Here is a 72,089-nt window from a genome sequence, read left to right on the forward strand (position 1 = left end):
GATCAGACTTCCGTCCACGGGACTTACTGTGACCACGTGACTTGGACCTGGACTTCTGAGAGTCCCTGCCCTTGTGATCATTATCATGTCTGCCACCTCTAATGGTCAATGCATGTGAAGAGCGGGAAGCATCATTATTTCTCCTATTGATTTCCTTAGTCAATAAAGCACTCTCAACATCTTTGATTTTCAATCCATCAAGCTTGTTCGTGCATATGGCAATACGGAAGACATCCCATGATTCAGGCAGGGTACCAAGCAGAAACAACGGGTGCAAGTTGTCTTTGAACTCGATTCCCTGTGACAACAGACTCTTCATGATAGCATGAAACTAACTAAAATGAGATGAAAGGGAGGTCCCCTCCTTCATGCAAAGGTCCATTAACTGCTTCAGCCAATACATTTGTGACGCAAGACTCTGCTACACATAAAGCTTATGAATCTTCTCCCATAAATCCCATGCACTCTGATTCTCATCTTCAACAACATTATGATGGACCTCTTCTAAGAGTGACAAAATTATGGTAGACTTGCATAGCTCATCAACTTCCATCCAAACATCATCATCCATATCCTCAGGTTTGACACCTTTGAAATGCAAGGGTTTAATCTGCAACTTTTGCACCAAAACCTATCATATTTGGGACTTCCAATACCCATAGTTGCTACCATCCAACTTGACAATGTTAAAGAGAGTTGTGTCTTTCAGATGACCAGCCATACTATCCCAAATCAATGCAAAAAAAAGGCAAAATTGCAGGTTGCTGTAATTAGCAGAAAATGCACTAAAACCACTGCTAAAACTAGCTGAAAGAGTGGATTTTACCAAGAGAAGCACCTGTCCACTAAATATGACCAAGATAATATCAAATAGTAAGCATTACCCTCAATTGCTGTAATAAATGACAACAGTATGTAAAACTGTCCCAAAATGAAGCAATCACTGATACATATGTCACTACAATTGCCAGGTAAGAAGATACATCCAACAATGAGTTTCCAGGGGCAAGAAGGTACCAAGAATTGTCAAATAAGGCAAGAGATATCTCATAGGTCCAGAAGTTATGCATGTAATGGGTCTCGAGGTAAGGGAAGAGACTGAGCACGAGCACAACTGATAGAGCAAGAAGCTCAATACATAACCATGTAAGATGCATACAAATATTGACAAACCTATGACAGAGATAGGTGCCTGCCCCAATAGGCGTATCAAATCAACCCACTACAGACTAACTGCAGACATAAAGCTCTCAAGAGAGCGAATGCATGTAGCTGTCCCACGAGCTCAAGCTTAATTGTAAATAAGACTCTGTGTACATCCGAATATTCCAAGAGGCTCCCACTGGGAGTGAAGTCAGATGCAAAGAGAGCAAGCAACGCTCTAATACATCAAATACATAGCATCAAACATGCCAAATCCCAGTAGGGTACATCCAGAGCATAAATCCCAAGCTATCTCAGACCCATAAAGCATAAGCCTAAAAGCATGCAAAGAGCATGTAACTGACAACCAAATGTAATGTCTAGTAGATCCAAAATGCTCAAATACATCTGAAGATGAAGCTTCAAGTAACTGTCAAGCATGGGAAAACCAAGTGGCATTCATATCTGACCAAAGCATAAATGCAAGAAGCCTAAATGTCAAGCAATGACAATAGGCATAAACCGGTCCAAAGCATGCCAATTGAAGCCAAATGCCAGTGAAGAACAACCAAGTCGGAGCTTAATACAAGCTCAAAAGAATTTCAGAACCAAAGACAAGCTCAATGTCGTACCCTGAAGGTCAATACTTCATTGCATATCCCAAAGACATAGCCCGATTAGCATAGGCATAAGCATACATGAGTAAAATGACTTCAGCCCACTGTATTACAATAGACATTCACTGCTCCAAACTTCAGGCCTCAAATCAGCACCAAAATGATGGCAAAGCATATGCACAAGATAGCATGATCACCGGGCATCAATAGGGTGTCAAACCACTTCACTATGTATGCCCAAACCAAGCATAACATTAACTGTTAGTGTAGTACTAACATAAAAGGCATGTGACCTACTGTAAATTGTTTCAAAACAGTGCTAAAGAGGCTTCAAATAAGTGCCCAAGCTTAAGGAGCATCAATACATGGCCAAGAACCATTTACCAAGCATCTAAATGCTCAAAACTTAGTATATAAGCTACCAAGCATAAAGTGTGTAGTCGAATGTTGATCACACGCAGGGATGGAATCTGGCGCAAAACATGCAAGCTGCTCTGGAGTTGCTGCAATGCCATGTGGCCTAAATGGCAAGTGTGGGGGGTAGGGTAGGCACCAATGAAGCTTAGGAAGAGGCCTCAACAAGCCACCATGAAGGGGGAACAAGATATGAGCTCCATGAACCTTGGATATGGCTGCACCCTATGGACTGAATAAAACCCAGTAAAGAATGAAGCAATACCTTTGTGTGAATGCCCTAAGGGTGCCTCGATATGCCGGGAGGAAGCTCGGGAAGCTGGGGAGTGACGGAGCTCAAGGGAGTCGGCTATGGCTGTTGGGATGGAGACCCAATGCGAGTAGGGAGTCGATGGGAAGCTGAGAATGCCACGAGCCAAGCTCAAGAGTTGGGAAGCCGTGCTCTAATACCAGTTGAAAGGTGAGAAGGATCGAAGCTTGCACGCGAGAGCTATGGCGGGAGAGCAAGAGCAAGAAAGAGAGAGACAAGAAATGTGAGCTGCAACAACCACAATGTGTGGTCGGGCCTTCCTTTATTCAAACTGTCACTAAAAGAATAAAGAATAAGTGACTGTGACGGGCGCCTGCCACCTGCAGTGTGCAGTGGTGGGTACTATCAGTGTAGTAATACACACGCGGCTAGACAGAGGCACCTTTACCCCCAACAATATAGAGAGAGAGATAGAGAGAGAGAGTGTGTGTGTGTGTGGGCCACGATCACACTCATTGTCGCATCTTATGCAACATGCCATCCAACATGCTTTGCACACCGTGCCATAAGAGCATTGGGTTTCCTATGCCCTATGATTTCACCCTACTCGAACCTCCTCCATGTCCATGGCCCTCATCAACGACACCACTATAATGATGCCACCCTACTCACACCTCCTCCATGTGCATGGCCCTTAACAACACCACTACAATGATACCACCCTAGAAGAGCCATGTCAACTTCAACTTTGCTGATCACACCATGCCACCTGAACCCCAATACTACCCACCACCTTTAGGGGTGACTTGCCAACTAATGTGGAGAGAGAGAGAGAGAGAGAGAGAGAGAGAGAGAGAGAGAGAGAGAGAGAGAGTGCTACCGCCCGCTACCTTCAACCCCTACATGATGCAAGTAGTCACCATAGCTACCACTCGACTTCCTCTTAGGGGTCCCAATGCCTGCCATTTGATTAGACACACAGAGAGAGGGAGAGCACCAACTTTAGCGACGGCTCACCAGCTTCAATGACCACCCCAAGTGGCCACCATTCGAGGATGTGAGTGTTGGACATGGAGATGATGGCTGCGGGGGGTGTGCCGAGACGGGGGTGTTGATGTGGCAAACCACCATTCACCAAGTGTGAGTGCCCACCATTCTTTAGTCAACCACCTTTTGGCATATTGTTCGATGCAACCACCTCGAGCACTCGAGCAGAGGAAACCAAGGTAATTGCATGCAAGTGTCGAGAGGGTGTTAGTGGTGGGAGCACTGGGTGCTAAACATGAGGCTGGAGAGAGAGAGAGTGTGTGTGTGTGTGTGTGTGTGCTCACTAAAGGGGCTCTAGTGATAGTCCGAAAGACAGGTCGGATGTGAGGGAGGTGGGTTGGGAGCACCAGGTTTTGAGTGAGAGTGCACTAGAGAGACTCTAGTGGCAGGGTGACGTTATATATCGGCGTGTTATGGGCTATCGCCCATAGACAGGCCATGTGTCGATGACCCGTCACTTTTTAGGGGTCACATTTGTTTTTATTATATATCAGTTCACAAAATCCCTTTTATTTCAACTCATGCGTGCACATCTGAGATGGTGGAGTGCTTGACTATCAGTTGGAAGACGTGGGTTCAAATCCTGGTAGTAGCATCGTATCATTTTGGTGCAAAGGGAGGGCTTTTCATTATCATCGGTTGTGATTGAGTGCCACATCACTAGGCAGACCGAGATTTAACATGAGCCCTAATGGCAAGTCGAAGGGATAGATCAGTGGATGGGAGGGTGGCAAGAGGGTGTTGCTTGGTGTTGGTGGGAGGGTGGCGAGTTGGAGGTGGAGCTAGAGGTGGACGGATGGGTTAAGGGTGCGTGAAGAATTAGCAACTGGTAGGGTACAGAGGTGGCAGATTGTCAGGGGTGCGTGCATCGTGTGAGTGACTGGCGGCAGTGTATGCTTCAAGAGAGAAGTGATGACCACCATGATCTAGTGATGACCAATCAATAGCTCGGTGGTAGTTTGTGGTGCCAGACAATCCCTCTTTCTCTCTCTATCTCTCTCTGTGTTGATGGCCTAGGGTAGTTTGCGGTGCGTGCAAAGGTCCAAGCCCTACTCGAAGAGGTCCATCAATAGAGGTAGGCATCAGTAGAAGTCCGTCGACATGACGTCTGCAGTACACAGAGAGAGAGAGAGAGAGAGAGAGAGAGAGAGAGAGAGAGAGAGAGAGAGAGAGAGAGAGAGAGAGAGAGAGAGAGGCACTAGAGTAGTAAGGTGTAGACTTGCGATGGCGGATCTTGTACAGCTCTGTCAACTCTTCCATAATCTTGTTAAGGAAGTGAGTATCCCTATTACTAACGAGCTCTGGGGGATTGCCAAAATGGGTGATGATGTTCTCATATAGGAACAGGGCCATGCTTTTGCCATCATCCCACTTCAGAGCTTTGGCTTAACAAACTAAAAAGACAAAGGACAAAATTGTTTAAACTAATCCTAAAAAGAATGAATGAGGAAGATTTAAATCTAACCTTTTGTCTTGCAAACACGACAATCGAGGAATTAACGTACGCATCTCCACACACTTGTGTAAGAGCTTCCTCTCTCCTCAAATAAGAGACGAATTTTGTAATGAAGAGAATGGCCCATACTACTTAGCTCTCCCCCCTTTATATAGGCTTAAGGCTTACCAATATTCAAAGCTTTCTTTTAAGCTTTTTAAAGCTTTTGCAGTTTACAAACTTGAAAAGCCTAAAAGCTTTCAAACGTTCAAGCTTTTCTTCAATTTTGGGTGTACGCTTATTTTTTAACCCAAAAAAAAAGATAATTACAAAACATCACATACCTACGCTTTTAAATAAGGGGGTAAAAAAAAGGAGAAAAAGAAGAAAAAGAAGGATAAAAAGAAGTAGCAAAAAAGAAAAAGGGAGAGAAAAGCGCCCATTTCCCCCCCCCCCACCTATCGAAAAAAAAGAAAAAAAGAACTAGGGTTAGGGTTAGGCATTCTTACCCATTTCCCCACCATCTTGGAAACCCTCGCTACCCGCCAACAGGCCTCCTAATTCATCCGCCATCGCCACCACATTGTCCCACCACAATGTTGCCACAAAACCACCCCTCCATCTCCTCTTCCATCGACCCTTCTCACTCCCCTCATCCCATTCCACCTAGCCCCTTCACCTCCCCACCACACACCTACTCGCCCACTCCACCAACTCTCCCATGCCTCACGCCACCCATGCTCTATCCTTGCACGCCTACCACGACCTCCATCTATAGCCTCTCGTCGGCCACACCATTGCAACCTCGCCGACTGACATGCCACAACACTGCCCTTGTTGCGCTCGTCCGTCAGCTCCCTAGCCTTCTTTCACACTCCATCCTTGCATTGCCCTGTGTAGGTGGCCACATGTTGTTTGATGCCCACTTGAGGCCACCATGCCCCCTCCCCTTGCTGGTGACTTCGGCTCAGGACTATCTAACACAACTTGGCAGCTACCACCTTCCCACCTACCTGCCTTCGTCCACCACACTGTTTGCGCTTCCCCTCAACAGCCCATTGCCATTGAGCCCACCCTGTGCCTCGCCTCTCCCTCTCTCGTTGCCTCCAACCACCAATGAGCTCATGCCAACTCGCCCCTCTTCATAAACTGACCTACCTTGACCTTTAGCCACCCAATCCATTGCCCACCAACACACGCTGACTGTCGCTGTGCAGCTGCCATTCCCACTAGCTGGCCCTTCCACACCCTCCCTCAGGCCATCGCTGTCACTCATGCCACTGCCATCCTATAGTCCACCACTATCCCCCAACAACACCTCCACCAATGGCATTTCTGCCACCTTGCACACAAGATTTTTGCCTCCACCACTGCCTAGTTTGCCATCATCATCGTTGAAACACCACCACCACACATGGGTTCCACCAATGCCGCCACATTCATGTACCACCACAACTGCTATCACCCGTTGAGAAACACAAACCTAGAACTAGATGGGCTATGGTAGACGCAAGTCAAACACATGATACATTGTTAGAATGAGGAATTGTAACTCAAGTGAATTAGGTTCCAAGATAGATTAGCTTGGACTCATAAACACAATCTTGAGTGACTCAATTGATAATTCCATTACATTGAAATGAGTGTCACGTACATGCTTATATAGCTTTTTGGATAGTATCACTATTCCTCATTGTGCTTATGGGATTTTGAACATCTCTCATAGAGCTTTTAGAGCATACATCTTTTCTCATAAAGCCACTTATGGGCAAGCCTCTTTTGGGCACACATCCAACCTCTACGAGCATTCATGTTAAGCATCATTTGCTATTCTCAACACCCCCCTCAAATGATGAATTCCTACACTTGCTGGCATTTGCCCCCCCTACATGCAAACATTGACTAGGAGACTAGCTCTTTGGCACCCTTAGTCAGGTCAAGCTTGGAACTTTACATTTTTGGTAGGATTTGTTACATCAACTATGGGAAGCAGATCCACTAAGGGAAAACAAAATCCATGATGGAAATTTTTTGCAAAACATTTTGTTTGTAGCAACGGAAAGTATCTTCTTCTTCATGCTTCTTTCGCATTCTTCGGATTTCTTCATTGTCTTCTTGGACTTCTTTATTTTCATGCTCCTTGGCTTTTGTTGTGCTCTTTATCCCTTTTGTCGATGTGTGGTACATGCTTTTTACTCCAGTCTTCTTGACACATTCTTTCTACTTCATGCTTTTACCAATGGATACACTGATGGGTACATGGCCTTATCTTAGGATTTCTTTGACATACATGACATTGATCATTTGCACATGATGCAGAAAAATCATTTTTAAGTGCGGAAAGGTCTTACCAATTGGCTTTTCGTTTAATGGCAGTGTCTAATCTCTATTACAAACTGCTTCAGAGAAATTGAGAAAGCACACAATGCTAGTGTCAAAAGACACTTGATGGCAAATATAAAGAAATGGTAGATTACCTTAACGTTAATAAGGTTTGGAGAGGGTGTGAATAGGTGTGATTTAATCAAAAGGGTTTTTTTTAATTTAAAAAAATCTTAAGAGATTTAGAAGGATAAGAGAGGCTGAAAAATCCATTGATGCAACCTTATAGTCTCCCTGTCCAACACGATTCTTGCTTCGCCTGGTGGTGCTGCCAGTGATGGCGCTGTAGTAGTAGTGGCTACAGGTGGTGGCGTTGCACAAAGAGCCACAGGTGGCCGCTAGCCTTCCCAGCAGCAAGGCTATGGACAGATGCTCTTTAGAATTGTCCGGATGGCGATTTCTTGGTCCTAGTTAGAGGGAGAGGGATGTTGATATAGCATTTGTAGCTTCTTGCCACTTTATGAAACAAGGAGAGAGAGAGAGAGAGAGAGAGAGAGAGAGAGAGAGAGAGAGAGAGAGAGAGAGAGAGAGAGAGAGAGAGAGAGAGAGAGAGAGAGAGAGAGAGAGAGAGAGAGAGAGAGAGAGAGAGAGAGAGAGAGAGAGAGAGAGAGAGAGAGAGAGAGAGAGAGAGAGATTTTCTCTTTGGGAAGTGATCGATTTGATCAATCTTTTCCTCTAACTTTTGAGAGGGCCTTCACCTCCTGCTTGTCTTTTTCCTTTGCTTACTAGACCAAGCTATCCCACAACTTCTTTCATAGCAGACCCTTAGCTTGTCGGTAAGTTGCCCCCTTGCTTAGCACCTCCAATGCGAACCAAGTTTCTTGAGCAGCACCTCCTTCCTTGAGCTCCTTGACCTCGTATAAGACAATGGATGTATGTATGGTTGAAAGAAATTAAGATGGAAATAGGATTTTGATGGCATGTACAAGGAGAAAAATCAAAATAGGAAGGATTTAAAGTATGCAGGGAAGAAGCAAGATGCATCCACTAGCTATCTAGCTCAGTCATGGCTATGATACCATGTTGAGAAACACGGACCAAGAAATAGATGGGCTATGGTGGACGCAAGTCACAAACACATGATGCATTGTCAGAATGAGGAATCGTAACTCAAGTGAATTAGGTTCCAAGATAGATTAGCTTAGACTCATAAACACAATCTTGAGTGACTCAATTGATAATTCCATTACATTGAAATGAGTGTCAAGTACATGCTTATATAGCTTTTTGGATAGTACCACTATTTCTCACTGTGCTTATGGGATTTTGAACATCTCTCATAGAGCTTCTAGAGCATACATCTTTTCCCATAACCAAATTCCATACTTCCTATGTGTGATCAAATAGTCAATTGATCTACTATGGTTCATCATATCTACGACCATTGTAGCTCATGTGCATAGGCTAGGAGGGAGATCGTGATGACGATGGGAATAATAATGATGCCATGAAGAATGATTAAGGTGGGTGCTCAAACCTGATGACCCCAATGTTTTGACTTGGGAGGCTAGCGAGGCTTGGCGGGTGTTAGGAGGCTCGAAGCCCCCTGAGGCAAGAGGCCAAATAATGAAACGTGTGTGTGTGTGATGAATATGCCCTTCCATTGGACTTTCTCATTAATATTTCCCTACTTTAGCAACCCATTCGTCCTTTTCAGATTTATTGATGTGGCCTTTCACCATATTCACCTTAAATCCTCACTTACCTTCTCTATGGTAGAAGGTTATATTAGTCACACCCACGACGACTAGTGCCAATTAGAAGATGCCACATCATGTTGGATGTTGGTACAAGTCGGCACAATCCCAATAAAAACCCATGGCAACATGAGAGAGATCAAAAACCTATTGGTAGCATGTTAGTAGCTTCTATGATACAAATCGCATCAAATGATGCCCCTTGATCGAGGACTATTTAGATGGGAGGCGATAATATGACATGAATGAATGGAACTTGTGCACCAATGTGCCCTCAATGTGGTTTTGCGATGTTGAATGCTTGAAAGATAAATATACCGTTTGCTTGGCCCTTGGGTTTGTGACGAGACCTCCTTCCCCTTGTTTGGACTAATGAATGATGAAAGATAAAAGATGAAGTGCCCCTTTTATCTTTTGCTTGGCAAAGCCTTTCTCGTATGTTCACCGTGTGCACCTTCAATCCTTCTTAGAACCCTATCGATAGAGAGGTCTAGCCTTAGGGGAAAGAAGACACCGGAGCTCCCTTCCCCATCGCTCACTTGTCAGGAGCTTGGACCTGCACCATGATCGACCTCAACATCCTCCGCGAGGAGAAGGGGGGCGAGCCTGATCGCGTCCGTGAATCGCAACGCCGGCGGCGGGGCGAGGATGGCGTCCGCCTCGTCGATGAAGTCATCCAGGCAGACATCGCTTGGCGTCAGTGTACGTCCTTGCTTTCTCTGTTTGTTACTCCCGAATGCTTGCCAAGATGCTTCGTAATCACGAGTGAACTTAAGCGATCAAATGAAAGCTCGAAGTTCCTGATGGATTGTGTCTCTTCACTAGAGCTTTTGCCATCTTGCTGTACTGGAGGTTTTAGAACCTCATGTGTCAAGTATAATGTTGTAATCTCACTCTGGAGTTCAAATCTTGCATTATGATCGCCGTGGATGAGAGTTGATGAGAGGAGTAGACTCATAATAACATTTCGAACGATGAGAGTTGGTGGCCGGAGTAGACTAATAATAACATTTCGAACGATCGAGTTGATCACAGGATTAGGCTGATGCTTGTATGTGTATACCGTTCCGTGCTTGCTTGTTCCACTTCTCATCGATTACTAATGTTCCCATTTTGCTCTTCTTACAAACATCCCGATGCATTTTATAAATCAGGCCCTCATAACTTTGTCTGTATCTTCTGTTATCAAGACCCATACAACACGTTCTGGATCTGCGTACAATGAATACAATAGCTGGCTTTCTGTTCTGTTTCTCGAAGCAATAAGATCACCTCCCCAAACTCTGGTAATTCTTGGTGGATACATGAAATGCCTTGTTATCTTTGTGCAGGCCGCTTCAAACTGGATCAGGAACTGCGGAAGCAAATGAACCAAGTCAATGACAAAGTGAAGAAGAAAAAGCGCAACCCTGACCTGGTCATTCTTTGTGTCTCTTTTGCAGAACTGTCATTTTGAGGATATGGTTTTGGAAGTGCTTGCTTGAACTCTAACACATGTTATTGATCCAGGTCACCGAGGAGATTGACGACCTTATCCATCAGATGAAAGACTTGCAACTTTTGGAGGCTCAGCTGAATGCAGACGAGAAGAAACTCAAAGAGGATCTGGACCTGAAGCTGAAGTCTATTGGCAATCTTGTGCATGATTCTGTTCCTGTCAGCGATGATGAGGTTGTTCATGGGTTATGAGTTGCATCTTTCTATGTGAGGATTTTCTTGTCATATATCCTGAATGAGCTCTTTTCTTTAGGAAAATAATGAAATCATCAAAACATGGGGAACACCAAGGACAGATCCAGGCCTAAAGAACCACGTGGATCTTGTGCAAATGCTCGGTATAGCCGACCTTGAGAAAGGTTTGTTATCTATGATTCAGTTATGGTATATGCGTTGTGCAGTGGATGCTCTAAGTTTGGAGTTTTGTATTACCTATGAAATTGGTTCTTCACGAAGTTTTACATTGGGAAGTTTCGTGCTCACTATAGGAGCTAGTAAAGATGACTCTTTTTTGTTTAGGAAGTCATTATTGTCATAAGAAATCAGATGAAGTGAGGACCCTAGGAGCATCTGAGCATTATGTTCGCAAGTTATGGCAGTATTGGTCATTTGCATTAAGCGAGCAATAGATATGTGTGATGCTCTAGAAGCTTCTCAGTTTAAAGACTTACTTGTTGAGCAACGAGTACTATTGGTCAAGTAGAGGTTTTGTCAAAACTAGCTACCCTCCAGAAGGCTTCCAAGAGGTTTTCGGGTCTTGCTCTTTTTCAAGGAACAGTAGCCCAATTCCAGAGTGGGCGGAGGTGGAAGAACAGGTTGATCCCATTCTTCTCATTGAGTTTCCCATGCTTCATAGTATATGATGAGTGTACCAATACTTTGCAGATCATCTTCTATTCTATTCTCATAATTAAGAGGATTTGGTATTCCCATAACCCTCTAAACATGTATTTTCATACTCATAAAACTGGTAATGATGGATTTTGTAACTAGACTATGGATTTCATAATAGTCTTTCATGCTTTTTACAAGTCCTCAGATTTGTGTGACATGTTTGAAAAATAAATTTCTGCTACAGCTCTTACTCCACAACACAAAGTCAGTAGTTTGTTATATGAATTAATATTCCTCTATTCAAGATTATGGGTGGTGACAAGACTGTCCAGCAGGGATCATTTGTATGGCTGTAAAATCTATAAACATTCCATCCAAACAATGGATGATGGTGGTCTAGCAGATAGTGAGAGCAATCTGGTATTGCTAGTCAATGCAGATCTTATGAAGAAAATACTATAGATTACTTGTAATTTCAGCAGTGCAGATAATTCATAGCTTTTGTAGGTACGAACTTGGCATAGACCATGTCATTCTTGTCTGAGTACTGTCTTGTGTGTAAGTACTGAATCATGGTACTGTATTCACTGTATTGTGTTCTTGTGCATTTTCCTTATGACCTTCAAGCAGATTGTTATCATGTTCAATGTGCAAGGTGTCATAAACAAGTTCACAGAATGAACTACACATGCTACATTTTTACCGCAAGCTATAACCAAATATTTATCTACTCTTATGGAAAAGTGCCTCTTTACTCTGTCTTAAATCTATTGCCTTTTTCTTCTCCCCACCAAAAGCTGCCTGTGAAGTTTAGAGCAACTGCAATTTTGTATTTTGCAGGATCAGATGTAGCTGGAGGCAGAGGCTTCTATTTGAAGGGGTTTGGTGTCTTGTTAAATCAAGCTTTAATAAGTTTTGGCTTGAAATTTCTGTACGATCGTAATTATACCCCCGTACAAACTCCATTCTTTATGCGAAAGGAAGTCATGGCTGAATGTGCACAATTGGCTCAGTTTGATGAAGAGCTTTATAAGGTAAGTATAAGTTTTCGTTTTTATATTGGGCTGTCTAGATTTAGTTACATTAAAAAAGTTGTTCTATAGTTAATATTCTATGTGAAATTTTTTTTGGGGTATATTTGACCAATAAAAGTATAAAGAAAGAAGGATGGTAAGAGTTGAGAATTGGGTGATGGGTCTAGGATGTAGGTGCTCTTGAAACAGGTCTTTGAAGTTGATTTTGCCACTTGTAATATGTAATTAATGTGCTTAACAAGGAATGAATATCAAAGCTTTTCATGGATGTTTCCCTTGTAGATTACGAGAACTCTTGTGATCATATACATGTAGGACTAGGTAGGTGTCTCACCGTATGGGTGAGGCTGCTCTTTGGAAGTGTTTGGCTAAACCACAGTTTAGCAAGCAAGAGAATGAGCCATAGAGAACTTCAGAGATGTGGGTCGAGTAAGATCATAAAGTGTCGTGAAGACATTGCATTGCATTACATTGACCCTAAGCTTGCTTTTAAGAGTTTCGGAATATGGATGTTTGCAAGTAAAGTCATTTAGATGAGTCCATGGCTGTGCTAATTCTAGTGGTTCAATTTACTTTTGCAATCATATTACAAGGGATAAAATTTCAAAAATATAAGGGTTCACACAAACTTGCAAGCTGAAAAGAAAGTGCATATGGACTAAATCTTTATATGTTTGAAATATTAAGCAAGTCCCATAACAACACAGTGGGTGACCCTAACTTGCTTACGAAACACTTGTAAGTGCCTTTCTTATGTACTCAAAGTATCTTGAGAACAACCAACAAACTTTTGCAATGTAGTAGATGTATATATTGACAACAACGATAATTTGAAGTAGTTTTTGAGTGTTTCTTAAAACCTAGAAGATGATCAAACATTTGGATGGTAATCATGTAGACTTGAAATCCAACTTACTGTGCAATATTTTGATATACAATCATCCTCTCGTGCAAAAGATTAATGGGTGACATTGCTTGGAAACCAAGATCTTGCATGCTACAGTCACTCATGTTCATAATTCTTTATACATTTTACATGTATCCTGTTCATAGTAAAGTTCCAAATTTCCCCACCCAAACCAACTCAGTTACTGCATATAGTAGACTAAAAACACTTTGCCTTTTTGAGGATCGTACCCTAGAAGTTGAAGGATATGCACTTATATCTCCCAAGGGTGTACTATTTGCCTATGATCAAGTCTAGGTAAGAGTTTACATTCTATCATTAAGATGATTGGCCACTATGAACGTACCCTTGAATTGTTCGAGCTACAAAACACTATATATACTAATTTTCATAAGTATATCTAACTTGTCCATAGAGGGTCAAGCACTTTGAGTGTGTAAAGAGTGCATGAAATCATGATAACATGGTAAGTAAATATCTCAGTTGATGCTATCATAGATAGGATATAATGCAACTTGGTGGCTCAATGAGAGAGCAATTGTAAGCTTGCTACCATACCTCAAAGGGGATTTTGGATGCTAGGCAAAGGCCTTTTTAAATTGGGGGTGGGGGTGAAGCATTGTTTCCTACTAGTGCCTTATATCTCATTATGATTCTACCATCATATTTCCTAACTCAAAGTTTTAACAATTTTTGGTTGTGTCCATGTGAAACATAGATAGGGTTAAATCAAGGTTGGCTTCTTAAAGCAACCCAATTAGCAACTCCCCCCCACATTTAGTTAAGGGGTGTAGTGGTAGTATCACGAGGATGTGAAATTTTGATGCTTTGCTTAGTATTTGATTGAGTTGTCAATCAAATGTGCAAGTGTGAGTTGCACGTGATATGCAAGTTAGTTATTTCACAATAACAGGCCAAGGGCCGCGAGATGTCAGTGGGTGGCAAAGGCAAAGGTTGCAATATGTTATATTATTTAGGTGCTTGGTAGTACCTAGTGTCAAATTTTTGCCTAGAAGATTTTATTAGGCATTAAAGTTAGTGGGGACACTAGAAACTAAGCATTAGTTAATTAAGTTATACTAGTTTCAGGGCTAATAAATGCTAAGGATTTGCTTGGATGACAAATTGGTGTAGCCAATTAAGTTGTTGGTTGGTATAGCTAATTTTTTGAGTAAGAGTTAATAATTAAATAATTTTTTAAATTTTATTATGAATTAAATAAATTAATTTAATTGACTAAAAGTTGCTAAAAAAATACATTTACAAAATTGCCACTTGGCAAGACTTGCCCATGCAAGTGAGGAAAAAGCTATTTGAGGTTGTTGGGAGTTTCACTCTAGCATTGTGGAGGTTGTGAAAGAAGGAGAGAGAGCAAGTGCTACAAATTTTCAGCCAAAATCAATCAGCCATTCTCGATAGGGTAGCAATTTCATCCAATTTTGGTGATGAAACTTTGAAATTTCACTCTCTAGCTTCCTCTCCATTCTCTCAGCCAATTCATAGCCTCCCTCAAGTGATCTTAGTCAAATTCAGTCCTAGGGTGCAATTGAAGAATTTTTCTTACTAAACCCTAGTGTAAATTAGGGTTTACCAGCTACCTTGGGAAGAGTACTTAGAAATTGGGGCATAGGAGTTGAAATTCAGCAGCTAAAATTTGGGGATTTTAGAGAATTCCAAGAGGCTAGCCAGCCAACATCAAGTTTGAGGCAGAATTTGTCTTCCAGCGAGTGGATTGAAGGTCAATCCCCAAGCAAACCAAGGGGCAATTTGGTTTTAGGGCTTGTTGGTCAATTGTGATAGCAAGAGGCATTTGGAGAGTGAAGGAGATTCAAGGAAGCTCATTATGTTTCATCCAAATTGAAATACAAGATAAAGAAATACCGAAGGGGTACCAATTTTGGGGTGAGCAGGTTGTCCATTGTCCAAGATTGTGGTAAAGTGTGTATTTCTTGATTTTGTAATTCATGCTTGCTGTAATTAGTGTATCTTGATTTTGTAATTTATGCTTGCTGTAATTAGTGTATCAAATCAGATTTTTACCACCATATTTGAGATGGAAAGTTGGTTTTAGGTAGATTGTATGTGGTGTATATGGGCAGGTATCTGCAGTTAACACTAGTTGTGTAGGAGAAATGCCACTTTTGTGGCTATTTGGAAACCTTGCAAAAATTTCATTTTTGGTCTACCAAAGGCAATGCCTTAAGGCCATTGTGATCCTTATCTGAGGACGAGTTTTCCCTAAGAGTAAAATGAAGAAATTTGATTGCAATTTTTCTTAAGATAATAAATGAGATGTGAGTCTAGAATAAGAATGATTTGTGCATTTGTCCTCTTTTTGATTTCTTTTTTTAATTACAAAACACTCTTTTTATGAGGTGCTTTTTTATCCTCTTTCTCTCTCACCTTGTTTGTATCAAGATTGTACATATCATGGTACATAGAAATATGGAATGAGGGATGGGGATTGTATGGGAAGGATGAGGATGGGGATGGGGAACGAGTTAAACCAAGGAATAGTGGTTTGGAGGGGAGGGAACAAAATATGAAAACATGCATTCTTGATGTAAAAACAATTTTCAGCTCATTATATTGGAGCTTATTGAAATGGAATACATAAATGACATTTTAAGCATTGGAAACATTAATTTACATTGATTTAGTAACATATTTCTTAACAAACACAAAATGAGCAAATGTTCACCAAATTCCAATTTCTAGAATTCATGACTCATGATAGGGAGCTAGATTGTAGCTAGCCACAAACTAATATACAAAATGACATCAATGGACAAGTCTAGATCTCATATTTTTTATGATAAGATAGTGACTCTTCCAGCTTTTCAATCATTCGATCTATGGCTTCATACACTTTACTAATACATAGGTGCATACCATTAACAAATATCAAGAGGTGTGTTGTTGGCCATAACATTGCATCAATCATCTTCATATTCTCCCTAAAGCTAGCACACTGTCTTTTTGTTGCATAATGTATCATTGGGAATGGTTGCCAATGGTGATTTGAAAGATATGGAACTTATCATTGATAAAGAGTTGTTTCATTGCACCTTTGTGCCATGTAAGTTGATCCAACATCAAAAAGTTATATGCAAAGTGAGTTTTAGAAATACTTTAGCAATATCTTTTTGGGCCTTTTGGAGAACTTAAAGAGTGAAGAAATTGGTGATTTAGAATAAAAGTCACCATTTGATTTGCATCTTATATTATTGGATCAACCTATTCTAAGTGATTAACATTCTTTAGAAGCTTTTTTAAGCAATTTGCCATCACCCATGTAAGGAAAAAAGACAATATGCTTGTAGACTCCTTGGACAATGGTACATGTTGACTTATTGCAAGTGTACCATTTATTATAAAACCAACCATAATATGTGGTCCAAGGACCTCAATGGCATGGATTCTCTCTGTTGTAAGCGGATTTGTGGACTTTCTTGTCCATGAAGGCCGAAGCATCACACGACGACATGAAAACAAATTGCCTTGTGATTATGCCACAATCCTAGGGATTGACCTTTTCCTTGTGTTATTCCATTTATCAGCAATGAGTGATATACTATTTTTCTCCCACTATCTCTTTGTAATGCTTGTAGCTTGCTCCACAATGCGCTTTTGCTTGTCAAGCACTGTAGTGCATAAGGTCTCGAGAGGAGGGTGTGTAGTTGTGGCCATATTCCTTGACCTTCTTCATCATGGCCTTGAAATACTTAGATCTATTGAGATAAACATGACAATCACCATGGTTTTAAAATTTAAATCAACCAAATTCGTAGTAGCTAGAAACGTCAAAAACATTTAGAAATAAAACGTTAGAAATGTGTTTCGTAAGCTTTTTTCAAGAGGCATACAATAAGAAATGTGGGTTTTTTAATATAGGGAATTTTTATAGTTTGAATTAGGGAAAGAGGTTTTAAACCTCTATGGAACTCTCTCATAAACAAATAAATCCATTCATACATATCACTCAAAGAAATTTGAACTCATAAATGAGACTAAAGTGGTATAATAATCAATTCTCAAGGCAGGAATAATAATTGGATTTTTAATTGAAAAAGTCTAAGAACTATACAAAAATCCAAAAAATTAAGTCTCTCATTCCAAATCTTGAGCCTTCACGAGTCATTACTCATCACTTTCATCTTGTTTAACACTGCTGAACAGTTTTTGTCAAAAGAACTATGTTTTTGGGTCTTAAACATCTCCTTCCGCAAACCCCCCCCCTCGTGATGCACTTGCACTCGTCACTCACTCTACACGGCACAAAAAGGTAACACGATATGTGAGAGCAAGGTATACTTTTGTATTATTCAATTAAAGAAACTGTACAACATAGGTACATCCTAGGACTACACCCTTGTGACGTCGCAAATGAGAGGATTCACCGTTGGGTATAGGGAATCACATGTAGAGTGGAAACCAAGCAGGGTTCAGAGTCACTACTACTCCCTATATAGGTGTTTCTGGTAGCAATGCCATGGTATAGCTACAAAGCCCTTACACTCACCCCCGCTTATTGGATTGCTGTCCTTAGCAATCTAAGGGTAGTGCTTTTATTGACTCATCCAGGGTCTTAACACAGCTTTTCCTAGCAAGTTGGCTAGTGTTTGCTGGTCTAGGACTTGGTGAGACGATTGTGGGTTCTTAACACAGTCTATACTAACATACTGGTTAGTGTCTGTCGCACTAGGATTTGGGGGTCTTAACACAGCTTTTTCTAGCAAGTTGGTCAGTGTCTGCCTATCTAGACTTGGTAGGGCTCTGGGAGTTTATTGTTGGATTTTGGTTTTACCATGTGAGTCCACCCTTGACTCAAGTACATTTGAGGAGTGGAGGCGTTACTGGGCCTATGAGAGAGAGCCATTCTTTTGGAGAGGCTCAAGGGGTATTGGAAGGAGTAGTGGGGTTCTCCTTGAGCCATGTGGCGAAGGTGTCTTTTCCATGTTCGCGTGCCTTTGCTTTCGAGATCCAAGTGGCTTCCTCGAGGGGAGGCTTGCGCCACTTGGTGAGGTACTCAGGGTATCCTTTTTGTTCCTGGCGTCGGAGGATTGCTTCTACTTCGAAGGGACCGTTGGAATGAAGCATTGGTACGTGCCGTCCCCATTGGTTGTCGGGATAGAACCTCTGGAGAAGACGAGTATGAAAAGCATTATGAACACATACACTTTTTGGTAGGTCGACCTTGTAGGTGATGTCGTTTAGCACTTGGGTGATGCGGTAGGGTCCATAGTAGCGGCGATTGAACTTGGGGCTCATGTTTTTCGAAAGGGACGTATTCTTAAAGTTGACTAGGACCATGTTGCTCTTTGTGAACAGGACTGCCTTTCTTTTTTTGTTGGCTTGCTTTGTCATGGTGATTTTGCTTTGTTCTAGGCTTTGCTTGGCTGCCGCATTCTGCTCTCTCCATTTTTTCAAGAAAATCTTTTGCGTCTTGATCTCTAGCTTTGGCTGCCCTGGATGCTAAGGCAAGTGGTGTAATGACCTCTTTCCCTGCGGCCAATTCAAAAGGTGTGTAACCTGTGGTGGAGTGGATGGAGCTATTGTAGTGAAATTCCAACACATCTAGGTACAAGGCCCAATCTTTTTGGTCCACCCGGGCATAACTTGTGAGATAATCTTCAATGCCTTGGTTGACTCATTCTGTTTGTCCATTTGTTTGAGGGTGGAAGGATGATGAGAATCTCAATTGGGTTTCCAGAGTCTTGAAGAGTTCCTTCCACATGCCACTCATGAATCTTCCATCTCTATCTAACACTATGGCTAAGGGTAGCCCATGTAGCTTGGATACATGTGTGAAGAATAGGTGGGCTACCTCCTTGGCGTTCAATGGTGGTTTGGCAGGAATGAAGTGGGCTTGCTTGGAGAAATAGTCCACCACTACAAAAATGATGGTGTATCCATGGGATTCGGGAAGTTTCACAATAAAATCCATGCTTATTACATCCCATGGGTGGCTGGGTACGTGATAGGTTGAAGTAATCCTAGTGGCTTTGAGCATGGTGCCTTCACAAGTTGGCGAGTTGGACATGTTTTGATGTAGTCAATGACTTCTTCTTTCATGTTTGGCCAAAAGAACTGCTTCCTAAGGGTCTCCAAGGTTTTGCTCTGTCCTTTGTGTCCTCCTAGTTTTCCATTAACATTTCATGGAGAATGAGCTTCTTCAGCTCCACATTGTTGGGGATATATAGTCTCTTGCCTACAAAGAGGATTCCCTCCTCGAGGGTGTACATTCCATGAGGTGTCTTGTCAGCTTCCACATCTTGGAAGATTTTGTGCATGTCTTGGTCATGTTCCAAGGCTTCCTTCACTAGTTCCATGAAATTGCTATAGACCACACTGACGGCTTTCAAGTCAGCTTTACAGCTTAGGGCATCTGCTATCTTGTTGGTGGAGCTTGGCTTGTGTTTTATCTCCAAGTCGAATTCGGCTAGGAAATCAAGCCAATGACTTGTTTTGTTGAGAGCTTTGGTTGGGATTGGAAGTATTTGAGGGAGATGTTGTCGGTGAAAACTACTGTGTGCTTGTCTTGGACATAATGCTTCCATTTTCTGAGGCAGTGGATGACTGCGAGCATTTCCTTCTCATGTGTGCTCCATCTAGTTTCAGCATCTGTGAACTTCTTAGATTCATAAGCTATGGGGTGGCCTTCTTGGATCGTACCTCCCCAATGTCATAATCGGATGCATTTGTGGAGATTTCAAAGGGTTTGGTGAATCTGTGAAGCCAAGGAACTCCCGTACTTCCCTTACAGTCTTTAGCACATGCCATTTTTGGACAGCTTCCATCTTCTTAGGGTCCACTTTCATACCATCTGATCCTACAATGAAACCTAGGAATTCTAACTCCTTCACTGCAAACTCACATTTTTCAGGCTTGGCATATAGTTTGTATTGCCGTAGTTTCTCAAAGACTAGGTGTAAATGTTGTTTGTGTTTTTCTAAGGTTTTACTATAGACTAGGAGATCATCAATGTAGATAATGACAAATACATCTATTTCGGGTCTAAAGACTCCATCCATGAGGCCACAAAATGATCCTGGGCCACTGTTAAGCCCGAATCCTAAGACTAACCATTCAAAACTACCATATCTAGTGCGGAACACTGTTTTTGGGATATCTTCTTCTGCTATGCGAATCTGGTGATAACTTGACCTAAGGTCAATGCGGCTAAAGTACTTGGCTCCGTGTAATCTATCTAGGAGGTCTTCCACTAGGGGCATGGGATATTTGTTTTTGATGGTGATTTTGTTAAGGGCCCTATAGTCTACACAGAGTCTAAGCCCCCCATCCTTCTTCTTCACAAATAATAGTGGGGCACCAAAGGGGGACTTGTTGGGGCGGATGAAACCTTGTTCTTCTAGTTCTCTGGTGGTTCATGCGGAAAGGGGCTCTAGTTGGTGAGGACGATCTTGGAATGAGCTCAATTTTGTGATCCACATCTCTTCTGGGTGGGAGACCCTTGGGTAGTTCTGCTGACATTACATCTTTGAATTCCTCCAGTATTTCTACCACTTTTGAGTTACTGGTTTGGGGTTGGGGCTTCTTGGTAGTCTCTTGGTCGATGGGCCGGATCATGTGTAGGTATACCATGTCTCCTTGCTTAACATATTTCTCCACCTGCTTGGCACTACATGTCATGATGCGTGGTTGGTGGTATTCCCTTGACATGGTACTACTTGGGTTGATACTGTTGATTGGTTTGGGCTGGACTTCATTGATTGGCAAGCAGCCCCAGCCTTGTTCTCCTTCATTTGTACTTTGATTGGTGTTCTGCATGGTAGCTGCATTCTTTCGCAGGGTACTCTGATGCCTTCTCCTTGCATATCTAACATCATCTCATTCACTACCTTTCCAAACATTGCAATGACATGCTTATCATAGAATTCCAAGCCTAAGATAACTTCAAAGTTATCCATGGTAATAACTAAGAAGTTCAGCTTTGCTTTCCATTTTCCGGCTTCTACCTGCACTGCAAAGACGTGTTTCACTTCCTTGGCCTTTCCTTGCGCGAATGTTACTATTAATCTTTTTGGGGCCTTAGACAATTTCAATCCATGTTTGGCTGCACACTTTGGCGTGATAAAGTTGTGGGTTGCCCCTGTGTCCATCATAATGGCCTAATTCCCTTCGCTCGCTCTGCCTTTGATGTAGAGGTGGTGGACTGTTGTGTCAAAAGTGGAGCAGCGGTGGAAGCATAAACATGTGCTGAAATAAACTGCTGAAACACAAGACAAAAAGAGAAAAGAAAGAACACGATACAGATGAGAACTTAGATGTATGCACGGGAAATGGAATCCATATATCTGAACACGAGACAGTTGCATACAACAGTAAGTCACTGGCTGCGTGGGCACTGGCACTGGCTCCTCTCTCCACAGAGTCTGCAGATGGTGAAGATGAAGTGACTGACTGAGGAGGAGCCACTGAGTATAAATAGGCTGAAAAAGTGGGGAGCAATAATGCTGGTCGGACAGCATTTAATGCTGGCCGACTGGTGCATAAAATGCTCCACTGGCATAAAATGCCACACTAGAAAAATACCTAATAAAAATGCCCAGCCCAGATCAAGCTCAGACTCACACATGAGCTGACAAATACTCTACTAACACCCTCTCTCAGATCATGGGTGATCTGATACAATACAATAGTACAATGAAAAGGGATCAGAAACTATACAACATAGAACCACCAAGTAGAACCATGGATACCCAAGCAGTGGGTGATCAAGCCACCACCAAGGTGCCTCGGAGAGAACCTGATGTCAATGTCGATCGTAGCAAACACCTGAAAATAGAGAAGATCATAGCATGACTCTGTGTCCATCACCAATGTCTCGCAGTAGCATACAAGACCATCCTGTCAAACATGCCGCTGAACATATGTGACCATGGATTCTCCGCCTTTGGCCAGACCACCAAAGTGCCCCCTCATGTGAGCTCCAGACGAAAGCCTCCCGCTCTCTGTCAGATGACCAGCTCATCATGAACCTAGACGTCAATCCCAACTCCAGGATTTGATTCCGCCAGACTGAAGTCGATGCGTCAGGAACGTCCCTCTCTGGAACCTGTGCACCTGCATAAAAATATAGATGAGGCGCGGCCGCCCCATCTGAACACCCGCTCACACTCCCTCTCTGGCACAAGAGAGTCGTGAGGGATGACCTCATCACCACCACTAGAAAGCAGCCGAGGAAGGGGCCACCAAGCCCTTCCCGCAATCCAAAGAAGAGGATCTCTTCCGCGCCTTGGACTTCACCTTGGTCGGAGGATCGGAGTCTGAGGCTGATGAAGGAGAGGACTCATCGGTAGAGTCAGCATCCCGCTTCGTCTTTTGCTCCTTCTTCCTGGAAGCCGCTAACTTCTTGCAGTCCTTCCGCAAATGTCCCTTCTTGCCACAGTGGTAACACTGGGCCTTCGACTTCTTCTTCCCGTCACCCCTCTCTGAAGCTACATAAGCCTTACCTCCATAATGTGCCGGAAGCCGCCCCTGTAATCTCAAGGATGCCTCATGCTCAAGAAGCATCGAGGTCATATGTAACTTATCATCACTTGAAGTGCACGGAGGAGCCATATGGAGAGGATAAGACGAGAAGTAGAGAAGAGATGGAATTTAGAGAGGAAACACAGCCAAAACACAAGTACAGACTACAGAAAAAGAGAGTTCACATGCAATAGAACCCAAAATCTGATCAATAGAAGACAAAATCTGCTGCAGAAAGTCAAAAAATCAGTCAAAAACTGCCAAAAACAGCAAAAACGGCCTGAAGTAACAGTCACCCAGCCACGAGAGATGCTGAATCAGCAAAACGCAGGCTGTAAACTGGAGAAAAACAGGTAGAAAACTGTCGCCAGCAGCTGCAGATGAAAAACGCAGGCAGCAGAGGGTGCAGAGGCAGCAGGCGATGGCAAAACTGCAAAAAACGCAGGCTGAAAACAGCCCCAAAACAGGTCGCCTGGCTGCGACAGCAATCGTCTGATCAGCAGGGGTACAAAACAGTCCTGAAATCAGCAAGAAAACACAGCAGAAACACAAATCCTGAAAACTGATACCATGTCAGAAGTGGAACAGCGGTGGAAGCATAAACATGTGCTGAAATAAACTGCTGAAACACAAGACAAAAAGAGAAAAGAAAGAACACGATACAGATGAGAACTCAGATGTATGCACGGGAAATGGAATCCATATATTTGAACACGAGACAGTTGCATACAACAGTAAGTCACTGGCTGCGTGGGCACTGGCACTGGCTCCTCTCTCCACAGAGTTTGCAGATGGTGAAGATGAAGTGACTGACTGAGGAGGAGCCACTGAGTATAAATAGACTGAAAAAGTGGGGAGCAATAATGCTGGTCGGACAGCATTTAATGCTGGCCGACTGGTGCATAAAATGCTCCACTGGCATAAAATGCCACACTAGAAAAATACCTAAAATACCTAATAAAAATGCCCAGCCCAGATCAAGCTCAGACTCACACATGAGCTAACAAATACTCTACTAACATGTTGCTACCTGGGCTGCCATGCAACGGGGTCGTGCACTAACTGTCCCCACCCTTGGGTGGTCCATGCTCTTCTTACTTCCGTTAGAAGTTTCTTGATACGTGGGGGTTGTGGTTCATCATCTCCTCCATACGCGCTAGTCACGTTCAGCCTCGACTTGCTTGATGATGTTGTGTCTTCCACGGGGCACTTGTTTTGGTAGTGTGGTCCCCCGCATTTGAAGCATCTAATCCCTGTGGTTGGGCTTGGGGGTCTCCACCATGACGTGTTTGATCCAGTAGGACCATATGATGCACTTGGAGTTGGCCTGTAGTGATTATTCCCCCATCTGCCACTTGCTTTCCTTGGTACTAATGCGGATTGTGCTGTGGTTGGGGTTATGTTGGTGGTTTGGCTTCGTGTTTCTATGAACTGGCCTTTGGTTGCATTGGGGCTCGAGGTCCATGAGTTGTTGTTGAGGTTGGTGTTGAATCTATTTTGGTTCCCCTAGGCCGTCCTCCTGCCTTCCAAATCCACTAGTCTTTCAGCCATTCTCATGGCCTCAGCTAAATTGGTTGGCTCCTGTCTCTCCACATCTCTTCTGGCCCATTCTTACATCCCAAATAAGAATCCATGTAGTTTGGTGTGAGTGTCCATGTTGGGTAGCTGTAACATAATCTACCTATATTTGTTGACATACTTCTTCATCTTCCCTTGCATTTGCTTGAGGTTCCTCCATTCATCTGTGACTTTGAATTTTTCCATCTTTGGAATGAAATAGTCCTTGAGTTCTTCTTGGAGTTCTTCCCATGAAAAGATGGTGTGTCCCTGCTCCTGCTCTGGCAAGTACCAACTAGTCACATCCTCCTCTAAGTAGATTGCTACCACCTCAGCCTTCTTGTCTTCCATGATTCTGGCATACTTCAGGTACCTATCCACCTCTACGATCCACTTCTTTAGAACTAGCTCGTCTCTCTCTCCTTTGTATTTGACGGGTTGGGGTATCTTGAATTTGTCGTAGTCATCTTCTGAACTATCCCTATCTTCCTCGTCTCTATGGCAGTGTTTGTTGTGCTTCTTCTTGTCTTGTTTCTTGCTTCCTTCTACTATTTTCTCCTTGTCTTTCTTGTATCTTGTGCCCTCCTAGAAGTCTCCTCTCTCCCTAATCTATCTATTTCCTCTTGTTCCTTCTGCCTTTTCTCCTCTTTTTGTTGCTGTAACACCCATTCTCTATAGCCCTGCTCTACTTCTAATTTTCTTCTTCTTTCCTCCTCTTCCTTCATTTGCATGTTCCTCCAAATTGATTCTAGCATGCCTGACATGCCCTCCAATTGTCTCTCCAATCCGGCTACCTTCTTCTCTTAAGCCACTCTTGATTCTTGCCCTCTACTGTTCTTCCTCTCTTCCATTGTTGGGATGGGTATATTCTCTTTGTCATCCTCCATGTGGTTGGTGGGGTTGTTGATGGGGGGGAAGCCGCGTTTTGCCTTCGGGGTGGTGGTTGTGCCACGGGGAAGCCGCGTCACATCTTTAGATGGTTGGTGGTGTCGGGGTTGCCGTGCCGAGTTGTCACGCTAGGGTTAGCGCGACGTGAGTCAACGCGAGGGGGATCGATGTAACGGGGGTCATCACGATGGGGGTTGACGCGACATGGATGATGGGACGATGCCACGGGGGTTGGCATGCTGTGGGGCGTCGTGACGCGGGGCGGCACGACGTGGGTCGTTTCGGCTTGATCTTTTTGGGGCATTGGATCCGTTTCTCCTGCTTTCGTAAGCACTCCTTCACTCTGAACAAGAGTTGCTCTGATACCAAGTGTGATGCACCTGCACTCGTCACTTACTCAACACGGCACAAAAAGGTAACATGATATGTGAGAGCAAGGTATACTCTTGTATTATTCAATCAAAGAAATGGTACAACATAGGCACATCCCAGGACTATACCCTCGTGAACTGCACATGAGAGGGTTTGCCGCTGGGTATAGGGAATCACACGTAGAATGAAAACCAAGTAGGGCTCAGAGTCACTATTACTCCCTATATGTGTTTCCGGTAGCAACGCTATGGTATAGCTACAAAGCCCTAAAACTCTCCCCCCTACCCCCCCTTCCCCCCCCCCAAAAAAAAAAAAAAAAAAAAAAAGGCACACACACACACACACACCCAAAAAAAATAAATCACATTGTCTACTACTAGAAATGTTTCATAAGTTTTGAACTCAAAGAAATGTGTTTCTTCGCTACTACGACCAAGTTTAAAGCTATTCTAGATAAAAAAAGGCTAAAGACTTAAGAGCATGTTAAAACTTAGTAGAATGAAAAAGAATACAATCATGGTAGAAGCAACAAGCCACACAAAATTGTCCCCACTTTTTTCTTTGGGTCTTAACTTCCCTTAAGAGTAGTTTGCATTGGGTGGTCAAGGACGAAGGTGGCATGCTAGATATGAATGGTGGTATAAGTGAACCAAATACACGTGGTTTGGATGCCATGCACAAATGCTTCTTGCTTGCAGATGGAGGTTGAGATGTGTGAGATGCTGTTGATGTTGCCACAAGCCTAGAATGTCTGTATGCAAATAGAGCCTTTTGATTAGCCACATGCTCTAGAAGCTATCGCCTCTTCTTTGGCATGACATTCGGGCAAAATTGCACCTTCGAATTCGGGTTATTGCAATAAATGAGTTCTTATTCCCCACTTATATGTCGATGTGGACATAACTTGGATGACCAATCATGCAATCCACGTCCACTTGATTGGCATTTAACATCGGTCTCATCCCACCATGACCATGTGTTAAGAGTATCTTTCTCTTCCTCCACCATGATGAGGTGCTCATGAATAAGCTGTGTGGACATGGCATATGAAGGGAGAGAGCGCCACCATTGAGCAGGTTCCAAAAGGCTTAGTGGTGAGAACTTAAGAAGCAAAGGAGAGAGAGATCATACAATGTAGATTCCTCTTTGTGGGTAGATGTGGGTGAGTAGTGAGTTGGGGATAGGCTCACGAAAGGCAGGTGTTAGGCAAGTGTCGAGGCTCAAGATGTAGGTGGCAACATTAAGCAATGCAAAGTCATGAGCAACACCAGGGGTTAGGTTGGCTACATGTGGGTGATGGATTGACGACGATTGAAGAGGTAGATGATCAACAAGAGTGCACGAAGGTGTAAGTGGTGTGTTGTTTGTCGTGTCACCCAATTACCCAACATCTCGTCCTTGGCTCGTCCTTGATAGCACTTGATGTCCTTGTCCCACAGGGACAATGTCCCATTGTTATGGATGTTTTAGGGCACATCCCCCCTTGTTAGAGATTTAGTCATCCCCGAGATCATCATTTTCAGGCTATAGTTGGTATAGTCAGTTCTCTTGCGCACAATTACTTATTTTCTTGTCAACTTTTTGGGCATTTTCAGTAGTCACCATGTATGGGCACCCTTTTTTGGGCAGGGCTAGTGCCACGTGGTAGTACAACAGCTAGTCCTCATTATTATGCATTATTTTATGTGCAATTGGTTGCATTTATTGCTGGTTGGCAGCTTTTTCAGCTGGTTGGCCTGTTTGCTGGCCACCCTACTTATTTTATTGCATTATTTCCAGCTATTTATAGTTGGCTGCTTGCTTGCCCATCTCACTTGTCATCTAGGTGGTGGAGAGAGAGATTGGCTCGAGGAGATACTTCAATTGTCGGTTTGTATATTTACCTTCTTCATTTTGGTCAGAGCAATGTAGAAGGGCTAATTGATTGTGGGCAGACCTGATCGGGAGGATTCTTTGTGACCAAAGTTTGCGTTTTCAGCATTCAGAGGCTAAGGCGAACAAGTAAAGCGCGAGGAAGGAGTGAAGTTACGTTTTTTTGCAGGTTTTTATTGTTGGAGAAGGTGAAAAGGCTGTGTTTTCAGCCTTTTGGAGCAGATTTTTAGTTTTCATCACCTTTGATAGGTGAAACTCTTTGAGGACAAGCACAAGAAGCCCTAGTAGGCATCGGCACAGCACACAGAGTTAGAGGGAGCTGCCTTTTTTTTGTAGGTTTTTCCATTTAGAATGTCTACTGAACTTGATATGGAGTTTCAAGCTATTATGGATTGTAAGATCTTCGTGTTATCGACTCTTCCTTTAGATTAGAAGCTTGATGGGGAGAATTATTGCATTTGTTGTGTAATGATGCTTATCGTATTGGAGTCCTCGTGACCAAGGCTATAGACCCTTCTAGAGCTCGTGATTCCTCCAAGCCTTCTGGAGATGAGAAAGCCAAGTTTATGAAGGTACAAACACTTTGGGACAAATTGAATGCCCATATCCGTTCTTTCCTCTTTCTCTCTTGCACTCTAGTTGTCATTACTTGCATTGAGCACTCAGCCATGGTTGGGAGATTTAGTTGGAGTTAGATCAAATGCACAATTAGATGATCGTGATGAAGGGGGTGTCTTTGGAGGTTCAGATGAGGACTTTTGAGTCCTAACAAGTCTTCTTCTATGGAGGAGCATGTCAACAAGCTTTGGCAATTGCAGATGCAAGTCCAAAACACAAAGAAGATGATTACCTCAGAGAGACCCTTAAGATCAGAGCTAATGGCTCACGCCAGCAGGCAATCGGTCTGTCAAGCTGTTTTTGAGGAGTAGACGAGCAGGTATCAGCTAGTAGTGGGTAGGTGTAACGAACGTCAGTTGTAGCATCAACAATCGGGCCAAGCGACTGGTCGTGGGCAGGTGCAACGAACATCAGTCGCAGACTGACGACAAGGAAGACCTGCGCGACGGGATTGGGCGAGATTGCATGACGGGGCGACTTGCCAGACGGGACTGGACGAGATTGTGTGTCGGGGCGATCTGCGTGACGGGACTGCAGGCGTGCGACACGATGAACGGGCTGCACGGGGCTGCACGATCGACGGGCAGAAGGTCAACGACATTTTTCGTTTAATTTTTCATCACCTTGTTTTTTCTCCCTTCTACTAGGTGTTCACACCTATAAGCACATAGTGCAAATCTATGCAAGTCTGGGTCTTAAAATTTGGGGCTTTTCCCAAATATGGTACCTGACACATATTGCAGTGATCTCTAGACCATAATTTGCAGACATTGAGTGCATAGGCCTTAGAAATTTTTTGGGGATTCTCAAATGCAAGTGAAATTTTTGCTTGGATGAGCCAATTTCTTGGAAATTGTGAACTGTTGGACCTCGAAATTTGGGGCTTTTGCAGAAATTGTGAAATTCCTGCAACATTAGCCCGCACTTGATGATCGGGATGATGTATTTATGCAATTGGAGCAGATTCACTGCAGAAATTTTGGGGCTTTTCACATTGGTGATGTATTTTTGAGTTGTGTTGGGACTGGACAGTGAAATCTACAGCAGATTCACTGCTGAATGGGAGTCTTTATATTTTTGGATGCTTCAAATGTTGAAATAGGGCAGTTTCTCTTGGTACATGCATTGCTGAATACTCATTATGTAATGAAATAGTGGTAAATACAGCATTTGGGAATTTTGGTGATGTACTATTGAAGTGGGAGCTATCCTTAATGCAAATGTATCAGATTTGATTCGTGCACATGCTGTAATCAGTACTTGAGACTGAAGTTTGCAGCTAAACATTTGCTTCTTGGACACTTTGGAAGTACAAGAGTGTGTACTTGCTACTACAATTCAGAAACCTTGCTATTGGTTGAAAGCATTCAGCCCATTATTGCAGTTGTGTATTGCTGAAAATGGCTGGAAGTGCATCTACATCTGACACAAAGAATCTCTTTGAGATTCGTAAATTTGACGGAAATGGTTTTGATCTTTGGAAAGATCGTATGCAGGGTATGCTCTTTCTAAAGGATTGTGATGATGCTTTAGAAGAACATAAGCCTGTTGCTTTGTCAGATGAGGATTGGGCTAAAATGAATAAAAAGGCCATTACTTACATTAAAATGGCCGTCATAGATGACATCTTGGTTGATATAAAGGGGCTTGATACTGCCTATGTAGTTTGGGAAAAGCTTAAAGCTACTTATGAGAATACAACTCCTGTTAACCTAGTACATCTCATGCGGAAGTTGGTCAACTTGAAGCTTGATGAGTCCAAACCTGCTTTAGAGCATTTGAATGCTTTCACTAGCATTTTGAGTCAGTTACAGGATGCAGGTTTGCTAGCTTTTGATCCTAAATTGAGGGCTATCTTCTTGCTCATGACTTTGCTCGATTCATGGGAAGCATTGGTTGTGTCATTGAGCAATAACCCCAACTTGACATTTGATGGTGTGCGTGGTTCTATTCTGAATAAGGAGATTAGACGCAAGGCAAGTGGGGGAAACAGTGGATCAGTCTACAATGTAAGAGGAAGAATTGAAAAAAGGTATAATGCTGCAAGTAAAAACAAAAATTGCAGCAAAAGCAAGGAAAAACAGCAAGATGTAACTTGTTATTAATATGGTCGCAAAGGGCATAAAAAGCTTGATTGGAGGTACTTTAAAAAGGAATAAGAACGTAAGAAGCAAGCTAATGCAAAAGGCAAAAGGAATGACAAGATGGCAACTCTACCCCTAAAGAGATAAAAAAAGCAAATGTTGTATCTAATGTTAAGGAGATAGAAGATGATAAAGATGCTGATTTGTTGGTTGCATTTTTAGATCCGCTTGCTATAACAGTGGAGGACATGTATATCACTAAAATAGATGTGATAGATGCTTTGTTGTCAGCTCATGTCACAATCACGGATTGTTGATAGTGGTGCTTTTTTTCATGTAACTCCATCTTTGAAGTGTTTTTCTACTTATGAAGAAGGTAATCTTGGAAAAGTCTACCTTGGCAACAATCATGCATGTGATATCGAAGGAATGGGCACCATACACCTGGCTCTAGAAAATAGTCAGGAATTGATTCTCCATGATGTTAGGGATGTTCTTGGCATCAAGAAGAGCTTGCTTTCTGTTGGACAGCTTGACAACAAAGGTTACTTCACTAATTTTGGTGGTGGCATGTGGAAAATATAGAAAGGATCTATGCTAGTCACTAGAGGTGGTAAAAAGGGGACTTTGTATTATCTCTACTGCAAGGCACTTCTTGGAAAGTTTATTGCAGTTGCTGAAGTACAGTCGCACATGGAGTTATGGCACAAGTGTCTTGGACATATGAGCCAAAGGGGTTTGTAGGCACTCTCTTCACTTGGAAGAGTTGATGTGAAAAGTTCAAAGCTTGACTTTTGTGATGATTGTATTTTTGGTAAATATATAAAGAGTCCTTACTCTCATGGAGCCTCTAGAAAGGCATGTATCTTGGATCTAGTCCATTTTGATGTTTGCACCATGTCAATAAAAACTCATAGTGGTTTCCGTTATTTTGTGTCTTTTATTGATGACCACTGACTACTCTAGGAAGCTATGGGTTTACTTGCTTAAACAGAAAAGTGAGGCATTGGATGCTTTTAAAAAGTTTTATTCTTTGGTTAATACTCAAAAAGGCCCAAAGTAAATGCTTAAGAACAGATAATGGGGGAGAGTATGTATCCAAAGAATTCAATAGGTTTTGTGGTGACAATGGGATTAAACGAGAGCTTACAACTCCTTACCATCCGTCTTCTAATGGTGTGGTTGAGCGAATGAATTGCACGTTATGTGAGAAGATTCGGTGCATGCTGTCCACAATTAATCTGTCACAATCGTTTTGGGGAGAGGCACTTAAAACCGTGGTGCATATATGCAACTGATCTCCACATCGTGCACTTGACAATGGCATTCCTAAAGAGGTTTGGTTTGGCAAACTTGCTTCATATGACTACTTAAGAGTCTTTGGCTGCGAATGCTATGTACATGTACCTGTTGATAGTAGAATCAAACTTGACATGAAATCTCATAGAGGCATCTCCATGGGTTATGGAGATGAAGGTGAAATGGGCTATTGAGTTTGGGTTCCAAGCATAAAAAAGGTGCTACGCAGCCGGGATGTGATATTCAATGAGTCACAGCTGCTGAAAAATATCACATCTAATGACTCAGATAAAAAGAAAGTTAAATTTCAGCATGATCAGTTGTTAGAGCAGCCATCAGCCACTAATAATTCAGCTCCTTTTGATGCTGATTATGACAATCGGTGTATCATCATTGAGCCAGATGAAAATGGGCAGCAAGGGGAGGTTGGACATCAGCTTGAGCACCAAAATCAGTATGCTGAAAATGAATTATAGCAGCCTGAAATTGTATTACAGCAACTTGAACATGCAGTTCAGCAGCCAAACAATGAGATCGTTGACATTCCCTTGGATGTGGATCCACTACCTGATAACACAGATCATTGGGTAAGAAGGTCTACACGTGTTAGAAGACCTATAGAAAGGTTCGATCCTTCTTTGGACTGCATTTTGCTCGCAGATGAAGGTGAGCCTCTTACGTATAAAGAGGCCTTATCATGTGAGATAAAGAAAAAGTGGGAGCTAACTATGTAGGAAGAAATGAAGTCATCGTATCAGAATGATACTTGGGATTTGGCTACATTGCCCAAGGATAGAAAAGCCATTTCTAACAAATGGGTCTATAAAATAAAATGTGTGGATGGCAAACCCAAACACAAAGCCAGACTTGTGGCTAAGGGCTATACACCAAAGGAGGGCATTGATTTTCAGGAAGTGTTTTTTCATGTTGTCAAAATGACCACTCTTCGAGTGTTATTTGCCATTGTAGCATCTATGGATCTTGAACTTGATCAGATGGATGTTAGAACTGCATTTCTGCATGGTGATCTGGAAGAAGAGCTATACATGAAACAGCCCGAAGGCTTTGTTATAGATGGAAAGGAGCATTTGGTATGTAAGCTTAAGAGACAATGGTATAAAAAGTTTGATGCCTTCATACTCTCACATGGTTTTAAAAGGAGTAGTGCAGATCACTGCTTATATATTAAAAAGGCTGATGATGAAAGCCTTATTATACTTGTGCTTTATGTGGATGATATGCATATTGTTGGTAAGCATAAAAGCCAGATTAATGCATTGAAAAGGCAATTGAATTCAGTCTTCTCTATGAAGGATTTGGGTGGAGTTGATCATATTTTAGGCATGCATGTCACACGAGACAGAGAGCAACAACTCTTATTTCTCTCACAAGAAAAGTACATCAACAAAGTACTTGATCGTTTTTCTATGTCTAATGCTAAGCCTTTTGGTGTACCTTTTTCACCTTATCTTAAGCTTAGCAAAGCAGATTGCCCAAAAGATGACATGGCAGCCATTACCATGAAGGGTGTTCCTTATGCTTCAGCTTGTGGGTCACTTATGTATGCTATGGTTGCTACTAGACCTGACATTGCTTATGCAGTGGGAGTTGTAAGCAGGTTCATGTCAAATCCTGGCAAAGCACATTGGGAAGCAGTGAAATGTATCTTACGATACCTTAAGGGCACACAACGAAAATGTATTTGCTATGGCAAGGGTATGTTGGATCTGTAGGGGTATTGTGATGCAGACATGGCAAGTGACTTGGACACTCACAAATCTACTAGCGGGTATATCTTTACATTGACGGGTGGGGCGGTTTCTTGGTGCTCTTAGATTGCAAAAAATAGTAGCACTCTCTACCACTGAAGCTGAATATATTTCAGCCATTGAGGCTTCAAAAGAAGCAGTTTGGCTTGGTCGTTTGGTCAAGGATTTTGGGCTGCCCACCAAAACACCTGTACTTAGATGTGATAGCCAGAGCGCTGTATGCGTGGCTAAGAATGCCATGTTTCATGCACGTACCAAACATATTGATGTTCAGTATCACTTTATCAGACATGTTTTGGATGATGGTCTAGTCACCCTGACTAAGATCAAATCACAAGATAACCTTGCAGATGTTTTCACTAAAAGTCTTGCAAAGGCTCCACATGAGCTTTGCATTAGACTTGTGGGAGTTGGTTATAAAGGTTCACTTATGACCTTTAAGTGGGAGGTTTTTGGGTATAAAGGCCCTTTATGCACCCTATAGGCGCTCTCCCGTGTATATATTACTTCACATATGTGAACCCACCCTAACGGGTGTAAGTGTACCGTACCCTAAGTATAAATACATTCTCACATTCTTTGTGTGTACCACACTGGTACACACCTATCCGACCACTCACTCTCTATCCTTAGCAAACACTATTCATTCTAACACATGGTGGGTGGCTCACCCCAATCTTTGGCAATCCACACACTAGTTGACCACAAGCTGCCTTGCCAAGGTACTCGTAGTTGAGGTGGCCAAACCAAGCATGCCATAGCTCAGTCTATGTTCGTGAAGAAAGAAGAAGAGAAGAAAAGGAAAGAGAAGACCATATCTTGTAGACTCCATTATCCTCATGTCTTGCACAAAGAACCAACCAAGACACTCCATCAAGAACTCGAAAGGAGTCATTATTACACTTGACTGTCAAACTAAGAGCTCAGATCTTGTTCATTGAAAGTCGATGATACCTTGAACTTGGCACATATAGCACCCCTCATGTGTGAGCCCGACCTTGCCCATCCAGAATAAGTTGTATATCGCCTTTGCCTTTGATTGGGACTAAAGAGCTGTCACCTATCAGAACTTGCCCATGCATGTGACAGAAAGTGCCACTATTTGCAATCCACTCATGAGATTCTTAGGCTGCAGTTGGTATAGTCAGCTCTCTCGAGCACAATTACTTATTTTCGTGTTAGTTTTTGGGCATTTTCAGCAGTCACCATGTATGGGAACCTTTTTTTGGGCAGGGCAGTGCTAGGTGGCAGTACAGGAGTTGGCCATCATTATTATGCATTATTTTATGTGCAGTTGGTTGTATTTATTGCTGGTTGGCCAATTTGCTGGCCACCCTACTTATTTTATTGCATTATTTCCACCTATTTATAGCTGGATGCCTGCTTGCCCATCTCACTTGTCATTCTAGGTGATGGAGTGAGAGATTGGCTTGATGAGATACTTCGACAAACCGTTTGTATATTTGCCTTTTTCATTTCAGCATTCGTTGATTGCAGATTTATGTATTCTTCTATCTCTTTTCTCTCTCCCTCTTCTTCGGTATTCATTGTCTTTGAGTCTTGTCCATATGCTTTTGCATCCGCTTCATTGTGATACCCCTCCCATTACTCTGTTTTGCCCTTGCTGTGTTGCTTGGGACAGTGCCCAACATTCCAATGGCCTTGGGACATCGCTACCTTGTTACTTTGCATGGGTATCAAGTGGTGCATTTATTTGCTGGATTTGGCTGCTTGCATGTAAGTCAATGCTGCATTTGCTTTGTTTGAAGCTTTTGTCCTTGCGTTTTTTTCTCTCTAACCCTTGTCTTTATTGGGTGGCCCATCTATACAGTAGGGTGGCCTGTTTTGGAGGTGGCGGTAGCTTCCTATTTGTCCCCCTTGTACTTCAACAATTGTCTAAATCTGTGTTTTGGGCTGGCTTGCTGACGACTTGCTGTCTTGGATTGACTCTATACTGGTTGGATGGACGTTTTCCTCTCCATGTTGACATTTGCTGATGATGATGTTTGATTGCCACTTTTGGGTACAGTGAGCTTTGCTCATCATTGGTTCTCATGTGATAGATCCCTTTGGTAGGATGGTTGAAGGTGGAGAATCCATGGTCATGATGTGTGAAACAAGCCTTCCTCCTCGGATAGGGTGGTAAATAACTTGACTAAGCACTATTTACAGCAATTAACAAATCCACAAAATTGAAATACACACTTTACCATTTATCCTGGAAATTGGACACCCTATTGGCCGTCAAAATGGCGCCCCTTTCGGTATTTATTTAACTTAATTAAAGAAGTTGATGTACAATGGGATTCTCCCAATCCCTTTCGGTATTCCAACTCTCCTTGCTGTCCAAAATGACCAGCAAGTCTTCAATCTGATACCCCTTGATTCGCGCAGTCAATTGGTCTTTACTTGCTTTGATGGAGATGGAAAATGCCCCAAATTTATTGATTTGCTGGTCTCTTCTCTTGAATTTGACTAAAAACATCTTCAGCCCTACTGAATCTAAGTCTCCCAATCCCTTTCGGTATTCCAACTTCCCTTGTTGTCCAAAATGACCAGCAAGTCTTCAATTTGATTTGCCCCTTGATTTGGATAGTCAATTGGTCTTCACCCCTTTTGGTGGAGATGGAAAATGCCCCGAATTCATTGATTTGTTAGTCCCTCCACTTGAATTTGACTAGAAACAGCTTCAGTCTTGTTGCGTCCAAGTCTTGGAGCTTCCAATTTTTGGCATGCTTCTCAAGGTTGTTGCTAAACCCTAATTTTTGTTGCAGATTAAGATTTACAGCAGAGAAATCTGAAATTTCTCAGCCTTTGGTGATTTTAATGCTGTAATCTTTGAAGCAAGGTTGTAGAATGGTTGGGAGATGAGAGAGAATGTCGAGGAGAGAGAAAATTCAGACTTTTTTTTACGAAGAACTAAAGAAAATCTGTCATTTATTGCTGCCCCTCGGTCTCGATAGCCTGTAGATGTTGCTACTTGTTGATTGGTCTTCGCTTGCCCTTGGCTGCCCCAGAAGGTCCTCCAATGGTTACAAATCAAACCAGCAGTATCTCCTCTCTCTCTCTTGCAGGCTGAATCCACTAAAATGCCCCTCTTCAGTTTTTTAAGACGTTTTTCAGTCTTGCATGGGCATTTTTGACAAGTGGCAGCCTTCGCAAATGATTTTTTCAGCATTATTCATAATTAAATATCAATTTTTAGTTTTGAAATATTGAAAATTAATCTAATAATTATGATATCCAATAATTAAATTGGCTAGGTAACTTCCATTCTCGAGTGTCTTTGCGCCATCTTTGATCATCAGATTGGCGTTAAGTATCATTAAACTCCACTTCTTTAGTGTCACCAATTGACACTTATGCCCAAATGAATGACCTAGGCCAACAACTGGCACCAAATACCACCAAGTACCTGTTTGGCATAACTTATAGTAACTTTTGCCTTTGACATCTGTGGTTTTCTTAGGTCTTAGGCTCGCAAATTTACTCTAATTCCAGTTACACCTTATATGTGCAACATTCACTTAACCATGTGATTAAAAATTAATCCACATGTTAAGTGAGGTTTCAAAAATACATGTCCTCATGATAGAGGCACCTTTGGCTTTGGATTTTGCTCTATCAAGAGATGCAATTTGTTGCATCTTCTAAAGAGTTGCACATTTCCACTCCCTTACATGACTCTATGGATAGAGATTCCACTAGAACAATCAAGGAGATCATTTGTGATACCGCTTCCTCCCACCCCTTGTTAACTCATCATTGGAAGGTCACATTTGGTACTTGCTTGGAGTATTGTGTTTTCCTCCCTTCATAGTAGCCTAGTCCTAGATACCTTATTTGGCACTCTTGGCGAAGCATTCCTTCTTCAACCTATTCAAAAGGTGTCATTTATGAGTTTTTGGATTCCCTCTCCTAAGGGGGATAAAGGGGGTCATTGTCCTTTTTGAACATATGAGGATTGCGTTTTGCTCCCTCCACATGCGGAAATTCGGATGCCATGGCAATGAGCCTTGGCCTTTTTTTCTCCTACCGTTTTCAACATCAACACAAGATCTATTGCATCTCCCCAAGTAGGGTATTTTTCAGGTGTGAATTGGTAGCTGCACCTTTGGCATTTTGTCCAACTAAGAGACATGAATAGTGTGCTCTCTTTCAAGACTCAAGATCTGGCTTAAGATCAGGCACACTTCCTTGTGACATAATTGTTCTAAGTAGGGGCATACACACACACACACGCACACACACACATCTAGCTCATGGAATAATCTCCATTGGTTAGGTCAAACTAAATGCTACTAAGCATAACTTAATGGAGAAAAAGTTTGAAGGGGCCTCGAAGTATGTTCTACAAGTTAATAATGCTCAAAATGGGCCAATGTCTTTATATATCACTTTGCATCTTAGCAAGTACTAGGAATGTGGAAGCTATATTCTAGCCATTTTGCAGCTTTACTGCTATATTGTGTAGAATTTCCTTCTTGCTAAACCTTTGAACTTAACCTCTTCTCTTATCTTGGCCAACCCTTGTGATCATGTAACCTTGTTTCTTGAGCGAAAAAGATTCAGAAGAAATTGTTTTAGGAAAAGGTGACCAACACAAGGTAATAATTGAAAAAGATAGAAGGCATGAAAATTAAATCATCTTTCCTATTCTGATGGCCATCTTTGAGACCATTTTATACGAAACTTTTAATGATCCTAATCAAAATCATCTCAAAGTTTTAGAAAATTGTACCAACATAATTCCAAATTGATCAAGACTGTCAACTTTCTCAATAGCTTCAAATAGCATTGCCGAGTGCTATTATGATCAATTTTTATGCACTTTTGAAAAATCCAAATTTTGTAGATAGTAAATTTATACTCACAGCATGTTTCAAATCTGTGACTGTAAAGTCCCAGCAAATTTTGGTATTATATGCATGTGTTATATTGAATAAATAGGGCATGTGCCACACAAGATAATGTTTAGATTCTCTTTCAGTTTGCGAAAAGGAATAAGTGAGTGTTTTATACCATGATGGAATAAGATGTCACTCCAAATGAAGTCTTTATTAGGAACCTAGACAGCACTCCTATATGTTCTATTTTTAAGAACTTCCTCCTGTTAGTAATTCAATGATGACCAGGAGAATATTATGTCATGATTTGGAACTATTCTATTTAGTTAGGCAACCATTGTGACAATTTCATTGGTTAGTGCAGCCTACCCCCCATGTGCACGTGCTTGCGTATGTGCGTGTGCGTGCGTGTAATCCTTAGTTTGTTCCTCATCCTTATTGGTTGACAGCTCTTACATGTAGCGGTCTTAGTTGGTTGTCTTAATCTTGCTTTCTTTAAATTTCTTTTTGATCTCAGCCTCATTGGCAAACACCCACACCACCACCCACCAACATTATGTGTGCACATATTTATGCACGATCTAATAACTTTGGATTCTCTAAATATTAATGCATGATTTAATAACTTTTGATTCTCTAATTCCTGGTCAACATCTTTAAATACAGGTGTCTGGTGAAGGTGATGACAAGTATCTGATTGCAACATCGGAGCAGCCACTTTGTGCTCTTCATCGTGGTGATTGGATACATCCTACCAAGCTTCCTATCCGGTAAAGCCAATCTGGCTACTTAAGTTTTACCTAGTGATTGGGTGTTGGTCTCTTGAGTTTTGACATGACACTTCAGAAAGATTTCCCTGGAGTCTCGAGCTAAACCTTCCAATTTGTTGATAATAACCACTTTATGTCTGTAAAGATAGTAGATTTGTTGAATTTAGCCTGTGGATACCTTGTTGGTTAAATAAGATTTCCTATTTCCTTGAGCGCATTGTCTCTTGAGCTCAATTAAGAAATAAGTCTCTCCTTGAGTGGTCCATTTTTCATCTATGTTGTTCTAATGGTCTGCATTTAGTTTTATTTCATTCTCATGAATTCTCAATATCATGTTGACTTACTATGATTCCATTTTTCTGGTGTTAAGTATCATTGCTTTTAAGATTTCCTCTGATCCTAGCAAACTGAGGCTGCTGAGTAATTTGTTGGATGTGAAAAGTGCATGGAAATCAATACTCAACTCACTACTACTGTATTTGTTGTGTTTAGGCTTGGATGGTTTTCTTATAAAGATTTTGTTAATTAAACCAACTGAAATGTTACATAATTCGATGTTTGTCTAATTATAATGTAAAGGAGATGCTAGACTATGCAATCTTGAATTTATAAGAAATGATGAGATGCAGGTATGCTGGTTATTCGACATGCTTTAGAAAAGAGGTGGGAGCACATGGCAGAGATACCTTGGGAATCTTTCGTGTGCATCAGTTCGAAAAGGTGGAACAATTCTGTATAACAAGCCCTATAGGAGATAAATCTTGGGAAATGCATGAAGAGATGCTGAAGAACTCAGAGGAATTTTATCAACAGGTAGTAGCTTCCTAGTCAATTCTATGATGACAACCAGTTCAATCTGGTGGATGTGCATAATATATAGCATCCTTTATGAGAAGATCACGTATGCAGATAAATGTGGCGTTGAGGTTGTTCTCTATTTGAATGCATCATTGCTTTGTCTCCGTTTCTTTTATATGTATGGGAGTGCATGCATTGCACAAGGTTTGTTAGATGCACATGCGTGGGAAATACTTTGGCTTTGGATGTCTTGAGATTGAATGTGGTTGCGCATGCTTGCACAGGTATCCACCCATAGGGAAACAGCAACGGATAGACAGATTTACTGCCCTGCACAAAAAAGGAACAAAAGAACATAGGTCTAAAAGAGAAAAGTATTACAGTTCTTCTAGGATTTTCATAAAAGAAATGTCAAAGTTCACTTGATTAAACCTAAGAATGTAGACATAATGGCTGCAATAATTTGTCTTTCATGGTTTGTGTTTTTCAAAGGTGTTGTTCTCCAATGAACAAGCAAATATCAGGAACTTAGGAAGAGCTGCTAATGTTCCTTCAGATAGGCAGTATGGATTCAGAATCTCATTTCTGGGCACCTTAGGCTATGGCATATTCAAAACTGATTCATGACATCTAATGCTTTGAGTTTGGCCATGAACTTTTGTGAGGGTGGATTGTAACTTTTTATCATCTATGTTTTCAGCTTGGATTGCCATACAGAGTTGTTTCTATAGTGTCTGGTGCATTAAATGATGCTGCAGCAAAGAAGTATGACCTTGAGGCATGGTTTCCTGCATCAAAAACATTTAGGGAGCTTGTTTCCTGTTCCAATTGCACTGACTACCAGTCTCGAAACCTCGAGATCCGTTATGGCCAGACAGCAGTGAGTTTCAACACCAATTTTAGTATTTTATTTTCATTCTGTTGTCTTTTTCTGTTTGGGACAAGTCTGTTGAATTTTCAGGCTTCTTAATGGCAGGGGAATGATAAAGTAAAGCAGTATGTCCACCTTCTCAATTCTACACTAACAGCTACTGAGAGGACAATATGCTGCATTCTAGAGACTTACCAAACTAAGGACGGTGTTGAGATTCCAGAGGTTCTACAGCCCTTCACGTGTGGCGTAAAATTCTTGCCATTTCAGCAGGAAGCAACCCCTGCTGGCAAGGGTCCCAAACAAAAAAAGTCAAAACCACAGGTTTGAATGTTTTTGTATTCATAAAATAAGCTTTGCCTTTGACCAGATCGATGAAGAATTGTTTAAAAATGGTCCTAAACTTTGTGTGTCTGAATATAGGATAACCTTTCAGCTAACGAGTCAGTCATCACAAATGGTGCCACTCAGTAACCTTCCGCTGTCTTAACTATTGACACATTCTTTAGTACTCTGTAGTTACCCTCGCTGGTTGCAGTAAGCATTATAAATTGACAGCTGCACTTTATATGGAAGGTTATTTCAGTTTACTACAGGAATAGGCCATTCCAATAATATTTTGGAATGAGCTTGTAAACTGGCGTCACAGAGGCCTTCCAACTCAGCGATTCTACATCAAAGAACATAATCTAGTCATGATTGGGACACAGACTGCAGTTTTTGATGGTCTGCTGAGTATGGTCTAAAACTGCTTTTTGTAGTACTAAAGAGGTGCAGTAGATTAAATTTCTCCTCAATTACCAAGGGGCCATGTGAGGGACATCTGACCAAGTTGTAATTGTTTGATTATCATTTGCAATATTTTAATCATGTTGTGGAGGGAAGTCATCTGTAGTCCATGATTCGAGGGGCATAACTCAAGATTTGGGTGGGAATCATGTATACCAGTTGTGAAATATCCAACTCTTCATGTAAGGCGGGAACCTTTTTCAAACCAAAGTTTGTCAGACAACAATATTCTAGGTCAAATGGTTATTATACAGGCTGATTGTGTTCCCATGGTGGTTGGGGATAGCAATGCTCTTCTCGTATTCGTTAGCTCAAACCATAAATATGTTTTATACTAGTAAAGGGAACATTGTGTCTCACTTGTGTTCCCATGGTGGTTGGGGATAGCAATGCTCTTCTCGTATTCGTTAGCTCAAACCATAAATATGTTTTATACTAGTAAAGGGAACATTGTGTCTCACATCAGGCACATACTAAACTTTGTACAAAAGATGCGAATTTATAAAAAACAAAGAGTTATTTTGATAACAAATTTCCTAGTATGCATGTTATACTTACCTTATTGACTAGATATAGTTCTCGAGCTTTGACTGTGTGCAGAAGCCAAAATCTTGCTTGTGATTGCTTTCGCTCCTTTGAAGTATGATTTGGCCATGTTTCTTTTGGGAGGGAGAGTGTATCACATACAGTGTTCCAGGAGCCAAAATATTGCATTTGATTGCTCTGGCTCCTTTGAAGTAAGAATTGGCTATATTTCTTGGTCGGAGTGTTTAACAACAGGCATGGAATTATGAAAAGATTTTGGTGTTTCAAAAAGTACATGAATTATGTTAGGGTATTGTTGTGGATTGCTTAGTATGTCTTGAATTATCAAGTGTGCATTGTTTGAGAGGAGTTATTTCCTGTCAAGCATACTATGACTTGGATTGCTGTTGCAAGGAAAATAGGTTATAAACTGACATGACCATAATTAAGGATGGCATGTTTGTAGTGTAGTCAATCCTTTATTGTTCTAGTTGCTTTTATCTTCCCAATAATTACATTCTCTTCATTATGCTTTCTATGCTCATCCTCAATATGATTACACACCTTATATCCAATTTATGCCTGTGTGGACCATTGACTACTGAAATCTAGCTACGCTGATTCCTCCAAACATACAAGCCACCCATCTCTTGATGATGCCTTATTCATAGGTGGATATCACAATGTGCTTCCAATTTTATTGGTGTTTCTCCACTTAAGATGGAGAAGTTAAACAATGCAAGAAAGGAGGGGAGAAGCGTTTAAGCTTGATGTACACAATGTATAGGCTCTAATGCACCATTGTCTAAGACATCAATCTTTTTGTCCACTTTTAGTAGTAGTAAAGACTTTTACAAAACTTTCTTACCATGAGGTTAGCTTTTTTTTTTTGGAGCGAAATCTCATTGTTCCTTTTCATCTATGGCTAGTAACAAAATAGTGGTAGTAGTTAGTGCCTACTGCTTGACTCCATGACTTTGTGCTCATTGTGACTTAGTCTATAAGTCACTAGGAAATGCATGGGTGTTGGCAAGGGTTAATAGTTTCCCTTGATAGTGTATTTGTCCTTAACATAGATAACTCATGGTAGTGGTTGGATTTGTAATGTTGTAGCTAAAGTGCATATTTAAGTGTGTTGAAGTCGCGCAAGTTTCATTGTTTTAGGTTATTTTGGTCATTTACAGAAGCGAGGTGGTGCTTATTATGCAACTTTTCATTCAAAGAATTTATGATATACCAATTGATGCATATTAGTCTCTTTTGGGATCCAAAGACCATTGGTCATCTTACACATTGGATGAGGTTGTTGACTTCACTTACGTGGCTTGGTAAAAATCCATGGAATAATTTCAAAATAGACCATAGTATATAAGAAAATTAGGTGACCTTGCTTTTTCAAAATGAATCACTTTGTAATCCTTAAGGAACCACTTAGAATTCTAAAAAAGATAGAGACCCTTATTGGAACTTTGGTTTGATGCAGCAAGATTTTTCTTTAAATTGATGTAATGTTGAATTCCATACTAACCCATTGAAGTTGCCACTTACCATAAAGTCGTAAATTTTAAAGAAGTTCAATGTGACAAGGTTTTTGGCAAATAGTTTCAATCTATAAGTTGGATGGCTTTTGTAGTGTCGAGATAGATTTCATTTGAGATAGATGATGTGCCTTTGCCAAATGCTTGAGAAATTGTGAGATCATCAGTGCATAGGTTTTGTATTAGCTAAGTTTGTTTACTAGCTATAATTGCAAGTTTGGCCACTTTGTCTTTTTTTCTCTGTAGTATTGTAAGAATATTGCTTTTTAGGAAAGTGAAAGTGCAAATCTTGGTGTTGAATACTAAGAGATCAAATATCCATGTGTGATGCATAAATAAACATAATTGTGGCATAATTACTAGCTTGGCGTAAGCCAATAAAAGGCAACACATTGATTGATAAAAGCTCAACACAAAACACATCAATTGACAATTGAAACGGGTGAAAAAAGTTGCATGGTAGGACTCTTCTAGGATGTTCCCTAGAATTGGGATTGCTTGCTTAACCTCAATTTGGGATTCGAAGAGATTTCGTGTGTTTGACTTGTACCTTTTTTGTTGAGGTTTTCGTAGACATATGTAAACAATGGGCTTTTAGTGCATACTACAAAATTTGTATCAAGACGCTCTTATGCAAGGGGAAGATGCATTTTGAGTTCTCTAAATAATATCTAATATTCTTTATGTATAAGATGTTTGTATGTTTAAAACAAATGAGTTATTTGCAATAAATTTGCAAAAGGAAGGTTACAAGTATTCTTGTGATTTATGCCTCATTTTTAGGTTATGTAAAACACCTTTGTAAGTAGTAATTAGGTAGTATGTGTGCCCTTTCATTAAAAAAATAATAGTTTTTAATAGGATTAGGTTAATCAATGCCTATGTTTTTAAAGGGGAGAATGAATTTGTACAATAGATGGAATATCAAAAAGCAAGTGTAGATTTGGTACATGGTTACCTCAGTATATGCTCTTATGGGTAATGCTAATGAATTGAGCTTACTTGAGATTTGCATTATGGATTGTCATTGGATTGATTTTGAGTTGCTTATGTTTGATAAGGTTGGTTAATTTAGTTAACTTTTAGATGTCCTAATGTCTATAGTTATTCTCGAATCAAAGTTTTTTGTGATTGCCTTCCATTATCACATAGTGCTTGGTAGCTACAACAATGAACAAAATATATTGAGATTTTCAAAATGAGATACATGTCTTTTATGGTAGATTATCTGAATTTGTAGTCTAATTTGTACTAAAGTTGTTGACATGAGCTCATGTTAATTGAGCTACTAGCAATACATAATATATATTGAGCATTGTCATTATAAAACATCACATGGTTATGTAGAACAAGAAGCACATGATATGGAATGATTATTCTATGCAACACATATTGATCTAGGCTTCTATACAAGAGAAGGTAACCACCAATTCAACATAAAGGAGAGTAAAGTAAAGACCACCTAGTCCTACATGGTGTTTCAATACACCTTTAAGATGCTCTCCTCATAGACCTTCACTAAGGTAGACCCAAATAATGACAAGCATGCTAAAAGTTGAGATTGGTTATATTTGATTAATATGTTAAAAGTTGAGTGGATGGTTGAATGGATTGCTTTAGAGAGAGAAAGAGTGTTGTATTAATATAATTTTAGATGCCTAAGAGGCTTATATGTCAAAGTGACATACATCAAAATTTTAGTTACAATTTACTTTGGGGTGCCATTTGCACCAAAAGGGAAATCCACAATGAGATACTAATGGAATTGTTCCTTTGCTCCTTTGGAGTTGTAAGAGGAAGAATCCCAAAAACCTTTGGTTCTCAAATTTTATCGCTTGTCACGTAGGGCCAAAACCCTCTTGGAATAGATAGTAAAATTTGCCTCAAATATCATAGTATACCATAAATGATAGATGTAATGCTCCTCTACCTATGGCTCTCTCTTAGAGAATTTGCATATGGAATCTTCTATCTCCACACCTTCCCATTTTCTTGTTTCAACCCTTAGATGATATGTTGACATACATATATGCCCAATAGTTGTATGTAGACCATGTGGTAGATGGGTATCCATATATCTCAGTTGAGTGATGAAACAATTCTTAGAGAGTTGAAGGAAGTGATTTGGAAACATGCCACCCTTGTATTGTGTGGAGAGAGAGGTCTAATCCAAGTTCTCAACATCTAGTCTCAATATATTTGCTTTGATCACATTGTTTAGCTCTAATTGATTGAGCTAGAGTGTAGGGGAATTTAGATTGTAACCATAGGGGGTTAATCTCTCAATTTGCAAACCATGAAATCTCATCCATGTACCCATCTATGCATACTAGCAATGCCCCCTATCAATTATAGCTGCTTATTATTTAGATGAAGCCAATGCTAATCATTGCATGTATGGAGTAGGGCCTCAACCACCATAGGTGTTGTCCCCATCTTTGCTTCAATGATCTCATGTGGGGTTGAACTCTTTGCTTGTATCATACATGATATCATCATGACCAACGATCGCTCCATATGTTCCCATCCATCATAAAACACCCTCTCGGTCCATCATGATCTTTTAGTGGGTGTATCCTCATATGATAGAGGCTTGGGCCCCAAATGCTTGCCCCATATAGGAGTGTAGGTGTGATCATTGTATGGAAGAGCCATATTTTGGTGCATAGTTCATGTATCTATATGTATGCACATTGTCTCTCTAGTGCACATAATGCTACATATGCTTGTGCTAGTTGAGCCCCTCTAATGTCCAACAGAATTGTGGCCCTTTGAAGTAACTCCCAAGTATATGTATTCTTTGAAAGTCTCCATTGGCTCTTCATCAAAAGTAAAATGATACTTGTCATCCAAGTGATTAAGGTGTTGAATATCATAACCTTGGTTTTCTCAAGATTCCCCCTAAGGTTTCCCGTTCACAGAAAGCTAATAATGCATCTAAGTGTATTTGTAGTCCCTTGGATGATTCAGATAAAAGTACAACATCATCTATATAGAGCAAGATTAATACCCTAGCTAAGTTGGCTCCAACCCCTCCTTATCTATCAATATAATCTAAAACCTCATCTATATAAATGCCAAACAAAGTGGATGAGAGTGGACATCCATGTTTTACTCCAATTTTGATATTGATAGAATCTCAAGTATCTCTAGGAGTTTGTACTTTGTATGCCGTTCTTTTATATAGAATAGAGATACTTCATTACATCTCCTTGAGGACTCCAATATTTTGTAATCTTTCCACGAGTTTGGCACATGACATTGTATTAAGTGCCTTATGAAAATCCACAAACCAACAATATATAATTTTTCTCACATGCTTGCTCTTCCTCAATAATTGTCCTTAGTATGAAAATATGGTCTAGTGTGGTGTATCCTTGTCTAAAATTAGCCTAATCTATTGATCTCACGCCATGCATCTTTGTCCATTTGCTCAAGGATTGCTCTACAATAGATCCATATATATTAGCTAGCATGTGGCCAATCATAATGTTCTTGTAATTATTGGGTGTCATAGGGTTTCCACTCTTGAAGAGTGATACAATTGTATAGTATGACCATCTAGTTGGAAGTTCCTCACAAATTGCTCTATTGAAAATATGAGTCAACGATGGTGATAGAATATCATAGGCATGTGCAAAGTGCTTTGTTAGTAAGCGATCATGATCATGAGTTCTATTCTTTAATCTCCATATACCATGTTTCACTCTCTTCTTTGTGAAAGGACTATAATGTCAATTTATAAATTGAGGGGAGGGGCATAGGGTTCCAACCTAGTACATTGTAAAGCGTGCACACATATCCATGCTAATAATCAAGTCTAGTAATATGTATATGTGGTATATCATTTGACTCATGAAATTTTGTCCATGCTCTTTTACTCTCTTGTCTTGAGAACATAGAATAAATCTTTGTCTCAATCTAGTAAAGTGTTCCATTTTTTTTCTTGTCAAAGCATCTTAAGAGAGTCCGATCATACCCATGTGTACAGACATTAAGTGACACCTCTCACTAAAGGCATGCTCATGTCTCTTTGCATATCATGCCAACCACTTTGTGGGGCTCATCGTTGTGATGGCTTAGTGGATGGCACAATGTGTGGGAAGGCATGGGTTGCTGAAGTATGTTTGGTATCAAGTTTGGTAAACCAATCAAATAATCAACTGAACTCATTTCCTTCTTATTGTTGTAGCATGTGAAGCCATCTTATCATGGCTAATGTGAAAGTCCATTAAGAATGGCTAGATTATGTGCACTCCCTAATGCTAGTAGATGTGTTCCATATTCCGTCAACTCTTTGCCTTGGGCCGATTTGAATAATTCCACCTCATCTTGTGATGCAAGTTTATTGAACATTTCATTACTTGTGTCATAGAGAGTAGATTGACTATTTCTTGTGTGAGTATTGAAGTCTTATACTAGTAAGACATTCCTAATGTTGTTGAATCTCAAAGGCATATAGGATAAAAAGACATACCAAAGTCATATTAATGTCCTTTTAGAAACCCAAAGTCATATTAATGCCCTTTTAGAAACCTCGAAGGCGTACATGACAAAAAAACACATACCAAAGTTTTTAGTTCCAACCCACTTTGTGATGCCATTGACATGAAATAAAACCCATGTGAGGGTGCCATTAGCAAAAGAAGAAAACCAACTACTATAATTATAAAAGTTATTGAATACATCATGACCCAAGAGTATCTTAATCTTGAGCTTTCTAAACTCCTAGATGATGAGTTTGTCACTTGGATAAATTGCCCATTTTCTTTCTTTTCTAGTTGTTTTTATCTTGTAATTTCAACTTACACATGCTTTGACATATGTTTGTGCAAGTTCATTTATGATCCATACTTTGGTTCCCTTGAAACATTTTGGTTGATTTAATAGTTCAGGACTTTATCTTCCATACTTCCAAACTCCAAGTTTCTTGATTCTTTACTTGCTTGATGATTCTTCATGGTATCATCCACTTGAACCCTTTTTTTCCCCCAAAAGTGGTCATAGTTTGGTCTCTAGCTTGTAAGTCTTTGAGCATCCTTGATTCTCTTTAGCAACTAGTTCCTCTTGTGTTTCTTCATGACATTATGTAGAGAGGCCTCCTAAACATGCCATCCCTTAGATAGAATATTTAGGAATGCAATCTTCTTTTGCAATGTCTCTTTATTAATTATTGAAATGATAGTTTTATCATATCATGTTAATTTGCCTCATTTCGCATTTAATTCCTCTTATAATTTGTCCATTATTTTCTTAACCCCATTTTCAATCTCCTTATTGGTTGTAACCACCCCTTTTCCTATCTCTCCCTCTAGTTCTACAAAGTGCATAGCACTTTGGCAAGTAAGTATTTCAATATCACATTCTTTGCTTGAACTCATTCATGCAAATATTCCTCTCGTGGGATTGATTCTCAATTTGTCTTCGGTGGTTATGTTGAGATTTTCGAGAAAGTTTTTAGGCACATCTCACTATTAGGGCAAGAGCTCAAGTCTAACCCTCACTTGTAGATGCTGCCCTTGTACCCTAGGGGGTAATGATAAATGAGATTAAAAATGACTCAATTTATCATGTGAACAAAACTTTACCAAAAAAGGGCGGGGAAAAGGGGAGGGGTAGGATGATATAACTAAAAAAAGAGAACTTGATAGGATAGGCTTGACTATGACATTTGGTTGAGATATGACATGGGAGGGGTTTGAACTACAATTAGACTAGTCGGGCATGCTTGCAATTGGCTATTGTGATTGGATAGACAGAGGGGTTTGTGTCAAGAAGAGGACAGGAGAGAGAGAAGAAGAGGAGAGAGAGAGAGAGTGCAGAAGAGAGACAAAGACTGCAGGAAGAGAGAGAAAGAGAGTGACGAGGAGGGAAAAAGACTAGAAAAGGAGAGAGAAAGACAGAAAGAGAGGAAGAAGCCATGAAAGCTTGGAGAGAGAGGTGAGGATGAAATGAGACTTGTATTATAATCTAATGGTCTAAAATTCAAGTCCCTAACACCTTATATACCAGCCAATGTAGCTAGTATTTCCCCATTATTAAATCCCCCTCTTTTACATTCCATCCCCACGCGAAGGTTTTTTGCCCTTAAAAACAATTTGGGCACTTATGATAACTAGGCATGAGCAGATCAGAGTACTACTCTGTTGCATTATTACATGGGTATACTAATGAATGAAGAGGTATTATTGCGTATGATGGGTCATTGTGGTATGTACGATACATGGGCCTTATTGGGGAATTATAAAAATGAATTTTTGACCTAAATAACTTGAGTAAATGTGCAAATAGTGGATATAACAAGCTGTTTACTATAGGGCATTGCTATAGTAAATCTGTCATAAATTTCTGTAGGAGACTCCGATCGAGGCATGCTACACATCAAAATGGAGCTCTTGGTAAGTGCTTTCAGCTCATGTAGGTTGGGTTTGGTTGTTCAAAGTTAAAAGTAAAATCTAGTGTAAAACAGTGAGCTCTCTGCAATCTTCCTTGCACTAAAATATGGCCATAGATAACCAATCTTCAGCCAAAAGAGTCTACCAAAAAAAGAAGGATGTTGGTCTAAATGAGATCCCAAGCAATCCATTATCCTCCTGGATCAAAAGGTATTCCATCATAATGATTGTCCAAGAGAAGAGAATGCCCATCAACCACATACTCCAATCCACCCGAATCAAATGGATACAATGAAGTATCCCCATAATCAAGTCCATAATCACATCCATAATCTCTCGGATCATAGGGAAGCACAATGCCATCTTCATATTCATGTACCCTCATATCATATATTATATCATCATCAAACATATGCCAGTCATCATAATCGTGATTAAGGTACTCATTATCAAATGCGTGCAATGGCTATTGTAAACCTTGATTAAGAGTAAAGTGATGCTCAAGAATATCATCATGAGGTTTCTCCAAGAGTCTAAAACCTTCAGCATAACCATCTACATCTATGAGCGGCTCATGTGATTCATAAGCTAAGATGTCATCATCTTGTACATCTAGCTCTTCATCATTGTTCCCTTCTTGTACATCTTCTTGGTCTTCTTGCTCATCTTCTTGTTGATCATGTTGCTCATTATCCCAGTCTTGTTGTTCAGCTTGCTCATTGCTCTCTTCTTCATCATTAGCATTTGGAAAAGAACTCATCATTACATTTGGGTAATTATGAGGTATGAACTGATTGGGATATAGGATACCATGGTAGTTATGAACTTGTTGCTGATCAAAGCTAGAAGAGTACTGATAAGCATGACCATTATTGTCACGTCCATAAGAACTGGGTTTCTCAATTAAGAAAGGTTCACATGTATAATCATGACTATGTTGCTGAAAAGGTGGATGCTCATACGCATAAGCATGTTGCCCATAATAGCCATTCTGCTGCCAAGATTCAATGGAATGATACTCTGCATTATGACATGGCACATCATATCTATAAGCATTAACATTCTGTCCAGCATGTTGCTGCTGTCTATATTCATAAAGATGCATGCAGATCATAGTGTGTACCATTAGCATATACACGTTGGTCATAAGCATAAGCATCGGGTGCATAATGCCCATGAGAATACTCATCATGCTATTGATAATACTCAGGGTGATGAGAATCCATACTTGATTCAAGTCTTGCTCTATTGTCCTTGTCCGCCCTCATAAGAGAAATATATCGATCAATTAAAGCTCCAAGTTTGTCAGTATTAGCTTGTGTTTGAAGCCAACCTTGTTCACTAAAGCTGGGGCTATTGATCTCACTTGCATTGTAATCAAGTTTCTTTCATAATCTTCTTGTTTGATGAGCATCAGCAAAGTTGGATAACTTCTCTATTTCTGTTCTTGTCTTCCACAAGGTGAATTGCATCAATAAGCTATGTCAATTGCTAAGATCAGCATTGATGCCTCTAGTAGTAGCTTGTTCATCTCTGTCAAGTACCAAGATCAGTCTTTAGCAATAAAAAATCTGGCTCAAAAACTATTGCAGCATGGTCAAAGCTCTAGGGTTGCACAATTAGTCAACAATTCACCTTCCTTAATATCATTGAAGCCATTAGCATGTCCTTTCTCTAAACATGATAATCTTATCAGTTAGAGATCTAAATGCAGGTAGTAGTGTTTGAGTAGCCTAAGATCTTAGTCTCTAATGCAACTCGGATAGATATGGAAATATAGCTATCTCTGGAGGGGGGGTGCTATAATTTTAGCAGGTATTTGTTGACAGCAACACAAAGATTGTTGAGCTTGTTCTTTTGGATGAAAATGCCCTTTGGCAACTTTGATGCCTCAGTGCATCTCGTCCCTCTAGAGTGTTACAAATAGCGACCCAGCTTTGTGAGAAAGCACACTAGATCTTTCTTTTAACCTTCCTGCAATGCCAACATTAGAGTATATGTCTGCAATACCATCATCAGACAACATGTCTGTAATGCCATGCAATCACACTCAATATCTCTTGGAATTTTGATTCATGCAAACTCCACGACTTGTATTTAGCTAAAGCATATCTTAATAGTACCGATCCACTTTACATTTGACATTTACTAAAGCCTCCCGTCTGCTTGATCGACTGTTAACTTGCCACCATAGTTCCTCTTCATAAAGTACCTCCAACAAATTGAGAATCTAACTTTCACAGGCCTATAGTTTGCATTCCAAATAGTTGTGGCTCAGAAGAAAGTACATACAATAGAGAAAATGCTATCCCTGAACAGTCATGTAAGGTGTCTAGTGTTCAAGTAGGCCAATGCGTATCAATGCTGCAACTCCACACCAAGCATTTGTTGTTTCCAGCAGACAACTACAAAGGCTTCATATCCATCACAAGCATACATTACTCCTCCATATGCTTCACAGATATTTGCAAACAACATTGATCAACGAATAGGTCCCTGAATGCAGTTAGGGACACCAGAAACTGGCTATGAGCAGTCTATAAGAAATGTATTGGTCTGTTGTGTACCGCTTTCCCTGCTGAAGGAGGTTACCAAAGGACATTCTTCTCTAGAATTGAAAATGGAATTCTGTGGTTGGCTTGTTAGTCCATAAAAAGATGACTTGTTTGAAGTGATCGTACTCGTCAAGTAGTACATTTGGACTTCACATATGATTTTCACAAACTAGACCTATTTTTGGCATCCATGATGTCTTAGGAGCCTGGGTTTGCTGAAGAGTCTGATGTAGATAGTGATAGAAAACCAGATCTTTCTTTCAAACATGCCCAAAAGTTTGTCATTGCAGATGATACTGATGTTGAACCTGCTAGCCTTGATACTGACAAAGATCCTTTTGAAGATTCTGAACTTTACATATGACTTTCACAAACTAGACCTATTTCTGGCATCCATGAGGTCTAAAGAGCCAGGGTTTGCTGAAGAGTTTGATGCAGATAGTGATAGCAAACCTATTTCTTTCAAACATGCCCGAAATTTTATCACTGTAGACGACACTGATGTTGAGCCTGCCAGCCCTGATACTGAGATTAACCACACAATTGATGCAACAACTTATCTAGCTTAGAGATGACCTGATGACTTTGTTGATAGCTGGCCATGAAACATCTACAACAGTGCTAACATGGGCCTTCTATCTTCTGGCAAAGAATCCAGCTACCACAACAAAACTTCAAGAAGAGGTTGATAACATTCTTGGAGACAGGTTACCAACAATAGATGACATGGAAAAGCTTAAGCTAATAAGGCGAGTTGTTAATGAGACATTACGCCTATATCCAGAGCCACCAATCCTAATAAGACAAGCATTACAAGATGATATGATTGGAAATTATCATATAAACAAGGGCAATGATGTTTTTATCTTTGTGTGGAATCTGCATCGATCTCTAGAATATTGGGAGGATGAAGATGAATTTAGGTTAGAGAGGTGGCCTCTAGATGGGCAAGCACCAATTGAAGTACTGTAAAATTTTAGGTACTTACCCTTCGGAGGCGGCCCTCGAAAATATGTTGGCGACATTTTTGCGACATATGAGATAATGACAGCTATTGCCATGCTGGTACGGCGTTCCAATTTGCAATTGGAGCACCATGAGTGGGAATGACAACATGTGCAACAATGACAATAGGTGCAACAATCCATACAAGAGAGGGTCTGCATATGAATGTAAGACATAGTTCATGGCTTCCAGTCAGTACCATCGCAAATCCAACCTTTCATGTTTCGTGCTTCCAGCACAAGCTCTTTGATAAATCTTTAACACAATCATCCAATTCTTCCAAGCATTCACCTATATCTTTGCATTGAGTGCCATTCCTGTAGCCATCCCCCCTATAACCTTGGGTGTAGTTACAAGCATAAGCATTCACCAGTGTCTGTACTCCAGGTAGAAGGACAACGTTGGGCACATCCACACATTTGGAGTGAGGAGCATAGGCATAGTTGGAATGGTTAGGAAGATTGCTATAGTTGTAACTTGGATCATCAAATCCTCAAGAAACGAGAGGCGGGAGTAGAACGCAGTGTCCTCCCCCTCTCTTCGAACCTCGAATCCAGGAACGCAGTGTCCTCCCCCTCTGTTCAAACCTCGAGTCCTCAAAAATGAGAGGCAGGAGTAGAATGCAGTGTCCTCCCCCTCTCTTCGAACCTCGAATCTAGGCTCATCCCCTTTCTTCACCAATCCTCTTTTTTCTGCCCCCCTTTTTTGGACTCCAAATCCCGAATGATGGATCATGACATTGAAAAGACGAAGCAAATGTGGGCTCAAATGCTGCAATGGAGGAAGGAGTCTGGTGCTGATAGCATTGAGGAGGACTTTGACTATGCAGAACTTGATGAAGTCAGGAAATATTATCTGCAGGGGCACCACAAGCTTGATAAAGAAGGAAGACCTATGTATATTGAACCTGTGACTTCATCTAGAACATGATTACAGGGACATCATAGGCTGATTGTGCTATCTTGATCATTGATTCCACTACCAGAGGTCTTGAGGCCGATATCTCCTAGCATGGTTAGACTCGTGAGCATGGTTAGACTCGTGAGCATGCTCTGTTGGCTTTTACCTTCGGTGTGAATCAAATGATTTATTGCTGTAAGAAAATGGAAAGAAGGGGATGATATCCTCCATGGAAGCTTGGTAGAAGCTTGAAAAGAAAGAGGGAGAAAAACTCTCCCTGAAAAGTAGCATTAACTATTTTCTCCACTAGCTCATGTTACCATTGTTTTAAGAGAAATACCTTCAAAAAATGGCATGAAATGACCAATGAGTTGCTAATTTTAGTCTTCCTACCACCAAAATTGGTCCAAGACTCCATTAATGCTCTAGATCTACAGTCCTTTTGGTTCAAAATTCCTTGATAACTACACTGCTGCTCCATGTCATGTCTGTACCTGTGTACATGTGGCTCTTAATTATGTGTGACTAGAAAAAAGACAACTAAATGAAATGTTGGCCAACTGGATCAAAAACCTATGGCTCTGATACCACTTGTCAAGAAGAGGACATGAGAGAGAGAAGAAGAGGAGAAAGAGACAGTGTAGAGGATAGAGAAAGATTTCAAGAAGAGAGAGAAAGAGAGTGATGAGGAGAGATAAAGACTAGAAAAGAAGAGAGAAAGAAAGAAAGAGAGAAGAAGAAGTCATGGAATCTTGGAGAGAGAGGTGAGGATAAAAGGAGACTTGTATTATAATCTAATGGTCCAAAATCAAGTCCCTAACACCTTATATACTAGCCAATGTAGCTAGTATTTTCCCATTATTAAATCCCCCTCTCTTACAGTTTGATTGTGTGCAAACTAGGTGGGACAATCTTGGAGAGAGAGAGAGAGAGAGAGAGCTCTCCTATTATTTCAAAATGGCTTTGAGGTTGTAGGAGTTGAAATGATTTAAAGCTTGAGTTTGTCTTGTGATTCTTGTGTAGCCTCCTTTTTCATGCAATAGCTTGATCTACATTTGGCCCACTTCAAGCTCCAACCTCCATAAGAAGAAGAGAATGCAAAGAAGAAGATGGAGATGGAGAAGTCAAGAATGCTTCACCCTCTTTCCTCACATTCGCAACCTCAATCTGTGTGTGTGTGTGTGTGTGTGTGTGTGTGTGTGTGCACGTATGCATGTGGGAGTATCTCTCCTTCTCCCACTCATCACAAATGAGGACCCAAATCTTTGGGGACTAGTTCCATGAGGTAGAGCTGATCATGTCAGATTGGATGATTGGGTGGGTGATTGAGCGGACCTAGTTGTCATGACCCTTGAGGGTGGCTTTAAGCTATAAGATTTCTGGGATGCCTCCATGGATTTTCTTGAATTCTTTGATGTATCTACAACAACAATCTCTGCACTCCTTGGGTGTGATACTACATTCACTATGGAGTGTGAGATACATGCACTAGTGTAATCAGAAGTTGGGTTAACCTTAGTAGTCAAGGGTGTTGTCCCATCCTTGAATACCCAATGGGTGCATTGTTGTTGGTGCAATGTATTGCCCACCATGATAGGTCTTACCACTAGAGTCATAGTGTCCTTCCCTTGATGTGCCTTGGGATGCTGAAGTGGGGAGAGGGGCTAGGATACACCCTACATGCAATGCACGTGATTGTGCTCTCTCTCATCATGTAGTCTTGCCTTTTTTTGTCCTGTTTTCTCTTTTACAATCATTTTTTTAAATTATTGTATTTTCTTGTGATTGTGATTACACAATACAGGGAGTGGGTGTAGCGTTTGTAGGGCCCTCTTCAATTCTATTACTACAATGTGGGGGTTGAGGAAACTTGGTGTAAAAAGGACGAGTGCACATGGTGAACTTACTATCCAACATGTCCTCCAACATGGATGCACAAAAATATGGTAGCAAAATTTTTCCTTGAGGTGAAGTTGCACCATTGACACCCGATCGATTCCTACATTTATATTTAAAAAAAGGGTGGAAACCCATCTTCATATGGGGTGATCGATTGATGGAGGAACTCCACTAGCAACCTTAGATAGTGGCATCTTGTGATGAAGGCTGGGATCGGGAAATTGCCAAAAGTTTTCATGAAATGGTTGAAGGAGGGTGCTAGATTTGGTGGTTGGAACATATAAGTCTTATTATTTTAGGGAAAATAAACATTTGACACCTTAGGGAATTTGTAACACCTGTGGTCCTCTTGCTTAAACTGATTGTACCAATAGGGGCTAGGGGTAGTAAGTACAATCATCCTATTTGTGAGGATTTGCATAACAAAAGGCATGCCAAGCAATCTTGTCAACTTCCAAAATAGGATAGCACCACTCCAGCTACCCTAATCAAACTTCAGTGGGCTTCTTATCGAGGTGACTACTCCTAAGCCCTTGGTGAGGACAACTTTGTTGGAAGATCTTGAATCCCTATTTTGACTAAGTAGCTCTTGGTTCACATGGGGAGTAACTTTTGGAAGTTGATCCTATTGTGCACCTTGAAATCAAAGGTGACAACTCTTCCATCTCTATGCCTACCATATTGCAAATGGTTTCTTTTGGCACTTTGAGATCCAAGGTGAAGATAATGTCAGCATTATTCCTTTCATCATTTTGGTGAATGGTTTCTTTTGTCACTCTATGTCATCTAGCTATGTGTCCTCTAGCGGCTGATGCATTTTAGATCTTTATCAGCATAGTCCTCCACATGCAAATGGCCCACTAGCCTCTCTCTTTGCCAGCTTCTAGCTTATCACTTTGAATTCAACTCCACAAATCAACCTTTTAGTGTAGCATTTGCAAAACTTAGCTAGACCTTTAGGTCATGGAAATAGATCATAGGTATATCAATTACAGCAAGGACTGCCTTATGACAACCTTATGACAAAGCTCTTCTAGCATTTTGAGCACATAATTTGTTGGGGGTAAAGGTGCCTCCACCTAGTCGCCCATGTATTACTACACTGACAGTGCTCGTGCCTGCACACTTTAGGCAGTGGATGCATGTCACCGTCACTTTATTCTTTATTCTTTTAGTGACAGATGAATAAAGGGAAGGTTGGTCACACATTGTGACTGTTGGAGTTCCCACATTGTGAGTCTCTCTCTCTCTTGCTCTTGCTCTCCTGCCATAGCTCTCCTGTGCAAGCTTCGATCCTTCTCACCTTTCAACTGGTATTAGAGCATGGTTTCTTGATCATTCGAGCTTGATCCGTGAATCCTTCAGTATTCATTCAAATCCCTACACCATTGGCTCTCACTCTTTGTAGCCATATTCGACTCCTTCGAGTAATCACTCTACAGCTTCTCGAGCACCTACTTGGTCCATTTGGGCACCCTCAAGGCATTCCTTCAGAGGCATTGGAGCTCTCCTTTGCTATTTCACTTAGGTCCACATGTTTTGTGAAGCAAGACAGCCATGTCCTCTTGCTTCTTGTGAAGCCTACACTCTACTGGTGACTTTGCCCTTCAAGAGGGAGCTCCTAGGGATCCTTGCCTTGACCTTGCCCAGCCCTTCCACAAGCCCTAGATCAATTTGCACCATCACATGACCTGTAGGAGTATCTTCCTGAGCTTGACATTTCCTTCTTCAGCTACTCTAGCCATTGGGCACTTGGATAGATCTCATTTGATGCCTAGAAGTATACTTGGAGCTTGACATTGAAGCATTGAATATTGATATTGATTTGGGTCTGATTTAGTACTATTTTGGGACTGGCATAATAGTTCACAGACTATTATAAATAGTGTTACACTGACATGATGCTACAACTTGGTTGGCATTGATATTTGATGCCAGGTTGGTCCCAAATGGTCCCCGAATGTTAGGGGAATGTATGCTTATTAATTGGCCATCATTTGGAGCTGATTTAGTGGCCTGAAATACTCAATTTTACACTGTAAATCACTACTATACACTCCAAGACTGAAGCTTATTTAGTCACTTTATGCTTTGCCTACAGGTGCTTCCCAAGTGTTTCATATGACTATTGGGATGCAAATGAAGGTTGGAAAATGCTTTCGATGGTTCTGAATCTATTTTGAGCTCTGTACTGGTTGGGATTTACTTGACATTGGTCTATATTGGCATGCTTTGTGACAGAGGTTATACCTATGGTTTATGTATGACCCGTTGTTGGTACATGCCTGATACTTATGTTACCTACACATGCTAGTTACATTGTTTGGACTTGAATACTATTGGAGCTTCATTTGGGCTTGACTTTGGATATTTTGGAGCTTATTTTGGTCTTTCTTTGGCTCGTCAGAGATTGATTGGGATTGTCTTCATGACATTGGATTCTATCAGATCTTATTTGCTTGACACTTATGGCTTTTGTGACAGTGGGAGCAGCTTTGTATGCTTATTAGACATTGAGCAGTGCGGGTTATGCATATTGAGCTTTTGGATCTTTGAGATCGGGATCTCCTCGTGGATGATGTATGGTTGATATACCTTGGTCTGTGTAGATGTACTTGGACTGATTTGGCTTTGTATTCATTGAGTAGACATCGATTTGTGTTAGGTCTTGGCAGTGGTATGTACATTTTGCCCTATTGATTGGGGTGTGTACCAACTTTATTGACAGACTTTGTCTGACATGCTTGGGTGTTGGCTCATGTTAGTTTCACTATTACATGCTTGTTTATGATTGCTTGATGCTAGTTTTGCATTGAAAATCAGTGATTGACTTTGAATATTGGGTTTTATCTACTGTCAGCTCTCATTGTCCACTACTGTCATAAATTACAACAATCATATATCTCCAAACGCCCGTATTTTTCATGCTGAATCATATTGATTTGATGTACTTTTGATGGTACTTGGTGGACAACATCATTAAATACTTGTCTCTTGCATTTTACCTTGGTTTTGGTGGTTTTTTGGTCATTTTATGCAGTTTACAACAAACAGTTTTGAATTGTCTACACTATTTCAACTTGCAGTATGGCATTTTCTTCCATTGACAATGCTATCTTCAGCATCATTAAGCTTGATGGTATGAATTATGCCTATTGGAAGAGCCAAGTTTGGCAGGTATTGGTGCAAAAATCGCAGATAAAGCCACTAAGGTTGAGTGGGCAACAGCCTGCAACTATGACTAATGATGAATGGATGGAGCTTGATGAGTTATGCAAGTCCACCCTCATCTTGTCTCTCACTGAAAATGTACATTACAATGTGGTTGAGGAAGCACAAAGTGCTTGGCAGCTTTGGGATAAGATCGAGACCCTCTATGACAAGCAAGTCCTGCAAGTCAAATGTATTGGTTGAAACAGCTTATGGATCTCCGCATGAAAGAGAATGTGACTATGTTAGCTCATATAAGCCAGTTTCATGCTATTCTTAAGAACTTGGTTTCACAGGGCATTGATTTCAAAGAGGATGTCACTCCATTGTTCTTGTTTGGAACTCTTAATGAGTCTTGGGATGTATTCTGCACTGCCTTATGTGCTTCTGCTACTACTTTGAAGCTATTTGATGTTGAGAGCTCTCTTTTGCAGGAAGAGATAAATCGTAAGAATTTGGATGCCTCTCGTGTATCTCATGCTTTGACAGTTAGAGGTCAACATGATGGAAATTCAAAGAATGATCATCGTAATGGCCATGGATAGGATTCACAGAAATCTCGGTCCAAGTCGCATGGCAAGTCGCGCAGTAAGTATTGTGGGAGAAATGCAAATCTGATAGTCTTGGGAATTGATGAATACAAGTTCAAAATAGCTCAAAGAAGTAGTTGCTGAAGACTCAAGTAAAGATTGAAGTGACAGTGACATTGTTGAGCTATGAAAGGAGACTGTAGTGGCTTTGTTGACCCTTCATATCAAACATACCTCTTGGGAGGGGTATCCACGACCAAAGAGGGATTATGCATGATTATTCCTCATTATTCAAATGTACATTGTATCTACATGAGAGAGAAACATTGTATCTACATGAGAGAGACTATGAAGACTATGAAGATATTGAAGATGAAATCTATGTGATGAAATTCCATTCAAATTGGAGCATTCTTTTGTGTTCTCTTATTCTTTTGATAGATTCTATGAAGAATGTGTTGAGGTTTTAGGAAGGCCATACAAGGCCACAATGTCATGAATTGCGAAATGAAAGGTGCAAGACAAGGGGAAAGATAAAGTGCAGGAAAAGTCTTCTGGTCGTAGCATAGTAACTGCTAAGTCAAGTGTTCAAATTGAAGAGATCAATGTTATGCAGGTCGAGGATAGTGATGGGGATTATATCCTTGCAGCAACTTCATCTAGTGCTTTGTAGATGATAGAGATATACTCTATGTATGCACAATGTTGGCTCTTGGACTTAGATGTGTCCTTTCACGTGACACCTTGCCGAGAGTGGTTCTATTCATACCATTTTGTTTCGGCTTATGTGTGCTTGGGTGATGACATCATGTATCTTGAGATTTTCGTCATTGGTGATGTTAGGCTGCTGCAGTTTCCTTTTGATAGTAGTTTCGTTATACACGATGTATGTCATGTACCTGCATTGACATGCACTCTCATGTCCATTAGATAGCTTGATGATGCAGGATATCATGTATCTTTTGGAGACTTTGAATGGAAGACTAATCATGGTAGGCTTGTGCTTGCGAGAGGTGCTAAGACTGGCATCCTCTACCCCTTAGTTGTTTCTACATCTATAGTTGATCATGCTTTTTCTATGGGGTCTTTACCTGATGTATCTCTTTGGCATGCTAGGGAATGAAAATGCTTTCTGGTTTGTAGTACTTACCGCCTTTTGACTATTCTCATCTTGATTCTTGTGATCATTGTCTTTATGGCAGGCAGACTAGGTCCACGCATAAGAAGTCTGGTATGTCACGCATGAGTGAGCCCTTGGCTTTGGTTCATTCTGATGTTTGTGGGCCCATGCCCTGTCAGTCTATGGGTGGTGCGAAGTATTTTATTACCTTTATAGATGATTTTTCACAAAAAGTATGGGCTTATCCCATAAAGCAAAAGTTCGATGTATTGGCAATTTTTCAAAGATGGCTTGCTTTGGTAGAAAACCAGTTTGTGCTTAGGCTAAAATGCCTAAGGATAGATAATGGGGGTGAGTATATCTCATGTGATTTTGAGCAATTATATGATGAGAGGGGTATTAAGTGTCGATTGACCTCCTCCTACATCCCTCCCCAGAATGGTAGGACTGAGTGGATGAATAGGACCATCTAGGAGAGGGTTTGCAATATGCTTAGCCATGTAGGCCTACTCCAACACTTTTGGACTGAGGTAGTTACGACTACTGTGCATATCATTAATAGATCGCTCTCTAGTGCCATTGATTTCCAGGTTGCAGAGGACAGGAAAGCCTCCCTCTTATGTAGATTTACGTGTCTTTGGATGTGAGGCATTTTGCCATGTGCCCAAGGACAAGCATAACAAGTTGGATCCTAAGAGTGTTAAATGCATATTCCTTGGCTATGGAGATGCCGGAGAGATAGGTTATCGTCTATGGGATTGACAGGCGCAGAAAGTCATCCATAGCCATGAAGAAAAGATATATAGGCAGCCTGAGAAGATAATGGGGATATGCAAGGTTATATTTTAGGAGGAGCCATGAGCTCCCATACAGCGAGCTAGACAACATGCAACAGTAGCAAGTACTCATGGCCAGGGTGTTGGACAGAATGTTGGGCAGGCAATAGAGCTTGCAGTGCAGCGTTCTACTAGAGATAGATGCCTTCAGCCCTCGATGCATTATGTCTTGGTTATAGATGCAGGAGAGCTTTTCACTTATGATGAGGCTATGCGCAAGGGTTACAGTTTCTCCTGGGAGAGGGCTATACAATTTGAGATAGACTCCTTGCATAAGAATGAGACTTGGGATTTGGTTTCCTTGCCTAGTGGCAAGAAGGATTTGCCATACAAATGGGTGTACAAGTTGAAGAGTACCTCTGGACACCCCAAGCCAGCTTATAAGGCAATACTTGTTGCTAAGGGTATTAAATAAGAGCATGGAGTTGACTTTGATGAAGTTTTTTCTCAAATGGATATCAAGACGGCATTTTTAAATGGAGATTTGCATGATGAGATTTACATGGAGCAACTTAAGAACTTTGCAGAGCCTGGCAGAGAGCACCTAGTGTGTAGGTTGAAGAAAAGTCGTTATGACTTGAAGTAGGCACCTAGGGAATGGTACCATAAGCTCGATGCTTTTATGTAGTCACAGGGCTATAGCCGTAGTGCTATGGATCCGTGCTTGTACACGAAGAAAGCACGTGATGGATCTTTGCTTATTTTTGGAACTCTATGTGGATGACATGCTATTAGTAGGAAAAGCTCATGATGAGCTAGATGCTCTTAAGGCTCAGCTCAAGAAGAGCTTTGCGATGAAGGATCTGGGACATGTCTCTCACATACTTGGTATGCACATTAGATGTGATAGGCATCACAGACTCCTCTACTTGTTAGAGAGGAAGTACATTCATAAAGTCCTTGAGTGCTTCCGCATGCATGATGTGAAACCTATTGGCTATACATTGCCTTCTCATGTGATGGTATCACAAGCCGATTGTCTGCAGACAGATGTCCGCAGATAGATGAGTAGAGGGCCAAGATGGCCAAGATTCCCTATGCATCTGCAGTGCGCAGTCTTATGTATGCCATGATAGCCACTTGTCAAGATATTGCCTTTGCAATTGGTGTTGTGGCACGCTATCTAGCTACACCTAGCAAAAAGCATTGATATGCTATGAAGGGTATGATGAGGTATCTGAAGTGGACACTACAGATATGTGCATATGCTATGGCAGCCAGGAGACATGAGTCGTGGGATATAATGACTCTAATTATGCAGGACATGCAGATAGTAGGAAGTCCACTTTTGGCTATGTATTCACCTATGCTAGAGGTATTGTCTCTTGGATGTCCAGGGTGCAGATGTGTACGGCTCAAGGCGGAGTATGTTGCAACCACTCAGGCTTGCAAGGAGGCTATATGGTTAGGTTGTTTGGTTCATGACCTTGGCATTGATGCTATCTCTACACTGCATTTGGATTCTATGAGTGCTATTAAGTTAGCCAAGAATCCGATCTTCCATGCGAAGTCGAAATACATTGAGATGATGTATCACTTCATATGTGGGGTCATTGAGGACAAGTCTATTGACCTTGTCAAGATCTCAACTGACCTAGATCATGCAGATTTTCTCAACAAAAGCCTCTCTATGGAGCGCTTTGCCTTCCTCAGGAGATTGATGGGCATGGGATGAGATGACGTCTTTCCTCATCCTGTTGTACATGTGTACATGTTGTACTGTCTTTCTTTTTCTTTTTCACTCCTCATTCACTGGGGTAGATTTTGCTTTTAAGTGGGAGGTTGTTGGGGGTAAAGGCGCCTTTGCCTAGCCGCCCGTGCATTACTACACTGAGAGTACTCGTGTCTACACATTATTGCAGGGGTGGGCACCCATCACCATCACTTTATTCTTTATTCTTTTAGTGACAGATGAATAAAGGGAAGGCTGGTCACACATTGTGACTATTGGAGTTCCCACATTGTGAGTCTCTCTCTCTCTCTCTCTCTCTCTCTCTCTCTCTCTCTCTCTCTCTCTCTCTCTCTCTCTCTCTCTCTCTCTCTCTCTCTCTCTCTCTCTCTCTCTCTCTCTCACACACACACACACACACACACACTCCCGCCATAGCTCTCCCATGCAAGCTTCAATCCTTCTCACCTTTCATGCTTAACCATTGACACATGGTCCCTATACTTGCTATCCCTAAATAATGCACTTGCTAAGTCTATTGCCATATTGTGGATGGCGTCAGCTTATGCATGTTCAACTTTTTATCCCATCTTCTCCATTGCCTTGGTGAGTTCTTTTTTTAGAAAAAATTGTTGGCCAATGTACACAAGATCTAGCTAGTTCTATTTCTCCCAAGCATCCATGAGCTTCACGTCACGACCACCCATTTGGATCTCTCCCTCCACATCTTCTGTGAGTTTTGCCACTTGGACATTGACCCACTAGTCTAATTGCTAGATTGTCTCTAATTCTTGCACATGAGCTCATAGTCCTTCCACTTCACTATATAATTCCTCACCTTTTGTTGGACCTATCCACTTGTTGTTGTTATTCCTTGAGGTTTCCTTTTTATTTTCCCTTTGCTTCCTAGTGTGTCCACACATTTGAATGAGCTTCACTAGATTTTACACCAGTTGACTTTGCAGGGCATTGAGTTAAAGGATGATCTTACTCCCTTGTTCTTGCTTGTGACACTTTTGGAGTCATGGGATACTTTCCATACTGCCATATATTCTAATATGCCTTAGGATGGTTTGAAACTCTAAGATGTTGATGGTGCCTTACTCACATAGGAGATAAATAGAAAGAATGTGGATGCATTACATACTTCTTAGGGATTGACTATTAGGGGTAGACATGATGGTAAGAGCGGCAATGACTGCTGTGGTAGAGACTCATAGAGGTCTTAGTTTTGCGGGTAGTCTTGAGCAAGTCCCATGGTCATAAGGCGTCTCTTACATGTCATTATTATGGGAAGTAGGGTCATATCAAGCCACAATTCTATAAGATGTGCGATGATAAACACAAGGAGAAAGACAAGGGCAAAGTGCATGACAAATTTGATGATTTTAGCATTGTTCATAGTAAGTCCAACATAAAAATTGAGGAGATAAATGCCTTAGAGGCTGAGTTTGATGATGATTACATCTTGTAGCTTCTTCTCTTGATATCCACTTTTTCTTTGTGGTATCTGCTTGAGGGGACTTCTTTTCATGTTACCTTGCATAAGGATTGGTTTCATTCCTATTGCAACATGATATGCTATGTGAGACTAGTAAGTTACTTTGGCATTGGATATTATTGGCATCAATGATGTTAGACTGCAATTTGCTTCAGGTAGCACTTTTGTTTTGTATGATATACACTATGTTTTGACTTTGACCAAAAGCCTTCCTCTTTGCCAGATAGTTGGATGATGTAAGGTATCGTGTATCTTTTGGTGATTCGGTATGGAAGATTACCCATGGGAATCTTGTCTTATCTTGAGGTGTCAAGGCTAGCAGCCTATCACTTGCTTGATCTAGATCTATTAACCATATTTCATACCACATTTATCTTTATGGAATTGTTGCCTTTTGGGCACATGTCCTTAAAAGGAATGAAAATGCTTTCTCATTTGCAGTATCTTCTATCCCTTGACTACAAATGTTTTGATTCATGTGATCATTGTCTTTATGGTGGTAGGTAGACACACGGTTTTCATAAGAATTTTGGTAATATGCACATGGGTGAGCCTCTAGCTCTTGTTTATTCTAATATATGTGGTCCCATAACTTGTTAATCACTAGGTGGTGTAAAGTACTTTGTGACTTTCATTGATGATTAGTCGCATAAGGTTTGTGCATATCCCATAAAACAAAAATTGGATGTATTAGTGGCTACCTTTTTCAGCATTGGCTTGCTCTTGTTGAGAACCACTTTGGGTATATGCTCAAATATCTAAGGTCAAATAACAAGGGTGAATATGTTTCTAAATAATTTGAGCAATTTTGCGATGAGCGGGTATTAAGTGTCAATCGACCACACCCCTTACATCACACCCTAGAATGATGTTGTAGAGCATATGAATAGGATGATTCAAGAGAGAGTCCATAATATGCTTAACCAAGCAATCTTACCACAACGTTTTTGGGCTGAGGTAGTGACTACTAATGTACACTTGATAAATAGATCCCTATGCATTGCTATTGGTTGTCAAGCTACAGAGGAGTTATGGATTGGAAAACTTCCATGTTTCCAAGGATAAACACAATAAGATGGATCCTAAATTAGTGAAATGCATCTTTCTTGGTTATGGGGATGCAAGTGAGATGGCCTATTGCCTATGGGATTTGAAAAACAAGAAGGCCATTCGTAGTCATGATGTTGTTTTCCATGAGGAGAAGATGCATAAGCAGCATAAGCATGTTGTTGAGGTATGTAGAGTGATATTTTAGGAGGCGCCTCTTAGTGCTATAAAATTAGCTAGATAGTTTGCAATTGATGATCCATGATCATGATGTTGGACATAGGATATACAAGCTCCACAACTTATTTTGTGATGGTATACTAGAGATAGACGTAAGCCCGATTAGTTTGCACCCTCCATGAACTATGTTATGGTGACAGATGCTAGTGAGCTTATTACCTATGATGAAGCTATGCACAAAGGTGATAATCACTCTTGGGAGAGGGCCATGTAGTCAAAGTATGACTCATTGCAGAAAAATCATATGTGGGATTTGGTTCCTTTACCTAGTGGAAAGAGTGCTTTGCCATGAAAGTAGGTGTACAAGTGAAGAGTATCCCTGAACACGTATCCCTGGACACCCCAAGTCGGTATATAAGGCTAGATTGGTTGCAAAGGGTTTTAAGTAAAAGTATGGTGTTGACTTTGATGATGTATTCTCTCTTGTAGTCAAGATGACTGCCCTACACTTAGTATTGGATTTGGTTGTGCAATTAGGTTTGGATCTTTATCAGATGGATGTAAAGATGACTTTTTTACATGGGGAACTTCATGATGAGATTTACATGCAGCAATCTAAGGGTTTTGAGAAAAAAGACAGGGAACATCTAGTGTGCAAATTGAGAAAGAGCCTTTATGGCCGTAAATAGGTACCTAGGGAATGGTGCCATAAGTTTGATGATTTTATGCATTCACAAGAATATACATGTAGTAATATGGATCTGTGTCTCTACACAAGGAAGGCTCATGATGGTAACCTTATTATCTTGATACTTTATATGGATGATATGTTTATCGTTGAGAGAGCTCATGATGAGTTGGATGCCTTGGAAAGTCAGCTCAAGAAGAGCTTTGAGATGAAGGACATGGGGCAAGTAACCCATATTCTTGGCATATGCATCATGCACGATCGCTCTGAGGGGCTCCTTCACTTGTCATAGAAGGACTACATATAGAACGTCCTTGAGCACTTCCATATGCAGGTTATTAAGCCTAGTGGTTGTCCCTTGCCTTCCCATGTGAAGGTTAGTCAGGAAAATTGTCTTTAGTTAGATGAGCAAAAGGCTGAGATAGCCAAGATTCATTATGCATTCATATACACCAAAGGAGGCATGGGATACTTTGTCAAAAATGTATAGCACAAATACGCAAGCCAGGAAAATGCAGCTCAAGCAAGAGTTGCACAATGTGCAAAGAGAAAGTATGAGTATCAATGACTACCACATGAAGGTGAAGAAGATTGCAGATGCACTTGCTTCCATTGGGTCGCCAGTGGAAGATGATGATTTAGTCTCAGTGACCTTGAATGGTCTAGGAAAGGATTATGCACAGTTCCGAACATCTATTTCCGTCCATGAAAGATTTCCTAATTTTGAGGAGTTGATTGCTCTTCTAATTTCTGAGGAGCAGAGAAATGGTGGTGTATCTTCTTCAGGAGGAACTTCAAAAGAAGCTGTTTTCTACTCAAATGCTGGAAGAGGTAGAGGCAGAGGTAGAGAAGGCCGATTTGGAGGCCGTGGTAGAAATCAGAATATGCAGCAAACTCAAGAAAACTAGTCCTATGGAGGAGGACGTGGTAACTCTAGAGGCAGGGGGAGCCAAAGAGGTCGTGGTGGATGGCAAAGAGGCCAAAATGTAAACAGTAATGTTGAATGCTACTACTGTGGTAAAATGGGTCATATGGCTAAAGACTGATATAAAAAGCAGAATGACATCATGAATGGAAAACTGCAACAAGGAAATTATGCATCTTCTAGTAGACAGGGTGATGACAAAAATGAGCATTTGTTTATGGTGCAACACATGAACAATTCTGTGACAAGTGCAGAAGAAAGCAACGAAGTGTGGTATGTTGACTCAGGTGCATCAAACCACATGATAGGTCATGCAGAATGGATGGAGGATGCAAGGAAAATGGAAAAACCAGGATTTGTGGAGACTGGTGATGATACTGCACATCCTATTGTGCAGATTGGAAAAATTCCTTTGTTTATGCAGGATGGGAAAAAGAAATACCTGTCAGATGTATTTCATGTCCCGAATATCACCAAGAATCTGGTTTCTGTTGGTCAAATGGTTGAGCAGGGCTTGCAGGTCAGATTTAATCCTCATGGATGCTTTGTTGAGGATATGAAAAATAAAGGTCGCTTGATAGCAAAAGGAAAGAAGAAGGGCAGAACGTTTACATTGGATACAGACATGTCTGAATTGAGTGCAGCAATGTTTGTACATGGGACCGGTGTAGTTGCAGATATTGATAGCTGGCATAAACGCATTGGTCATGTTAATGTACAGCGACTTAAATCAATGCAGGCCCAAAATATTGTTGCAGGATTGCCTAAATTCAAGGTTGCAGAAATGCATAAGGTATGTGAAGCCTGTCAGTTTGGAAAACAAGCAAGGAAACCATTTCCTAGACATGTTCAAGAGAGTAAGAAGCCATTGGAATTAATCCACTCTGATGTGTGGACTACTAAAGCTGCATCTCTTGGAGGCTGTCATTATTTTGTCACTTTTATTGATGACTATAGCAGAAAAGTTTGGGTGTATTTTATGAAAAAGAAAAGTGAAGTTTTTGGGCATTTCAAAACTCTTAAAGCTATGGTTGAAAAAGAAACAGGCTTGCAAATAAAATGCCTAATGTCAGATGGAGGGGGAGAGTACCTCTCAAATGAGTTTGCAAGGTTCCTGCAAGAGCATGGCATAAAGCAGCAATATTCATGCAGTCATACCCCACAACAAAATGGAATTGCAGAAAGGAAAAACAGGCATATTGGAGAGGTATCTCGTGCCATGCTCAACAAAAAAGACTTGCCAGATTTTTACTGGGCTGAGCAGTTGCTACAGCAGTCTACATAATGAACAGGACTCCCACTGCAGCAATACATGGGATGACTCCAGAGGAGAGGTATACTGGTAGGAAACCAGATATTTCTCATTTGAAGATTTTTGGTTGCATTGCCTATGTTCATGTGCCAGATGAGTTGAGATCCAAGTTGGATCCAAAAGCTGAGAAGTGCATCTTTATTGCTTACTCTCTGCAGCAAAAAGGGTATAGATGCTATAACCCTTCTACTCGTAAGTTTACAGTGAGCAGAGATGTTGTTTTTTATGAGATGAGTAGCTGGCATAAACCAGTAAATGTGATTGATGATGTAGATGCACAAAATGGTAATGCTGCACAGAATTCACAGCAGCAGTCACAAAATATTAATGGACCTGGAGCGTCCTCTAGCAGTGGTTCATATTCTTCACCATGGACAGGCAGATTGAGATCAGGAGAATCTTCTCAAAGCAATGCAAATAGTGGTATGCAGGTATCACGAAAAGGAAAAGAGAAGGTAGATCAGCCCATGTTTGATGTGAATGTAGGTCACTCTTATGTGGATGGTGAATCCAGTGGCTCAAAACAGAGCATTGATGATGAGTTGGGTATTCCTTCTATTGTTACACCTAGAGTAAGGAAGACCAGGGATGTTTTGAGAGCACCTGGGAGTGAACCTACTTTGCACAGGTCTACCAGAGTTAGGTATCCTGTGGATAGGCTGAAATACGATGGATTTACAGCCATTCACTATGCATATATGGTCAAAGTGATACAAGAACCAGAACCCACTTCTTTTGAGCAAGCCATGGGAAAAGAAAAATGGGAGAAAGCCATGGATGAAGAAATGGATGCCTTGGAAGCAAATGCTACATGGGAATTGGTACCTTTTCCTAAAGGTAAGAATGCAATTGGTTGTAAGTGGGTTTATAAGGTGAAGCACAATGCAGATGGTTCTGTGAACAGATACAAGGCAAGATTAGTAGTCAAGGGGTATGCACAAACATATGGCATTGATTATGAAGAAACATTCAGTCCGGTTGCAAGGATGGAAACCGTAAGAGCAGTCATTGCTATGGCTGCATCAAAGGAATGGTCTTTACATCAGATGGATATAAAGAATGCCTTCTTGCATGGTGATTTGCAAGAAGAGGTATATATGGAGCAGCCACCAGGTTATGTGCATGCTGTTCATCCTGAGTTTGTTTGCAGGTTGAAGAAAGCATTGTATGGCTTGAAGCAAGCACCCAGAGCATGGTCTGACAAGATAGGACAGTATCTTGTCACTATTGGCTTTCAGATTTCCAAGGCAGATTTCTCACTTTATGTGAGAAAAACAGAGAAAGACATCATGCTACTTGTCATTTATGTTGATGATTTGATTATGACAGGTGATAGTGATAAAGATATCCTTCATGTGAAAATGCTATTGAAGCAGAAGTTTGAGATGAAGGATTTGGAAGAGCTGCGTTATTTCTTGGGCATTGAGGTGATTAGATCACCAAGTGGGATACAGCTCTTGCAGAGGCAGTATGGATTGGACATGCTGTCCAAATATGGGATGACAGGCTGTAAGCCTATTTCAGTTCCTTTGGAGCAGAATGTGAAGCTGAGCGCAGATGCAGGTGAGCTTCTGGAAGACCCTACTATGTTCATCAGACGCATAGTAGGAAGTTTGATTTATATGACTATTACCAGGCCAGATTTGAGCTATGCTATTGGATTGGTAAGTCAGTTTATGCAGGCTCCAAGGAAACCGCATTTGGATGCAGCTAGACGCATACTCAGGTATGTGAAGTCCACATTGCAGTATGGACTATTTTATGAGACTGGGATTCAAATACAGTTGCATGGATAACTGATGCTGATTGGGGTGGTAGCATTTCTCATAGACGATCTACCAATGGATATGTGTTCTCTTTTGGGAGTGCTGCAGTCACTTGGAGCAGCAAGAAATAGCCTACAGTTGTCTTATCCAACACAGAGGCTGAGTACAGGGGCGTAGCAATGGCTGCATGTGAGGTAGCTTGGTTGCATAAGCTACCTTATGATATACATCAGCCTACAGATGGGCCAGTTGTCATTTATTGTGACAACATGAGTAGTATACACTTGGTAAATAACCCAGTCTATCATGCTAGAACAAAGCACATTGAGGTGCATTATCACTATGTGCGGGAGAGGGTTTTACTAGGCCTTATTGATCTAGTTTATGTCAGCACAGAGGATCAGGTAGCTGACATATTCACAAAGGCATTGGGTGCAGAGAAGCTGCGCAAGTTCAGAGACCTGCTTGGTGTGTAGGAATTGGGATTGAGCTCGAGTGGGAGTGTTGAGATATCGAGCTCCACTCATGATATCCCAGGGTGACCGTTGTGCATTTATGTCACCGACTTGTCAGTTGCAGATGCAGTTGGTACACCACCCATGAATAATAGCTAGATGATAGCTATCCTTATCTACTCTAGTTTGTGGCTCAGTTAGTATGACACCTTAGTTAGTTGAGTTTGGTTTGAGACCCATATACAGGGTTCTTCTATTTCTTTATTTTGAGAGTTCTTTTGGCTTACACAACTAAGAAGAGAAAAACTGTTTTCAACCTCCACCTTTGTGTGTATTCCCCCATTGTGCAAGCAAGAAAGCTACAAGTGAGACTCCTTCCTTCTCTCCCACAGTCTTGACAGTATATTGCAGCCACATTGAGGCTTGCAAGGAGTCCCTATGGTTAGGTCGTTTGGTGACAGATCTTGGTACTACTATTACTCCTACACTGCATTTGGATTTTATGAGTGCTATTCAGTTGGCCAATAATATCTTCCATGTGAAGACAAGCACATTGAGGTGTAGTATCACTTCATTAGGTAGGTCGTAGAGGACAAGTCTATTGAGCTTCTCAAATCTTGATTGACAAGAATCCTACAGATTTTCTCACTAAAAGTCTCTTAGCAGAACATTTTACCTTCCTTAGGAAGATGGTGGGCATAGGATGAGATAACATCTATTTTAAATCATGTTGTACTTATGTACATT

At 40.9% G+C, this 72,089-nt stretch overlaps 1 protein-coding gene and 1 pseudogene across 2 annotated transcripts; both read left to right on the top strand.

Annotated features, from left to right (window-relative positions):
• Positions 1-9,404: 9,404 nt before the first annotated feature.
• On the top strand, positions 9,405-44,067 carry LOC148034389 (seryl-tRNA synthetase / serine-tRNA ligase). Of its 2 annotated transcripts, none has more exons than XM_087679336.1 (10): positions 9,405-9,687; positions 10,317-10,402; positions 10,495-10,656; positions 10,736-10,841; positions 12,157-12,350; positions 38,725-38,828; positions 39,458-39,641; positions 40,327-40,506; positions 40,603-40,821; positions 43,913-44,067. In XM_087679336.1, exons 1-10 carry the CDS (start codon positions 9,549-9,551, stop codon positions 44,015-44,017), a joined length of 1,479 nt encoding a protein of 492 aa, XP_087535462.1. In that variant the 5' UTR covers positions 9,405-9,548; the 3' UTR covers positions 44,018-44,067. The 2 variants fall into 2 exon arrangements, with proteins under 2 accessions (XP_087535462.1, XP_087535463.1); XM_087679337.1 differs by lacking the exon at positions 43,913-44,067 and adding an exon at positions 40,921-41,552 and having other exon boundaries at positions 9,407-9,687.
• Positions 44,068-52,878: 8,811 nt separating this feature from the next.
• LOC148034390 (protein LUTEIN DEFICIENT 5, chloroplastic pseudogene) lies at positions 52,879-53,271 on the top strand (annotated as a pseudogene).
• The last annotated feature ends 18,818 nt before the right edge of the window (positions 53,272-72,089 follow it).

Source organism: Lygodium microphyllum, chromosome 6, assembly GCF_053477565.2.
Source record: "Lygodium microphyllum isolate KBCC chromosome 6, Lygodium_microphyllum_v1.1.10, whole genome shotgun sequence".
Lineage (NCBI taxonomy): Eukaryota > Viridiplantae > Streptophyta > Polypodiopsida > Schizaeales > Lygodiaceae > Lygodium > Lygodium microphyllum.

What these genes read in the sequence shown, in the direction of transcription:
- LOC148034389 (XM_087679336.1), top strand. Translation starts at nt 9,549, where the DNA reads ATGATCGACCTCAACATCCTCCGCGAGGAGAAGGGGGGCGAGCCTGAT. An exon ending in AGACATCGCTTGGCGTCAGT is followed by an intron (nt 9,688 to 10,316) that starts GTACGTCCTTGC and finishes ATCTTTGTGCAG; the next exon opens with GCCGCTTCAAACTGGATCAG. An exon ending in AAAAGCGCAACCCTGACCTG is followed by an intron (nt 10,403 to 10,494) that starts GTCATTCTTTGT and finishes TTATTGATCCAG; the next exon opens with GTCACCGAGGAGATTGACGA.